We start from the raw sequence: 72,089 nt of genomic DNA, 5'->3' as shown, positions 1-72,089 counted from the left end.
GACATGAAAAAAAAAAGAACTACAAATACTCTATTACTTTCTAGATCAAAAACCATACTTCATGCTGTACTCTATCTTCCTTGTTTTCTCTGTGCTTAGCACCTCTCTTCACTCTCTCTTCCTCTTTCCTTTCTGTGGCATGCCTGGAATTACATCCGGGCAACCCTTAAATGGCCGTAACCGCCAAATGTGTACTATCGCCGTTCTAATTGGCAGCTGAAGCTTAACATTAACAGGAGATGTGGTTTCAACAACTTGGCATGGCCCTTGATACCTCGTGAGGAACTTTTTCGTTTTCCCTTTCTGCATGTAGGGGCTGGACAGCATTACCCATTGCCCCACCCTATACTGTGGTAAACTTCCTTTCCTCTTTATGCGTCTTCCTGCCTCTCCAAAGCCTTTGTATTCGCCTTTTGTACCTGTTTCCAAACATCCCAAATTGTTCTCGTGAACTGACGTTCCGATTCACCCGTCCTTCCTTTCTGTAGCTTCACTAAAGCAAACGGTGACAGCATTTTTCGCCCGTACTACCTCATATGGAGACAAACCGGTATTTGTATGGACTTATGCATTGTACGCACATACAATATGCCTCAAATACTCGTCACACAGATGATGAGGAGAATCCACATAAAAACTCAGCATCTTCCCAACTGGTCTGTGTACCTGTTCTGTCCTTCCATTGGTCTGAGGATGCAACATGCCTGTCGTCAACTTCTTTACATTTAACAATTTTTACAGTTCCTTCATCAAATATGACATGAAGTTGGTCCCTTGGTCAGTAACTATTGTCTCTGGCACACCAAAGTTCAAAATCCAGTTGTTTACTAACGCTTGCACGATCATTGCTGCCTGTTGATTTGGCGTAGCCACCATATCCACATACCTTGAAAAATGGTCTATTATTGTGAGAAAGAATTTGTTCCCCCAATGGTGTTCACCTAAAAGGTCCTAAGATATAAACCCCTAACAAAGAAAATGGACATGTTGCATCTGGTAATCGTTGTAGCTGTATCTGTTTCCGATTCAAATCTGCTCTCTGTACACATGGTATACAATTCTTGACATATTGATCCACATCTCCTTTTGCACCTCTCCACCAATACCTCTCCACCACTCTCCTATTCGTCGCTCTACACCCTCCATGACCAGATAACACATGATCATGTGCTTCCTTTAAAACCCCATCCGTCAACTTCGCTGGCAATACTACCCTTGGCCCTAACTTCGTTTCCCCGCACAGAAGACCGTCGTACATATTAAATTGTGGCTGTGTCTGATACAATTTACAATCGTTGTCCATGTCCTGCAATTCTTGCCATACGGCTAGGTCATAACCTATGACTTCTACTTTTGGCACCCTACTCAGTGCATGCGCATTACCGTGCTTCCTCCCAGGCTTGTGCACCACCGCATAGTCGAATTCACTAAGCCTCACAGCCCATCTAGCGAGTCAAGTGGACAGATCCTTCAACCCTAACAACCACTTCAGCGCAGCATGATCTGTCACTACCCAAAATCTTCCCATATAAATAACATTTAAAATATCTCCCTCTCTGTTGTTGAATAATTCTTCTCTGCTGCATTCAACTGCCTAAATGCATAGGTTACAGTAAGTTCTTTCCCATCAGTTTCCTGACGAAGAACACACCCCAATGCTTGATTAGATGAATCGCATGCTAGTATAGACTCCTTTTCAAAATCTGGAAACACAAGAACCGGACTTGATGTTAACACTTCTTTCAGTTTGTCAAACGCTTTCTGACACTCTTCTGTCCACTCAAATTTCACACCCTTCCGCAACAATAGCGTCAATGGTTGTGCTAAATCTGCAAAGCCCTTCACAAACTTTCATTAGAAATTGCAAATTTTGATGAATGATTGCACTTCCTTAACTGCTTTCGGTTCCCGAAAACTCCTTACAGCTTGTACCAACCTCGGCTCTGTTCGCACTCTGACCTTACTGATAATATGACCCAGACATTGTACTTCTTCTAATGCAAAATGACACTTCTCCAGGCTGCTGTTAACCTGATAAAGACTTCCCTTAACCGCTGTCTATATTTCTCCACACTATTTGAAAATACTATAATGTCATCCAAATAGACCAGACACTGCTGTGCTTTCAAACCCCTCGAGACACTGTCTACCAACCTCTGAAACGTTACCGGAGCGTTTTTCAAACCGAATGGCTTTCTAATGTACTGGTAATGGCCTCCAGGTGTAGAGGAAGCCGTTTTGGGACAATCCTCTGGAGCCACCTCTAACTGATGATAACCACTTGTCAAATCCATCATAGAAAAGTACTGGCACTGTCCTAAGTGATGCAAAGTCTCCGCTATGTTTGGAATGGGGTATGTGTCTCTTACTGTCTTATTATTGAGGTATGGGTAGTAACAACAGAACTTGTAGTTCCGTCCGTAGATTTTTTTGGCACAGCGACAATGCCCTCTCCCCAGCAACTATTACTATGCTCTATAATACCATCCGCAAACTGCTGATCAATGAGATCCTCCATAATCCGCTGCAAATACCTTGGTATTCTGTACAGTTTACGGTAAACAGGTGCTTCATTCTCTCTTGGTATCCTATGTTGAACTAATGGAGTTGCTGGTAACGGCCCTTGTGGAAAAAACAAATCCTTCACTTCCCACAATAATTCTACCATACGCTCTCTTTGTCCTCTTTTCAAATGCTTAATTTTGTCACGCAATGCAGTTCTATCGGCAGTTAGTGTTTCATCGCTTCGCCTACCTCTCGAACACCAGTCTTCGTCATCTGCCACATCAAAATTTGCTACTAAAACTCCTTTCCTCAAATTTGCGTCTACAGCACTTAAATTATCTACGTTCATGGGAACTACTCACCCATCGTTCCCCTCGTGTAGGTGTACGACATTACGTTTCACAAAACAACCCAATGGATCCCAAAATTCATTATCTCCCAATTGTTCAATAACACACACTGTACCCACAGGTATATTCGACTCCACACTTACTCAAAGCGACTTCCCAGTGCCACTAGACACAAACTCATGCGAATTAAGCCTTAATGCTAATGTATGCGGTTCAGTTGGTTTGTTTATTACGCTGAAGGCCCCTCGTGACAGCTCTGCATTGACAACAGTTTCCCCTAGCTGAAGTAACACTCCACCAAGTTCCATAGTTCGTTGTCCAAGGTAAACTTTGGCATGATGTTGATGCATGAAATCTACTCCTATGATCATGTAATAGCCCTCGCTTACGAATGGTAATACCTCCGTGCATGCATAAATTCGGACTTTCTCTATTCGAAAGTCAACTGTCACCGACACCAAAAGTGTGACCTCCTTATTCCCCACACCATGCAACCTATAACGTGGTGGGTCTAACTTCCTTCGTCCCATTAAACTCTTAGTAGCTACTGACACTTGCGCCCCTGTGTCCAACAAAATCTTAAACTTTTTAGTTCCTATGGATCCTACCACTGAACATTCCACCTCTGCATACATATTTGTAGCATTGAAATTAAACGGGAGCTCCCTTACGTGGGTCTTGGGCCCCCTCTGCCGTTTAACGATTGTCCACCTCTCCTATCTCCTTTTCTCCATCCTCCGCACTGCTGATTTCCAACCCTTCCTCTATTCCATGGTGACTGGTGACTGGGTCTATCGCCTCTGCACATGTCCCATACGACCACACTTATAACATTTTATACCTGTTCTAAACACTGTTTGCCTCTTGCATACCCCTGTTTCCACGTCTATTTCCTCACACTGAATTGCCAGCTGAATGGCTGAATACAAATCTTTCGGAGTCCCTTCACGCACTTTCCGTGACGTATGCGCCGGTAACCCTCTCAAAAATACATCAGGTGCCCTTTGCTCGGCCTCCTGCAACAGAACATCATTCGCTTCATCGCTCTGACCCAACTCGTAAGTGTACTTGTTAATTTCTCTTATTCTGTCCGCAAATTTCTCCACCGTCTCCCCCTGTCTCTTTGTCATTATACTTAACCTCTCTCTAAAGTACTGAGCGCTATTCTGGTTTTTGTACCTTTGTAAAAGCACTTCCTGTAACTGCTTAAAATGTCCTGTCTTCCTTAAGGCCTCAAAACATCTTACATATGTCTTCCCTTCACCTGTTAATCTAATCTTGGCTACATGTAACAACTGTTCATCAGATCAACAATTCATCATAGCTGAAATTTCCAGGTCCTCTACAAACGAACGCACATCCTCAGATGCCTTGCCACAAAACGGAATAATCAGACTCGTGGAAGCTGGGTCAATCTCCTGCACCCTAGGCAACAACGACTGATCAGATGCGGTTTCGCGCTCACTTCTAGACGTTAATTCATTTCTCAACTGCGTATTGTCTACTGCCAATTGTGCTACTTTTTCAATCAAAATCCACGCCGATTCTGGTTCCGACACACCTTGCATTCTTGACCCTGCGATTGTGTTGCTTTCGTTCCCAGTTAGTCCCGAAACAAAGCATTTAAGTACAAGAACAATCTGATTTCCTACAGCTCCATATCATCACACTCAGTATCTCATCATACGTTTTAGGAGGAATTAAATAAAACATCATACTCAAACCAATACAAAAGTAAATAAATGCCACAAAACAATGTTACTCCCTAAACATACTAACACTTACTCTCACAACAAAATAATATGCCCAGGCAAAACATCTAAAAATGTGGCTTGCCAGGAGACATACTCGAGAAAACAAAAAAAGGCAAGAAAATATCTAACACTCAAAAGAAAACAGGTCAAAACTCACCACATCTTGTGACCGTAATGCAGGCGGTGGGCTTGATCGACATACTGGACAGATGACGTCTGCTGTTCTGACACCAAATGTAGTGGTATCAGACGCCAAATGTAGTGGATGGCTGCCAGGAGGACCCATATTAAAACACGATGAGAACTTTCCAAATGATTCATATGTTTCCACTACAGCACCACATTCACTTCGGTTTGTGTTGCAGGGTCCCACAATGCTGAGGCCACCACCCCAGCTACCCAGCGGAGTGCATCGTCGTCAAGATACAAGGAGTGGGCTCAGCAGTCTGTGACCCTGCCGACTCAGCGCTGATTGGTGTGAGCCATGGGTGACCAGCTACGTCCTTCTTCTCGTTGGCGTGGCTGAGTTCATGGCAATGAACAAGCGGCCATGGTCCGGCATCCGAATCTGCAGCCTTTGCCTAGGGATGTCTTCGGCATGTGTCAGGAGCTGAGACGACAGCCTGTGGTATAGAGCTGTGAATTGGCCCCCTGCAGGCTGGCTGGCTACTGACCCAGCATCGGCCTCAGGGGCTCAAACCAATGACCCGCCATGGACTGGATGGCTGGCGCCCCATCTGCTGTTGTGTGTAGCTGGTAGTGTGACACGCCCCGCCATCCAGGAGAGATGCCACACGTGAATGACTCTCGTTAGAAAACGCCATCTATTTATACTCGGCTGTGCGCGACTGTTTTCCTAATGCGCTGCTCCGAGTCACATACTCACCACACTTAGGTTGTGCCAGTGGATCCGTTCTACCTGTAACTTGCGCCATGCATACCGTTGCGTTTCCTCTTTTCAGCGGTTCGACAGCCCTGTAGCCTCCATTCTGCTTCACAACTGATGGTCAGCGTAACTTACTGTCAACCAGCCCATGCCTGGCTGCAACTTGTGCGCCTAGAATATCACACAAAACTAACTATCATACCTTAAGCTGTGGTGCCGCTACATTAGGGACTGATGACCTCAGCAGTTTGGTCCCATAAGATCCTATCACTGCCAAAGAAACGAGCTGTAACCACTTACCAACGTAACAGAAAAGAATGCCAAAAATTTTAAAAAAGCAATGATATTGCGAAATTGACTACTAATTTTAACACTTTTCAATGCAGCATAATACATTAACAGATGCTATCACGTAATTAAAGAAGGCTTATCATGAGGTCCTGGAAGCCATACAAATCTCGTCAAAGGAACACAAAACCATTAAAAGAAATCAATAGTGAACTTAGAAAATAAAGCCGATACTTTTGTGAAATAACAGGGCACTAAAGTACAAAAACAATTTAACGATCCATGCAAGAACATGGTTGATGACTTTTCAGAATGGCTTCCGCAAAACGACATGGAAACTATTGATTAATTAAATTCAGAATTAGAAAGTGTTGTAAGTGAAACAGTCACAGGCACTGTGTCCGAGTGAGACACTTCTGAGGAATCAGTAAAGTGCAAGTTAGCAAAGACAAGTCACTTTAAGCAAAGATTTGCTGAAATGGCATGAACAAGTTACTGTGTAAATTGCAACCATAAACAAGAATTGCCTGTGGGTAGAGGCATTGTTTAAGGCACCCAATCCCCTCTTGATAAAGTATGTGATAGTTATAGCAGCTCTACTGCATATCGTGCAATGTATGGTACGGAAATAAATTCCTGTGATTTATCACCAAACCATATATCATACTGAGTAGGAGTTGTGCCGTTACTGCCTTCATTACTACTTGAAGAAACTTTAATTAAATAGAGACAGTTCTAAGTATTTTTAGCGGATAAACTTGTACCACATCCCAATACATTTATAAAAGCTTTCAGTCGTGTGCTACCCTAATCCTGGACTGAACGACAAAACATCAGCTTCACAAAGAGACACATACAGGGTAATGGTGCACTTTGGATCACAGACAGGGCCAAATTTTTCCAAACATATGAACAATTTGGAAGAGCATTTCCATCTAAGTACTGGTCAAGATGCCAGCAGGTGAGGCTTGGGAACAGGTATTCAATCCTGGGCCTTTCCATGTTAAATGGGGTAGTCTCTATAAATATTCTGAGAAATGCATAAACAAAACTCGCTATTTGGTAAGCTTGTTTCTCATAAAGATGTGTTAAGAATTCTGAAAGTGAAGTTGCCTTAGACATTCATGAGAAATTACTACATGTCCTGGATGACGACTGACAACATTTTATGTCACTACTATATTTCATAGACCTGATATGTGAAGAAATAAAGGTCAACAATAATAACAGGAGCGGCTACAAAAGCGGGCCGCCACCAAATTACCTTCTTCAAAAAACTGAAAATGCCATTAATATTTTACTCTAAATAAATATGTCTAATGTATGGGATAGATTTAAATTTCACTGTAAAACAAATAGTGAACTATAATTTACCAAAAACATTACAAAATTATCCTAAAGCTTATTCGAATTTTTAAAAGTTTCTCACATAATAAGTAGTAGTTTAGAAGATAGAAAATACAGAAAAATTGACTAATAAATTTATAACATTGGAGTAAGAAATGTATGGAATTTATGTGTACGTTACAAGAAATAGCAAAGTTATTTTAATATCCATAAGGCAATGATCATGATTTTCTAGAACTATTCTTTTACCATACTGACATGAGAATTCTTTCTTGACCTGTTTGTTGACTAGGTTCTTAGTACCAACATCACTAGAGATCTGACTGTATTCTAATTGTATCTTTTCCTTCACTTTACTCTCGATCAACCTTATCACAGATGTGCCATTCAGCTTTTGAATATTCTTATAATGTAATGCGAAACTCTTTATCTTCACCTTCGTTTTTTTCATTTCTTTCATTGTAATAACTTCTTGGGCCAGTTTAAACCTAATCTGTAATCCAGTTATTTCCTAATTCATCAGTCTATTTGCCTGACATATAACCTGTTTCCACAATATATACACCATTATCAATATGTATTATTCCATCTGTATCAAAATATATAGCAGATTCTCATAGTTGATCTAACATAAGATACAATCTTAATCTTGCATTTGATTTGCTGATAGCAGCTATAAAAATATTTGTAGCTGCAATTTTTTCCACTTAATAGTACTTGAAATTGAACTTCATCTGAATCATATTGTCATTAATAAAATTGATATCTATATTATCAAATCGATCATGCATTAGCAACTCACGAAATCACTGTCAATCTGTTACATACACTGTTTGACTTATATTTTGTCTTCGCCGAAATTTTCCCCATAGTGAATTAAGACATTCCTTAGCAATGGCTCGATTTCCTGGATTTTCCATATTCTATCAGGACCTAAGTCAATATAATATCTCTATAATTGTTTTGATATACTCTTTATCTGTTTCAAAACCATATCTACTAGTTTCTAATTTTATTTTCATAAATACTTTCACATAATTTTTAAACAACATGTTGCTTTTATTTCTAAAATCTCATACTTTATAGAGACTAAAACTTTATATCCTTTTTCTACAGCTTTCCTCACTTTTAATCAGCTGTCCAAGTCCCAATAAAATTTCTTTCCTCATTATGACTGCATTTACTTATTTTTCTTTAGCACATTTGACACACGAGGGAAACAATCGTTTTTCATTTATTCTTACTGGTAAAACGGGATGATGCAATCACTTAGGTGTCACTACTTTACATTTACTTAACCTATACAAATTTTTAGAATAATATCTTCATCATAAAATTACACAGCGGGATAAAGACTACATACATCAACACACTTTATTTTTGTGCTAACAGCATCTGCTCTAGATCGTACTTTTATTGCATGTGTTCAACCACCATAAAAAGCATTGACTTGTTTGACAACTTCTGGTACCTGTTTTAATTTTTTAACATTCTTATATACTGGAGAGTTAAGTCAATTACATCCTCACATTTCCATTAAAGTATGTCCTACATTTCGTATTTCTGCATTTCTTGTTAAAGCTTATTGATAAAGGTCATCCATCCTTTCATTGCTTTTATTGGTCATCATCTCACTTTTAAAAAAATTTTATAACAATGCCAGAAACAACCATGGTATTGATAAACACTATTACTTTCTTTATCAAATCCATCTATGTTTGCTCTGGTTATTTTTTATTCTCTACCATTAAGAGCATGTGAGATAGTGCGATTGTTTAAACTATTTAACCAACCTATGGATTCCTTACTCTAATTTTCCTATTGTACTTTATCAAAATACAGCAATTGTATTTTCAGGCAAATATTTAGACCTGTAAATAACCATATAGACGCCAACAACTGTTAAATAACAGAATGGATTAATATTAGCTATGTCTAGAAATTGTTATCGTAATTCCTAATAACCTCTTCTTAATCTATCAACATCATAACTACAGTACTTCTTTCTTTGTATTGAACTAATAATATTCTTTATCTCTTTCTTTCTATTTCATAGTTTCAACACAGTAATACACAGTATCTAGAACTGGTCCTATGTAATTTTTATTTTCTTGTGTATTGAATAAGTGTGGAAAATATCCTTTATTTAATTAATTCAAATCAAATGTGTTTGGAAAACTTCTAAGTGGACCTTGTACATAATAACTGCTATATTTTATTTTTAAATCTAATTGTTTTACCTCCAATAACATGAGGTTATTTCCTATGTAGATGGTATATGTTTTTATTCTATTTTCAACATTGTACTTCAAAATGAATTGTGTATCATATCCTTTAGCATAGTGAGCTACGAATTCATAATTCTTGTGTTTTCCAGATATCATCCACCTACAGAATTCATTATTTGTCTTACATTTATAAACACAATCTCCTTTAAAATTGTCAGCTATTATGAGATTTGGAATATGTGTACATGTTTCCATTAAACTTCTTAATCAAACCACGTATATCTTTCTGTATAGGCGAAATTCACTCTGATAGTGAATCCATCTTCAGAACACTCAAACTGGTTACTACTTTTTCAAATTCCTAGCATTGGCGTATATAATAACCTTGAAATTCTCTATTAATATAACAACCATCATAATTACAATTTTGACAACCTTTCACTATAAAATCCTCACCAAATTTCCTTTCACAAATACCACCTTTTTGCAAACAGTTGTATATGTAATATTTGCGATTTTTAGTTTTCACTTCATGATTATTGTTTCTGCATAGTTCATAACCACATTTATATTCTTCCAATCTCAAACAAGTCTTCTTACATTCTTCACATTTATAAGCCATATCATAAAGTACTTGACTATTTTTCAAGCATTCTTCAGTATAGCAGTATCAATTGAAGTTTTCACAGTTTATCTCGTTTTCAGCACTTTGGTGCCCTGGACCATTGTACATTATGCAGATCTTTCATTCTATTTTGTGTTTATGTTTATCTTTGTTTTTATATTGTTTGTTACATTTATTGCAGAAATACATGGATCCTAATAAACCCACCATATCGCTAATCACATCAAAATGGTTGTGATCTTTACATAGAGATATATTTATAGCTTTCTCAGGATCACAATACGCAACTGAATTAAAATTCTCAGCACAGACATTATTTATTTGAATATCCAACAGTTTTTCAACACTTTTAATATTTTTTAAAGTAAATCCTTCTTCATTGTATTCTTCTGATTATTTGTATAATATTTCATTTACTGTTTTTGTAATTTGTATTTACGCAATTCTCTGATTTTATTAATCTTGTTTGTAGTGTGTTCTCTACCCAAAATATTATTTGTGTGATACTTTAATGCTACTATTACTGCTATAGAACATTACAGATTATCATGTTTTTTAATTCTAGTGATACACCTCTCAGTCTTTTTGTCATTAGCTAATTTGTTATTTTTCTATGCTTGTTATCTCTATGAACTGCTAGCATTTCAATATTAAATGCGGTATCTGCTCTATCAATAGTATCATCAGGTGTTAATTCACAAAACTTGAACAGATTGTTGAGTATTATCTGGTGCTTTACATCCTGTAGAAATTGGATAAAACATTTTTGAATTTCTGGATGTTGTATTCACCTTATCTCCTTTTCTGAAACTAATACTTCTATTGCTACTTCAACAATAGAACTGAGTGCTTTCGTAATATAATCTGTTTTCTCATCAACAGTATCGATTTTAGCAATATCACCATCATTAAAGTAAATTTCATAGCCAACAGACAATGGTTTAAATTTTTCATTAAATTTAGATCTTATTTCTTTAATCTCTAGTAAATCGTGTTTCAATGAGTTGGGCTCTTTTTTTTTTTTTTTTTTTTTTTTTGCTCATCAGTTTGGTACCAAATGGGTAAATTTGATCTAGCCTCACTATTTTTTCTTCTCTAGTTGGCAGAATTACTTCAATCACAGTATCATCAAATTTGGAAAAATAATTTTTTAGGTACACGTTTTGGCCTTGGCTTAGACTTCTGAAATGAGTCTGGATGAGATTTAAACTCATGTAGCACTATCGAAATAATTAACTTTAATTTCTTTAATTTACTCTATCTTCTAATACCAAGATTTTTAGCTCTATTTTTGAGATCAACTACTTTCAAATCTTCGAGATTCGTACTAGGGATGGGCAAGTTACTTGAAACAATAAAATTAATTAAGTGATTTTTTAAAATCTGCTACTCACTATGAATTATTCGTTCTGCAGTAATCATGAAGCTGAGGGAGTGTGAACTCTCTCAAAGTCTCAGCCATATATGAAGGTTGAATAAAATTAGAATTTTGAAAAATCTAAAGTAACGAAATTTCGTTTTCAGTCAGTTTTATGTGCTAGGCTGTCAGGCAAAGTTTTTTGAGATCATTTTTAACTATTCTTTTCCACACTTACATACTCTTCTTCTTTTTTGCCTATCTTCTAGTTGATAAATCTTGCATCTACTTAAGAGCTTGTTTCAACATGCATGGTTAAAGTAAAAATAATGAGAGTCTTTAATTTCTTGACTGCCTATACATTTTTACAGCCTGTTTGTTGTACATCATTTGAAGTTCTATTAACTATAAGTAACTTCCATCGTTGTTTATAATAATCCTGAAGACAAGCCTTACAGCTGCTTGAGTACATATCCCTAGATGGTGTATTTAAGTAGAAACAACTATCTCCTGACAAAATATACATTTCCTTGCTGAATTATCACACTCACCATTTTTCCTGAATAACTATGTTTTAGAATGCTGATCATTTGAAATTTGTTTTAAATGATTCTTATAATATATAATTGCAATATATTTTCCACATACACAAAGAACTCAATTGTTATTATTATTTATATTTTTTAATGTTTTTATCACATTCTTTGCATACGTATGAATGCTTAGCCTTTGAGTACATTTTTGAATTAAAGTTATTGAGTAGCTTCTCTAGTTCACATTTTTACACTTCTTAAACACGTTCATTTATTGAGAAAAATTTTCATTTCTTTCATTAAAATTATTCTTTAAAAAATGAATCCACTTTCTTATTGTTGAGCACTAGACAACTGTATAGATAAAATATTTATTTATGAGTTTGCAGTACAATACACATTTCATGGAAAATAAATTGTGATGTGTAATGACATTCTATTAATGAAATTACAGAACAAATATTTTACATGGAATTCTGGAGGGGTAATATTCCCCCACTGCAAACTCTGATGACTCATTCAATAATGCTGCAAGCAGAAAAGATTGCCCACCTGAAAAATTGGAAGACTGTTATAGAATTAGTTTTATCTAATATATTTTTATTCTATATAAATGGAGGCAATCATAGACCTTGTGAATAATAAACTTGCATACAAGTAAGCATTTGTGTTTATTGATGAAAAGAATAATACTTGGTTTGAAGCTTAAGATGATGCTGAAATGTTAGAATATATAGACACTGTATATTCAATTAGTTAACATGTTGATAGAGAAGATAAAACTATATTTGAAAATTTAAACCTGTGAGCCTCTGAGGTTAAGAGGTAATGAAAAATAATCAACAGTTATCACTGAAACACTAACTCAGTATTTGAATGCAATAAAATTTGCGACACAAAAAATGGGTACAAGAAATGAACAGCAAAAAAAAACGCATTAAATTTGATATAAAAATGGGCACAGCTAATGGACAGCAAACATTTACAGCCAATATGGACAGCAATAATTGACACAAAAAATGAACAACAAAAATTGTCACAAAAATATAATGAAAAAGTTATTGAAAATTAAACCATGCTAGAATTTGGGGCACAAAAAGTGCACAGCAAAAATGGATTGCAGAAATAGATATGAAAAATGGACAGCAAAACTGACTGTAAATTTGACCACACTAGAATTTAGGAAACAAAAAATAAGAAACAAAAGTCGACACCAAAAACGAACACAAAAAAAATGGACAGAAGAACTGACAGCATATTTGAGTGCACTATAATTTGAGCCAAAAAAGTGGAGAGAAAAAAAATTGACATCAAATTTGGGCACAAAATGTCGATAGAAAAACTATCTGAGGACTTTAGGTGGGAGGCCCTAACCACATGAAATTTCATTTTCATTTCATTAACTTAATTGTTTCAAATAATTTACCTATTCCTATTAGGAGTCTCGACAATTTGGCAGTGGTTGAAGTCAAAGCCAGAGCTAAAAATCTTGCTCTTACAGGACACAGTAAATTAAACAATTCAGCATTAATTAATTCGATTGTGCTGCATGAGTTTCAATCTCATCCAGAATTATTCCAAAAGACTAAGTGAAGGCCACAACGTTTATCTAATATAAATTATTTTTACAGACTTGATGATGATGTAATTGAAGGAACTCTCCCAACTAAAGAAGGAAAAATAGAGAGACTACATCCAATTTACGCATTCAGTAACAAACTGTTTGAGAAAGAAAAAAGGGCCAAATCATTGAAAACGGATTTGCTACAAATTAAAGAAATAAGATATAAATTTAATGAAAAATTTAAATCATAGTCAGTTGAGTATAAAATTGCCTTTAATGATGGTGATATTGCCAAATGCGATACTGTTAGTGAAAAAGTAGATTATAAACCGAAAGCACGCAATTCTATGGTTGAAGTAGAAAAAAACAAAATAACAAAATTTAGAAAAGGAGGTAAGTTGAATATAACATCCAAAAAGGTTTTACCCAATTTCTACAGGATGTAAAGCATCAGATAATACTCAACAATCTGTTCAACTTTTGTGCAGTAAGATCAGAGATATATTAACATCTGATGAGACTACTGATATAGCATATACTACATTTAATATTCAAATGATAGCAATTCCTAGAGGTAGTAAGCATAGATAAATAGTTAATTTAACTCAAGAGAAAAAGACTAAAAGGTGTATCACAATAATTAAAAAAGATGATAATCTGTAATGCCCTAGAGCAGTAGTAGTAGCAGTAAAATATCACACAAATAATATTTTGGGTAGAGAACTAACTATGAAGAAGATTAAGAAAATCAGAGAATTGCATAAATAAAAATTACAAAAACAGCAAACGAAATATTATGCAACCAATCAGCAGAATTCAATGTAGAAGGATTTAGTTTGTATGATATTAAAAGTGTTGAAAAACTGTTAGATATTCAAATAAGTATTGTATGTGCTGAGTATTTTAATTCAGTTACATATTGTGGTCCTGAGAAAGCTATAAATAAATCTCTATATAAAGATCGCAACCATTTTGATGTGATTAGCGATATGGCACATTTAATAGGGTTCGTGTACTTTTGCAATAAATGAAACAAACAGTATAAAAACAAAGATAAACATAAACACAAAATAGAAAGAAAGATCTACATACTATGCAATGGTCCAGAACACTGAAGTGCAGAAAACAAGATATACTGTGAAAACTGCAATTGATACTGCTATACTGAAGAATGCTTGAAAAATAATCAAGAACCTTGTGATATGGCTTATAAATTTAAAAAAAGTAAAAAGATGTTTTTGAGATTGAAAGAATATAAATGTGGTTATGAACCATGTATAAACAGTAAACAAAAAGTAGTAAAAATTGAAAATCAGAAATGTTACATGTGTATGGGTCTATGAGTTGCATGCAGCCATCGGTACGTAACATGCACTCGCCAGCCAACCCTTCTGGAATGCTGAATGTTTGCTTGGTCAGTACACATTTGTCCAGACGCAGTGCGCCACAGGAGTAGGCCACTGGCTGCTGTCCGCAGTGCACTGTATTAAATAGTGTGGCCTTGGGCACAAATACGTCTCTTTTCTTAGTTCACCATGGAGCCTTTCGATACAACCGCAATTAGGATATCAGACACAGTGATGATGGGTGCATGTAGTTTACGTGTTTTATAATCTGCCTTTGTTAATAAAACTATTTAAACTTACTTCTCGTGTTCACATATTGCCATACCTCAAGGACACACCACTTACAAATCTTGACAAATATTTTGTCTGATTATCATCTGGGGCAACAATGCAAACAAACCCATTATACATGCAAATACAAGTTGCAGAAAGGTGCTATTTGTCAAAGAAAATTTGGTGAGGATTTTATAGTGACAGTTTGTCCAAATTGTACAAAGATGGTTGTTATATTAATAGAGAATTCTAAGATTATTATATATTCCAATGCCAGAAATGTGTCGAAGTAGTTGGTGGTGAACAGTTTGAGTGTTGTGAAAATGGATTACCTATAAGAGTGAATAGTTCCTATACAGAAAGATACATGTGGTTTGGTTATGAAGTTTAAAGAGAAACATGTATTAATATTCCAAATCTCATAATAACTGACAATTTTAAAGGAGATACTGTTTATTAGTTTTTTTAAAAATGATAAATTCCATAGGTGTATGATATCTAGAAAACATAAGAATTATGCATTCATAGCTCACTATGTTGAAGGATACGATTCACAATTCATTTTGAAGTACGGTGTTGAAAATAGTTAAAAACCATATACAATCTACATAGGAACTAAGCTGATTTTATTGGAGATAAAACAGTTAGGTTTAAAAATAACAGATAGCAGTAATTTGGCACAAGGTCCTCTTAGTAGTTTTCGAAAAGCATTTGGTTTGAAATAATTGAAAAAAAGATATATTCCACATTTATTCAATATGAGGGGGCAGCTCCTGAGGTAGTGACGATGATTTCTTGCAATCCAGTCTTCCAATCTCTTTGCAAGTCAATACTAATGCATTCCTAAATGCTAATTAATGCTTAATTAAATCGAATACAAAAATAATGCTCTTAAATATTGTTATAAATAGCTATATGCAATTTGAACATAATTATGCCCTTAGATTTTGAAACTGAGAGTCATTATTTTAATATTGGAATTTTTGACAACTGTGGGGTTATTGGTTCAGAGCAAAAAAAGAAAATTAACGTATTCACCACCGATTGAGCATCAATTTTCCAAAGAAAGATGTAGTATTTCTGTTTATACTTGTTACATTCTTGTATTACAGTTCTGTACAAACCTGTTGTAGTTATTGCAAGGTTGGGTAATTGACTGTATATAGCTGTCTGCACAGTATTATCTGTAAGGGAAAATTCAGTTCACTGTGAAAATAACAAACATGAATAAAGTAAATGAGTTATACAAAATCACATTTTGCGACAGGACCCTCAGATTACAACCTCTAGGTAGGCCACTCCTGAATCTGAAGCTGTAGCTGCAAACAAAAAGTCGATGCTTTAAGTTCAATCCAGAAATTTACCAAAAGAAGAAATGGATTTATGGTTGAGAAGAAAGCAGCACTGTTTATTTCCTTTGTGTGTCATTTGGGGGGGAGATGTTAATTGGTGTAAGACCGGAATAACTGATATTGAGCTTACATGGTCTAAAATTATAGTTCATGAAATGTCAAAGCGACACATGAATAATGTGCTTAGTCTTTCATCTCTAAACAAAACAAACATTCAACAGAAATTACATTCTCAATACAGACAATTGAGAGCTACCACAAACGTGTAGAAAAGAATAGATATATATAATGAATTTAATTATAAACCGTATTCGGTTCTGCAGTGCTTTGGAACCAGCTCTCAGGGGCCATGATGAATCTGATGCCTCTCAAAATAATGTGGTTTTTCGCGAGCTAATTCAGTTCAGCGCAGAACTGGATAAACATCTTCAAGTGCATCTCGTTCAAGCAACAGTGCCCAAAGGCGTTTCTAAGACAGTTCAGAACGAAATGCTCAATACACATTGGAAGTGGTGTGATGAAGTTCGTGAAAAAATAGAACGTGCCGAATATGTTGCAATAATCACGGATGAAAGCACAGATGTGTCTTGTGAATTTCAATTGGTTATTGTTATGCGTTATGTTGTTGAGGGAAAACCCATTGAAATATTTTGGAACTTTGTTAATCCATAAAGTCAGCATGCTCATTCTATAGCCGAGACTATTCTGAAAGAAACTGAACCATTAATTGGCGATAGTCGAGCGTCACTAATTGCTCAGAGTTATGATGGTCCAAACGTTATGAGTGGCAAGTGGAACGGGGTTCAGAAATTACAGACAAATATCCAAATTGAAACTACATCCATTGATATGCACATCAATTAAACCTTATGTCTACGACAACTTCTGTTAATCGCAAAGCCCGCATCTTTTTTGCACACAACTCTCAGGTAATTCTTCTTCCTCTTCTAACTCGCCACAAAGATCAAAATTGTTGCATAGCATCATTCAAAAAAGTTTGCCCCTTTTGTGTGACGAGACAGAATTACCATTCGCGAGTAGTAAAAGATGTTTCTGAAATTTTTTGATGTTTCAGAAAATGATAACTGAATCGACCACAGCAAAGCAAGACAACCACAACACTGAAGCGGTAATGCAACCACAGAGATGACATTGACTCCATCCTTAGCGAGATTACTTCCGAAAATGATGAAACGGTGTCTGCCAAGAAACCATTGATCCTTGATGGTATTAAAAAAAAGAGATGCTTTGGAAGTGCACGTTCCATCCTTTCTGAAATATCATTACATTTTCACTTCTCTGGATACCTCATTGCAGCCAACTTATTTGATGTAAATCAGTCTGACAAATACATCACAGGTTTTCCTGACAAATATCTTCAAATTAAAACCCCATACATTACTGAAAAAAAAGTTGAAGGGTGAGCTTCAAGCCTTATATGCTAGGCCTGAGTTGAGAACACTTGCATTTCTTTCGCTGATCCTAGAGGATGAACTTTGTGACACATTCGACCACGATACTGTTAAAGTTTTAAACTGCTAATCATGGCCCCTATCTCGACATCAGAAGCTGAGCGGTGCTCCTCAGTGCTCAAGTGAATTAAAACTTTCCTACGAAATACTATGAAAGAAGAATGATTGCCTTAGGGGTGCTATCCTGCGAAAAGTCATAAGGTGTGTAAAACTGAACATTTCATTCTGAGATGACAGATTTATTGCCAAGAAGAAGAAGCGACGAATCGATTTACAATATCCTTCCTATTAATTATTTTGAATCTGTCTTCCCAAAGTCCTGGAGTTGCTGCTTTTGGTGAGTACAATGCTTTTAGTTTTAAACGATGGTAATTTGATTAAATTTGCTTCGCAAAGACTAGATTATAAGTTCGAATAATTTGTACATGCTGTATTATTTCTTTTACTCGTGTAGTAGTGGACACTTTTCTGGTAGTCAGCCGCAAATGTAAAATCAAAGAGTTCTGGCTGTCGAGGGAAGAAGAGCGGAGTGTGGGGACAAACCATGCATCACTCTCACAGGGCTGGGGACTATGTCCATGTTCTGTGCCCCTGGGAAGGCAGAACCGATATAATAATGTGCATATGGATCGCTGATTCCTGCTGGTGTCATATTCGAACCCTGGTGTCATATTCGAACCCTGTGAATGAGCAAGCGTGCTCTCTGCACTCATTTAAAAATAAAAGAAGGAAACAACCAGCAAGCACAACTCATAGCATAGGGAAGCACATAAACCACTTGGTAATGGCTAGAGCGCAATTGTTGGCTGAGGTTGGTGGCGTCATTACATGGCAGTTCAGGTCCGATCTCCACCAATATCTTAAACAACTATACATCAAAACAACTTCTGCTTATGACTGCCAGTGACCAGACATATCCTGTGAGGAGGGAAGAATTGTGCTGTTGATATGTGTGTGCGTGTGAGCATTTGTGTGTGCCAAAGAGATTTTTGGAGTAAGTGTTAAGTTTTATATCTCATACAGACATGCGAAAAAGATGATAAAGCAACTTCTGTCTCTCTCTCTCTCCCTCTCTTTCTGTCTCTCTCTCTCTCTCTCCTATACAAACACTTGCTATCATGTAGTACAGGAACATATCAATCTTCTACTATGCAATACAAGGGCGCTGTTGTAATAAGTGTTTATTTCTGTTTCTCTATACGTTGTGTTTGATATAATATCTTGTGAAAAACACGAATTATCTACGTAATCCGGTAACACGTCTGATGCTAACAAACTAAGTTTTTTTGGCACCACCACCTGAATTCTTCAGCGGCCGCCACTGTTCAATTCCCACAGAAATGAAAATTGCATTGGAACAATTACAGATACTCGATATTATTTGGTTTAAACTAGGAAACTGAAAGTTAGAGGAGCTTTTCTCAAATGGCATAGCTCTAGACTTAAGGAATATTATTTGTTCAATATGAAGAAAGGAATTAGTGAGTACTGTAATTATGATGTAGATAAATTAAATATAGGTTATTTGGAATGAAGAGAAAACTTCTAGAGATAGCTAACTTTAATCCATTCTGTTATTTTACAGTTTCTGGTGTCTATATGGCTATTTGCAGATCAAAATATTTACCTAAAATTACAATCGCTGTATTGGATAAAGAAGAAAAAGAAAATTACAGTAAAGAATCTGTAGGTTGGTTAAGTAGTTTAAACAATCATAATGTCTCACATGCTCTTAATAGTGGAGAAGTAAAGATAGCTAGGGAAAAATTAGATGGAGTTGACAAAGAAAGTAGTACTGTTCAACAATATCATGGTAGTTTTTGGCATTGTTGCAGAAAAGTTTAGAAAGTGAGATAGTAATCAATAAAAATAAAGAAAGAATGGATGACCTTTATCAATAAACTTTAAGAAGAAGTGCAAAAATATCAAATGCAGGATATACTTTAATGGATATGTGGACATGTGATTGGCTTAACTCTCCAGAATATAAGAAGCTTAAAAAATTAAAAGAATTACCAGAAGTTGTCCAACCATTCAGTCTGAGAGATGCTTTTTATGGCGGTCAAACAAATTCAATAAAATTAAGATCTAAAGCAGATGGTGTTAGCACAAAAATAAAATACGAGGGCGGTTCAGAAAGTAACCTCCGATTGGTCACAGTGCGGGTTGTGGGGGGAGTTGCGACGCCATCTGTGCGTTCACGCACTCAACAGGTCAGTCGGCATCAAGCCGTGGTCGAGTGAACGTCCTACCTGCGCTAGTTTAGTTTTTGTGGCAGTTTGAAATGTGTGCTGCATATAGATAACCCCGCCAAATGTGAAGTGCGTGCTGTCTAAGGGTTTTTTACAGCCAAAGGATATTCTGCAGCAGCTATTCATCGTGAGCTTTGTGCCGTGTACGGACCAAGAGTTATGAGTGAAGGAGTTGTCCGTGAATGGGTATGTTTATTTAAAAGTGGACGAGAAAACGTTCATGATGAAGAGAGGAGTGGTAGACCATCATTGGTGACTGACGAACTCGTTCAGACAGTTGATGCAAAAGTTCGTGAAAATCGACGTTTCTCAATGTCGGAGTTGTCTACTGGTTTTCCACAGATTTCTAAGACTCTCTTGTACGAGATAGTGACAGCAAGATTGGGTTACCGTAAGTTCTGTGCACGATGGGTGCCCAAAATTCTTACCGACCACCACAAAACTCGAAGAATGGCCTCTGCATTAGACTTTCTGTCACGTTATGAGGACGAAGGAGAACCATTGTTAAACAGAATCGTGACCGGTGACGAAACCTGGATTAAGTACGTGAAGCCTGAGACAAAAGAACAATCAAAGATGTGGGCACATTCAAATTCGCCTACCAAACCAAGAAAAGCCTCGCAAGATTTTTCTGCCAGAAAACTGATGGCAACGGTGTTTTGGGATGCCAAAGGGGTGTTGTTGGTTGAATTCATGGAACGTGGTACGACCATTAATCAAGACGTGTACTGTGAAACAATAAAAAAGTATGCTGACTTCCGGTATCGTTTTTTTGCACGATAACGCCCGTTCTCACTCTGCTCGCAGAACAACGGCCCTTCTTGAGTCCTTCAAGTGGGACGTTATCAACCATCCACCTTACAGCCCAGACCTGGCGCCAAGTGATTATCACCTCTTCATGCATTTGAAGAAATGGCTCGGGTCACAGCGGTTTGATGACGACGAAGAGCTCAAAGATGCGGTCACAGGCTGGCTCCAGGCACAAGCGGGTGATTTTTATGCAGAAGGAATTTCAAAGCTTGTGAAGAGATACGATAAGTGCCTCAATCGCTATGGAGACTATGTAGAAAAATAGTACAAAGATGTAGTTGTAAGATGTATATATTAAAATATTTTTATTTAACTTCGTGTATTTTTTTAAATCAACCGGAGGTTACTTTCTGAACGGCCCTCGTATATTGATGTATGTAGGCTTTATCCTACTGGGCTATTTTATGATTTTTATCCTGACCAATATCAGAGTGAAATACGTAGACCTGTATGTTACTGGTTCAAATGGCTCTGAGCACTATGGGACTTAACTTCTGAGGCCATCAGTCCCCTATAACTTAGAACTACTTAAGTCTAACTAACCTAAGGACACCACGCGCATCCATGCCCGAGGCAGGATTCAAGCCTGCAACCATAGAAGTCACGCGGTTCGAGGCTGTAGCGCTTAGAACCGCTCAGCCACTTCGGCTGGCCCAGTATGTTGTTCTAAAAATTTGTGTGGTTTAATGAAAGGATTGTATCCTCCTGTTTTACCAGTAAGAACAAACGAAAAACTGTTGTTTCCCTTGTGTGTCAAATGGGCTCAAGGAAAAAAAAAGCAACAAACACAATCACAATGAGGAGGAAAGAAATTTTATTGGAACTTGGACAAATAATGAAAAGTGAGGAAAGCTGTAGAAAGAGGACATAAAATCTTAATATCTATAAAGTATGAGATTTTAGAAATGAAAGCAATATGTTGTTTAAAGTTATGTGAAAGATTTTATGAAAATAATATTAGAAACCAGTTGAAATGGTGTTGAAACTGTTAAAGAGTATATCAAAACAATTACAGAGATATTAGATATTGACTTATGTTCAGAGAGAATACGGAAAATGAAGGAAAACGAGCTGTTCCTAAGGAATGTTCACTATGAGGGAAATTTAGGTCAAGGCAACATGTAAGTCAAACAGAATACGTACCAGATTTAGAGTGGTTTCATGACTTGCTAATGGACGATGGATTAGATAATACATATATATTAATTTTCTTAATGGCACTATCGTTCAGATGAAGTTCAATTTCAAGGATTATTATGTGGAAAATAATGCAGCTGCAAGTAATTTTATAGCTGCATTCACTAAATCAAATGCAAGGTTTAGATTATATGATATGTTTCATTACCTATGAGAATCTGTTATATATTTTGATATGGTTATGATAAAATGTATTGATGATGTTGAAAATACTGTTGAAACAGGTGGTTTGTTAGGCGAATATACTTATGAATTAGGAAATAACTGGATTAAAGAGTATCTTTCTACTGGTCCAAAAGTTATTGTTATGAGAAAAATGATAAAAAAACAGATATGAAGGTAAAGAAATTCATGTTAAATTATAAATATATTCAAAAGCTGAATGGCACATGTATGATAATATTAATTGAAAGTGAAGTGAAGGAAAAGATAAAATTAGTATACAGTCATACCTCTAGAGATGCTGATACTAAAATTCTAGTAAACAAACAGGTCAAGAAAGAATTCTCATTTCAGTATGATAAAAGAGTAGTTCTAGAAAATTATGATCAGTGCCTTATGGATAGTTAAATACCTTTTCTATCTCTTGTACTGTATCCATACATTATTTCCTATACTAATGATATAAATTTATTAGTTAATTTTTATTTTATTCTCTATCTTCTAAATTACTAGTTATTACATGAGAAACTTTTAAAAATATTGAATATGCTTTAATGTAGTTGTGTAATATTTTTGGTAAATTATTTAGTAGGAAATTGTAATTCTCTAATTGGTTTACAGTGAAATTTAAATGTCTCCCACACATTAGTCATATTTATTTATATTACAAACTTAATAGGGTTTTCAGTTTTAATATTAAACTATGATATAAATGAATAAATAGAAGTAGAAATAATGATGACACATTTCATGATCTGGGTTTCATTATATGTGTGAATTTTTTTATTTTTTTTATTGATTTAATTTTTATATTTATTTTGTGGATGGTTTAGGTTTCTCACTAAATTATCTTCTAATGCGTTGAAGTGACCCAGCTGCTACTATTATCCACACAAAGTCCATCTGAGAAACACATACAACATTACAAAATGCAAAATAATGTATTGTTTTCCAGTCATGATAATGAAAATAATAGCTGGCGTGTGTATGTACTTGATATTTGCAGAAACACTTTACTTTGACATACACACTATGTCTGGTGACGCTACAGTGTACTGAAATGTCTAAGAAGGCTTAATCTTTATTGTTGTTTTCCTTATATGTGAAGATATGTAGAACATTAAGAAATGTGTTATGCAATTCACATCACTATATTTCAATACAGAATATCGATTTGGGTCTCGGATCAGATCATCATCAGGCCCAAAAAACATTTCAACTACAGCTTTAATTGGAATAACGATCATCAGATGTATATTGTTCCATGACTAATACTAGCAGCATGTACATAACATATACTATACTTGTTTAATATTATAGACATTTCAACTCTGGATTTGTGTAATAGAAATAAAGATCATCAGATTTACGTCATTCCATCACTAATAGCAGATGTATATAAGTAAAATATACTATGCCTACTTAACCTCATAGACGTTTGTGTGTGGTAGGCCCACTGCCACACTTGCCTAAAGAAGAATTAACGCTAGAAGAAACGATAAGAAATACAATGATTACACTCAGAGAACAGGCTACAACTCGATAGAATACCGAAAAAATGCCAAAGTTTTGGATATATACAACAATAAGGAGTTGGAGAAACCATGTTGTTAAAATCACGTGCAAAATGCCTTAAAGAAAAGAAATAACAAATGCCAGCTACTGTATACGATACTGTGTAAAATTATCTCGCATCCATGGAGTTACCTTTTGGCTTTCCTAAAAACAAACAAAATTAATGGACTTTGCAGTCATCAGATTTGAAAAGGTATCTGCATGGGTAGTAGTGATGGCCACATTCCTTTGAATTGAGAAAATGTAGAGGGTATAAATCCTTACCTAGTGATTCATGTGAAAATATACCCTAAGCAATTTTCTATCTGAGTATTTTTATTGTAGTAGTGTATCAATTTAAATAAAGGAATGCTCCATAAGACTGTGAACTGTTTTTGCCTTAAGTTTACAAATAGATGTGCTCCTATACAACGAAGTGGATCAGAAAGAAGAAATCTTTGTAGTGCATACTGTGAGAAGGTGTACTTCATGTACATAATGTCCATACGTGACACTGGTGCATATTAAAGATAAAGAAGCACTGTAATACGAAACTACAATATTGTCTGAAAAGGTACTCTTATTTTCTTTTATGTAAACTAAACAAGAAGATTTTCTACAAAATTATTCCTTTACTAAGAGCAAAAGTTGGTATTTGTATGTCTTAATATGTTTTGTGAGTGATCAATAATAATTTGACACAGAAATGATTAAGGCTAATATAAGCTCCGAAGCAGAGCACAAAATATAAATATTTATGATATAATTAATGGTTTGGGTACAACTAAACAGTTCTCTAACAGTTTATATTTGTGAAATGAAAATTTATGAGCCTGAATGAGCCTAATTTCTAGTGTATTAACTGTCAATAAATCACTAAATATAGTTAAGTGATGGACAAATATTTTGTTCTAGACGTTTTACGTGCAATAAGATGTAATGCTCCTCTGATTTAGTATAATTTTTAATTTCAATTGAGTTTACAGGTACTTTGCAAACACACATGGGAATTATTCTGCTTTGAACAGATTAGCTATTTCCGTACAACGGATAAAGATATGTTATCTACTCTTGAAGTCATGCTGAGTGTGAATAACAATAAATCTTTCAAGTGAAATCGGCTCAGTCTAATCAGCAGTTCACCAACAAAAAGGGAAACTTCTGTGAAATGTATATACTCTTACAAATAATAAGAAAAGAATGTAACAACAAATCTGGAACTAATATCCTCAATTTAGATGTAATGAAAAGATTTTTAATTTCCATTAAAACCAATTAGGTCCATGGGGTCTCATTTGAAACATGTTTAGAAGCTATTGTAAAATATGTTTGTGCATCTAAAAGCAATTCAACATCTGTGACTAGATTAAAGGTACACTACTGACCATTAAAATTGCTACACCAAGCAGAAATGCAGATGACAAACGAGTATTCATTGGACAAATATATTATACTAGAACTGACATGTGATTATATTTTCACGCCATTTTGGTGCATAGATCCTGAGAAATCAGTACCCAGAACAACCACCTCTGGCCGTAATAACGGCTTTGATACGCCTAGGCACTGAGTCAAACTTAGCTTGGATAGCGTGTACAGGTACAGCTGCCCATGCAGCTTAAACATGATACCACAGTTCATCAAGAGTACTGACTGGCGTATTGTGACGAGCCAGTTGTTCGGCCACCATTGACCAGACTTTTTCAATTGGTGAGAGATCTGGAGAATGTGCTGGCCAGGGCAGCAGTCGAACATTTTCTGTATCCAGAAAGGCCCGTACAGGACCTGCAACATGCGGTCGTGCATTATCCTCCTGAAATGTAGGGTTTCGCAGGGATCGACTGAAGGGTAGGTTGTTCAAAATGGCTCTGAGCACTATGGGACTTAACATCTGTGGTCATCAGTCCCCTAGAACTTAGAACTACTTAAACCTAACTAACCTGTACTCCGACTCATTTCTCTACTGCTACAGGGTCATTCTCAGCCATTGACCTATCTTTCTGCTCTCCAACCCTCACCGACTCTGGTCACTGGGAGGTCATTGACGACCTTCATTCCAGCGATCAGTTCCCTATCCGCATTCATCTCCTGGATGGTGTATTGCTGGAGCAGCGGCCACCATCGTGGATGATTGGCAGGGCTAACTGGCCACTGTTCACTTGGTTGACTGTCTTTGACCGCCACAATAACGTACAGGAATGGGTGGATCACATCACGCTTGTGGTCCATCATGCTGCTGACCTGTCCATACCACAGTTTCTGGCACTCTTAAGCGGCGCCTTGTGCCTTGGTGGACAGAAGAGTGCCGTTCAGCCATCCGGGACAGGCGTGCGGCTCTTGGCCGATTTAAATGCCGCCCAACAGCGTTCAATCTTACCGCCTTTCGAATCGCGAGAGCCAGGGCACGCCGTGTCATTAAAGAGAGCAAGAAAAGGTCATGGCAGGAGTTCCTGGACTCCATTAACCGTTCCGCTTGTTCTACAAGTGTATGGGAAGCCATCTGGAGGATTTTCGGTAAACATAGCCGTTTACCAATAGCTGCTGTCCTGAGCCAGGGATGCCTCCAAACGACACCCAGAGCCATTGCTCAGACGCTGGCAGAGCATTTTGCACAAAGTACTGCCACTGCAAATCAAGATCCAGCGTTTCGTCGCTACCGTGCGACTGTCGAAAGAGCGACCTTGGACTTTCGGTCGAACAGTTCTGAGGCCTACAATTCCCCTTTCTCAATGTGGGAACTTCAATCGGCACTTACTGAGACTTCTGACACTGCACCAGGTTACGACCGCATCCGGTACTCCATGCTTCGACATCTGCCAGCGGCGTCAAAGGAAATCCTCCTCGAATGTTTTAATCTCATATGGCATACAGGAGTGTTCCCCACCTCGTGGAGGGAGGCAATCCTCATCCCTCTCCTTAAACCCGGAAAGGACCGCATATGTCCCGGTAGTTATCGTAGTATCGCCTTGACAAGCTGTGTCGGAAAGACCCTGGAACGGATGGTTAACCGGCGTGACCAGACAGCTCCTTAGCCGCTTTCAGTGTGGATTCCGAAAATTTCGGTCCACGGTCGACAACCTGACCCTCCTAGAGGCGGCTGTTCAGCAGGCTTTTCTACGTCAGCATCACTGTATCGGTATCTTCTTTGATATCAGTAAGGCATATGATACTACTTGGAGACACTGTATTCTTGCACAAATGCAAATGGCTGCCTCCCGATTTTCATTCGGTCTTTCCTGTCTCAGCGGTTTTTTCGGACCCGCGTTGGTAACACACTGTCTGATCGCTTTGAGCAAGAGAACGGTGTCCCCCAGGGCAGTGTTTTAAGAGTTACCCTCTTTGCCATAGCCATCAACAGTATAACGTCTACAGTGAGGAGTCCAGTACAGTGCTCCTTATTTGTGGACGACTTTGCTGTTTTCTGTTCCTCCTCCAGTGTTGCAACCGTGGGCCGTCAGTTGCAGCTAACAGTGCGGCGATTAGAGGAGTGGGCTGCAAAGACGGGTTTTCCGTTTTCTGCCGATAAGTGTGTTTGTGTTCATTTTAATCGTTCTCGTCGTCTTTTTACTTTGCCTGCCTTGCATATGGGGGATACTGTCCTACATTTTAGAGACACAGTGCGGTTTCTGGGCCTAATTTTTGACTCCAGGTTGTCATGGCTGCCACACCTACGTGACTTGAAAGCCAGAACGCTGAAGGCACTGAACATCCTCAAGTGCCTCAGCCACAGGTCTTGGGGCGCGGATAGGGCGCGTCTCCTTCAGTTTTATGGAGCTTTTGTGCGTTCACGGCTGGACTATGGGTGCACAGTATATTGGTCAGCGAGGCCATCTTATTTGCGGATCCTTGATGCTGTTCACCGTGCTGGGATCCGACTGGCCACGGCTGCTTATCGGACCAGTCCCGTACCCAGCCATTGTGCTGAGTCTGGCGAACCGCCACTTACCATCCGGCGGCAGCTCCTGCTGGTGCGCCAGGCTTGTCAGTTTCTTGCAGCTCCCAGCTCGCCTGCTCACCGTCTCGTTGCCCATCCACCTCTGGACCGCCTTTTTTCCCGCCGTCCCCGGGCTACGTTGCCGTTTGGGATCCGTGTGCAACGTGTACTAGAGTCCCTCGGTGTGGAGTCTGTACAACCCCAAATCCAAGGTTTTAACCGCCTGCCACACTGGTTACTGAAGAGGCCCGGAGTGATTTTAGATTTATTGCAGTACAAGAGAGATTGCACTCCTGCCACCGTTTTTAATGCAGCATTTTCTGCCATTTTATCTGAGCACCACGACTATGTAGCTGTTTTTACGGATGGGTCGAAACAAGGGGATTCTGTTGGTTGCTCAGTTGTTTTTCCACATCGTGTCCTCACGGTCCGACTGCCTCAGACTTTTACTGCCTTGATGCAGAACTGTTTGTGATCTTGCGGGCACTGGAGCACATGAGACATTCTTCCTCTCCTAAATTTCTTGTCTGTTCCGATTCACTCAGTGCCCTTCACTCATTGCAACGTTTGTATCCGGTAGACAAAATTGTCCAGACCATCCAGGATGCCTTCCTCCGACTACAGCGACTGGGGAAGGTTGTAGCTTTCTACTGGGTTCCGGGGCATGTTGGCATTGCTGGGAATGAAAGGGCAGATCTCACAGCCAAGAAGGCGTGTCTCGCCCCACAAGTATCTCAGTGTGCTATCCCCTTGCACGCACTCACCTCGCTGTTGAGCTCACGGGTCATGCGTCGGTGGGAGGATGAGTGGCTGGAAGTGACTGACAATAAGCTCCGTATAGTCAAGCCCACAACGCGTGAGTGGTGTACTTCCTTTCAGCCCCATCGACGGGACGAGGTTCTCCTCACTCGGCTTCGAATAGGCCACAGCCTTATGACGCATGGCTTCCTGCTCCGGCGAGAGGACCCTCCAATGCGTGGTGCTTGCGGCGTCCAGGTCACTGTGCGCCACGTTTTATTGGATTGCGTTTTATTTTCTGACCAGCGGGTCGCGGCTGAGCGGACCTGCCATCTCTTTTAGGGAACACTCGGATGAATGTGGTTAAAGTTTTAAAGTTCTGTGCCCTCTCAAATGTTTTTACAAATATTTTAGGGAGAGGATTTTAATTTGCTCACTGTGTGTCAAGCTCGACCATATTTTATGTAAGTGGCCAGCCAATAACAATTTCCTGTGACATTCTTGTTGCTATGTTTCCCCTTTCCTTAGATTTTACTTTCATATGTAGCATTTTCCTTCTTTTTCTGCTTTCTTTGAGTGTGTGCTTTAATTTTCTTAGGTCTGTCCACATTCGTTCCTTTTAATGTGTGTCAGGGCCCTGATGACCTCGATGTTGAGCGCCCATAAGCCCCAACACACCACCACCACCGACATCATACACATCCATGCCCGAGGCAGGATTCGAACCTGCGACCGTAGCGGTCACGCGGTTCCAGACTGAAGCGCCTAGACCCGCACGGCCACACCGCCCAGCTGAAGGGTAGAGCCACGGGTCGTAACACATCTGAAATGTAACGTCCACGGTTCAAAGTGCCGTCAATGCGAACAAGAGGTGACCGAGACGTGTAACCAATGGCACCCCATACCATCACGCCGGGTGATACGCCAGTATGGCGATGACAAATAAGGCCTCCAATGTGTGTTCACCGCAATATCGCCAAACACGGATGCGACTAACATGATGCTGTAAACAGAACCTGGATTCATCCGAAAAGATGACGTTTTGCCATTTGTGCACCCAGGTTCGTCGTTGAGTAGACCATCGCAGGCGCTCCTGTCTGTGATGCAGCGTCAAGGGTAACCGCAGCCATGGTCTCCGATCTGATAGTCCAGGCTGCTGCGAAACATCGTCGAACTGTTCGTGCAGATGGTTGTTGTCTTGTAAACGTCCCCTACTGTTGACTCATGGATCGAGACGTGGCTGCGCGATCCGTTACAGCCATGCGGATAAGATGCCTGTCATCTCGATTGCTAGTGATTCAAGGCCGTTGGGATCCAGCACGGCGTTCCATATTACCCTCCTGAACCCACCGATTCCATATTCTGCTAACATTCATTGAATCTCGACCAACGCGAGCAGCAATGTCGCGATACGATAAACCGAAATCGCGATAGGCTACAATCCGACATTTATCAAAGTCGGAAACGTGATGGTACGCATTTCTCCTCCTTACACGAGGCACCACAACAATGTTTCACCAGGCAACGCCGGTCAATTGCTGTTTTTGTATGAGAAATCGGTTGGAAACTTCCCTCATGTCAGCACGTTGTATGTGTCGCCACCGGCGCCAACCTTGTGTGAATGCTCTGAAAAGCTAATCGTTTACATATCACAGCATCTTCTTCCTGTCGGTTAAATTTCGCGTCTGTAGCATGTCATCTTCGTGATGTAGCAATTTTAATGGCCAGTAGTGTATTAACGTACTGGGTAATGTGTGAGTGAAATCCTTTGTCTGGTCTGTTTTGCATAATGTAACCAGACAGATTTACTGATGCAGACGCTTCAAAGAGGTGAAAACTTCACTTACCTGGGTTCAGTCCCATGAGTCGCTAATTTCCTGTGGTTGAGTGTACAGGAGGACGCTGTCCTTGAGCAAATTAACGAGAAATCCCACACAAGAACGCACACGAACATTATTGCCACCACACTATATTGCCAACTGACTAAACCTTAGTGGCGCATGTACCCACCGACAAACCCATTATTGCAAGAATAATATAATTGTCGGCACTGTGTCACGCAGGTGGCACTGTTAAGATACGCGTATTCAAATGACACGATGAGGGTTAATACGAAAATCGGTCTGATGAAAACTCTCACTGTGGCTGCTATGAACCATAGTGAAATGTGAGACTGACTGAAAGCACATTGAGATTCACAGTAAACAAAGGAACTAATGATTTCTGGTACAAAATAAAATAAATACTTGTTGCAAAAATAGACTCTAAAACCAAATCCCCGTAGCAATAACAACTAGAGGATCCCCTAATTCTATATGTGTTTCTAATTTGATCTATTTTTGACTTCTAGTGAAAAACTTATATTTTTTAATTATAACGTTTATTGAGCACAGCCATTATTAGTTGTGCAAAGACATTTCTGATTCCACTGCACGAATGTCCCTTGAAACCTGCCTGTATGAGTGGCAACATGATTTGCTGAGAAACTGAACATTGCTGGGTATTTATTTATTCTAATCTTTTATTAGGCCATCTCCTCCTCCTTCCTCTCTCAGTCCAAATCCCCCTCCTCCCTTTCTATGTCCATTTTCTCTTCCATCTCCTCTTGTCCCCTCTCTCTGTCCATTTCCTCCTTTCCCCTCCCTCTGCCCATCTCCCCACATTCTCTTTCCATCCCCTCTCTTTACTCGTCCCTCCACTCACTTTTCGTCACCTCAACCCCCTCTTTCTATCTCCATATCCACTATACTCTCTCTCTTCCCCCCCCCCCCTTCCTCCATTCCCACTCTCTGCCAAAATGCTCCTCCCACCTCTCTGTCAATCTGTTCCTCTAACCTCTGTCCATCTGCTCCTTCCCCCCTCTGTGTATCTCCTCCTCCTCCCCCCTCTAATTCCATATGTTTCACCCTCTCTCTTTTTCAACCTCCTCCTCCTCTCTCTCTCTCTCTCTCTCTCTCTCTCTGATCATCTCCTCCTCTTCCCCACTTAATTTCCATATCCTCCTCCTCCTCCCAGTCCCTGTTCATCTCCTCCCTTTCCTTTCTCTCTCCACTTGCTCCTCCCCCTCTGTCTATTCATCTCGTCCTTCCACATAACTCTGCCTGTCTTTTCCTCTCCCCTGCCTCTGTCGATCTCCTCCACTTTCTTTTCCTTATCCATCTCCTCCCCTTTCTTTTCCTGTCCATCTCCTCCTCTTCCTCTCACTATCCATTTCTCCCTCCCTTATCTCTGTCCATCTCCTCCTCCTCCACATATCTGTGCCTACCTCCTCCTTCCTCCCTTGCTGTCTGTCCATCTCCTAGTCCTCTCTTCTCTCTCCACGTTAACACACTCACCCCAATACATGAGTGGTGGTTCCTAATAAAGTTTTTCCTTCCTGACTCTGTCTAATATGTGCATCAAATTTGGTTGAAATCTTTCTGGGGTCTAGAATAAGCATTTTGCTTGTGACTTTGCCCACATACCAACATGCCAAATACATTTTGCGGATATTTAACATATTTCACCCGTATTTGTAGACATATTTCACATGTATGTGTAGCCATTTTCACTTTGCAGTTTCATTTTCACGCAGCTTAATTTTTATGACGTCGTATCTCCTGAACTATGTGCTGTACAGTGACATAATTTGCAGATTCATCCAGTGGCATATATACAGTACAACACAGTACAGTACCATCTGCGAAATGTGTTGTGAACAGAGTTAGAAGCAAAGAAGTAATAAATTAAAACGTCATGCTTCATAACGCAGTTTCACTGCATGAACAGCAAAAACATAGTAGGTGACGAACTTATTTCCTTCCATCATTTACGGGGTCCTCGGATAGAAAAACTTCCGTAAAAGTCTGAATTCTGTGTAAAATTTGTTGCAACTCTCTTATTTTTCTAATTCTCAGATACTGGATAACTAAACTATTGGTATTCTTACGTCGTGATTTTTCTCATTGTTAGGTAGTTCTTACTTCTTTCCATAGAGCAAAAGATTTGTGTACCAGCCATTGCAAATGAGAAATGCTGGTACATTAATAACTGGCGTAACACCCAGAACGTGGAAAGCAAGCAGGCAAACGCGCATTATTTGTGTAGCAGAGATATTGAAAGTCAGTTTGTAGGAGGAAGTTCGATATCTGTTGCACCTAGTCAGTAAATACACTAACAGTTAATCCTGGTTAGGATGGCGCGTGAGTGGTCATCTGATGATGTATGTCCCAAACGTGTTGGATGGGAGACAGTTGAGGTGATAGAGCAGGCCAAGGCAACATGTCGACTCTCTGTAGAGCATAATGGGTTGCAACAGTGGTATGTCGGCTAGCGTTATCGTGGTGGAAAACACCCCCTGGAATGCTGTTCACGAATGGCAACACAACAGGTTGAATCACCAGACTGACATACAATTTTGCAATCAGTGTACTTAGGATAACCACGAGAGAGCTCCTGCTGTCATACGAAATCGCACCCCTCACCACAAGCCCAGATGTAGGTCCGTGTGTCTAGGCCGCTGACAGTTTGGTTTCAGGCGCTCACTTGGCATCCTCTTAACCAACAGTGGCACCGAAGCAGAACCGATTTTCATCACAAAACGAAACAAACCTGCATATCGCCCTCCAAAGAGTTTTTGCTCGACGCTACTAAAGTCGCAAATGGAGGCGGTTTTGGATCAGTGGAAAGCATGCTACAGCCCTTCACTTGGAGCTGTCGTTGAAGTAACTGATTTGTAACTGTTCGTTGTGTCATAGTTGTACCAATTGCCGCTCGAAATGATGTTGCAAAAGCCGAACACGACGGCCTTCCTCTCAGTATCGTCCAGTAACCATCCAGAGCCTGGTCTTCTTGTGACTGTACCTTCCCGTGACCACAGCTTCCTGGCCGGCCGAAGTGGCCGTGCGGTTAAAGGCGCTGCAGTCTGGAACCGCAAGACCGTTACGGTCGCAGGTTCGAATCCTGCCTCGGGCATGGATGTTTGTGATGTCCTTAGGTTAGTTAGGTTTAACTAGTTCTAAGTTCTAGGGGACTAATGACCTCAGCAGTTGAGTCCCATAGTGCTCAGAGACATTTGAACCATTTTGAACCACAGCTTCCAGCAGTGTTGTACAGTGCCTACTTTCCGAACAAGTCTTTCTGTAATGTCACGGAAGGAATGCCGAGCTTCTCGTAGCCCTATTACACTACCTAGTTCAAAGTCAGTGAACTATTGACAATGGCGTCTTCGTTGTCTTAAAGGCATTCTTGATTAACATCAACTCTGCACATCCAATCTCAAACGTAAGTAACGCTCATGACCGCTACAGCGCGTATTTGAAGCAAACTTAATTTGCATCCTCATAGTGGCATTACTAGTGCCACTCTTATACGACTGTCGTGAACTTCGAATAGACATCTCCTTTTAGGCGTAATAACACACCTACAAATTTTCATTTGTCTCGTACAGCTCCTTCTTGGTATTGCAATTTTTTCCGTCATTGTACATACGAGTGTTGACTAAAAAGTAATACCTTCACCTTCGCAACTCTTCAACAGTTGGAAGCATAGGTATGCGGCAGGTACTAGCTTGTTCCGTAGCCTCTTCTCTACAGCTCCAGTTGGCGAGAAGCCTTAACATTGAACGGTTGTGTTGTTACAGTGCTATTTATGAAACACTGCGCAGACGGTCCGTTAATGTGATTTAAGCAACGTGCAATGATTGAATTCTTGACAGCAGAAGGTGTGTCACCCTAAAGAAGATTCATCAGAGAATGAAAGCAGTTTATGGTGACTGTGTTGACGTGAGTACTGTGCGTCGTTGGATGAATAACTTTAAAGATGTTGAGGAGGGGAACATCTGACCTGCGTGACAAACAAAGAGTTGGACGTCCTGTGACAGCAGCCACCGAGTATCACAAGCAAAATGTTGACAGATTAATTCAGGACGATCGTCGTATCACTCAGAGAGAAACTGCAAGCACAACTGGCATTTCACAAGAACGTTTGAGTCACATTATTACTTTGCTTCGCTATCGGGAGATCTGTGCAGGATGGATACCCCGGATGCTAACTCCTGAAATGAAAGTACACAGACATGAAATTGGCCAGGAACTCCTCTCGCGTTAGGAGAATGAAGGTGACACCTTTCTCCATTCAACTGTGACAGGAGACGAAACGTGGATACACCATTACGACCTGGAGACGAAACGTCAGTCTATGGAATATCCACACAAAGACTCGACCCAGAAAAAGAAATTCAAGACGCAGCCCTAATCTGGAAAAATCATGGCCACAGTGTTCTGGGATGGAAATGGTGTTATTAATGTTGATTTCCTTGGTCGTGGAACAGCAATAAATTGAGACTGTTACATCACAACGCTGCGAACTCTGAAACAACGGCTGACAAGGGTCCAACAGGAGAAGGGAAATGTTTTTCTGCAGCCTGACAATGCCAAAACACACACTACACGTGCCACCACAGCAGAACTTCAGAGACTAAATCTCACCATCATACGGCATCCTCCATTCATCCCAGATTTAGCACTGTCCGACTTCCATCTGTTCCTAATAATGAAAGACAATCTGCAGGGACATCATTATGCTTCTGATGAAGAAGTTGAGAGAACTGTGAGTCAGTGGTTGCGGCAACAGAGCGTCGACTTCTTCTGTGACAGCTTCAGAAAAATTCTCCATCGTTGGCAGAAATGTATCCAATTGGCTGGTGATTAGGTGGAAAAGTAAATATTGGTAATTAAACATCACATTCGAAGGATTATTTCTGACTTTGATTTATTAAAATATTCTCATCCAATTGATGAAGTTTGAGGCATTACTTTTCATTGAACCCTCGTACATACATGCATACATACATACTCATATGGATATAAGTGAAGTGTGGCAGTAATAGAAAATGAAAAGCAATGAACTCCCCTATGTGAGTGTATATGCAGAGTGATGATTTGTTGAATGGCGTCATCAAGTCGACTCCAAAAAGACTGTGTCAAGGACATTCAAGTAGGTTAAATGACAGAACATTATTAAAGAGAATCCATAGCCTCTCAAGATCTGAGATGATATAGAAATTACAATCCCTGTGTAATATTTTTGTTACGTTTTTGTTTTAAAACAGCTGGTTTGTCTATCCCAGTTCTTTTTGTATCACATACTTCGTGTCGCCTCTCCTCTCTGCAGGAAAAGCATGAGGTAATACTATTATTCGATATACAACTTAGGTTAAGTATGTATCTATGATTCCAAGCTGAATTACCTTTGTTTAACATTACTAATATTTCATGTCATAACGTTGTTTTAAATATGTTTTTCAGAATTGTAATCAATGCCCGAAAATGATGTTTGTGTTACTAGCACCGTGATGCTATTGATGGGCCGCCGTTGCAGTAGCATTAAATACAAATTACATGATCAATAAAAGTCCCTGCATTTAGCTAAAATTTATTTTACAAGGTCTGTTTCATTTAAAAGATACATTGCTATGCAGTGTAATTACTAGTGTTGAAATACTTTCCACAGACACATATCACTCTATTAGTAGTGGACCGTCAATCACTGATTGTGCCGATTTTTAAGGCCACTCGTGTCTTTCTCCTTGCTGGTCACATAAAGCAAATAACATTGAGTTACTCACAAAAAGGAATGAGGAATTTTAGCACTATGGCGAGTATATCAAATTCTTGTCGGGTTTCCAGCCGGATCAAACTGTCATCTGAGCACAATATTTCAGCGGTCCACTTGGCCGCCATCATCAGGTGAGAAAAGCTACGCTGCTCTCGCCGATAAATGATTGCACTTGCAAATGACTGCACCTCTATATGCATCAGAAGTACAAGAGCGCATGCGCCAGATACAGTGCGCACGCACTTAATCATTCCTGCTGCCCTCTGGCGCAAAATGAGTTGCAACGCCTCCGGTGGTGAATACTGTTGAAAACGTTATATCGTTGCAACTGATTATTCATAGTCGGCCGATTCAGATGCTGTTGTTTCTTCATATCTGATAAAACAGGATCCATTATCACGATTAATGATATCTGCTAGTCTGAGTCGGCCGGAGTGGCCGAGCGGTTCTAGGCGCTTCAGTCTGGAACCGCGCTATCGCTACGGTAGCAGGTTCGAATCCTGCCTCGGGCATGGATGTGTGTGATGTCCTTAGGTTAGTTAGGTTTAAGTAGTTCTAAGTTCTAGGGGACTGATGACCTCAGATGTTAAGTCCCATAGTGCTCAGAGCCATTTGAACCATTTTTTGGCTAGTCTGATTTCGACAGATTCTTTTAAAACACAATCCCAGTACCGCGAAGCATTTACGACTACTTGCGTTTCATTGTGTAGCATCCTGTGTCCATCTGTAAGGCAATTCACAGCCACCTCAGATGTATCTGGTTGTAATAATAGCGTATGGCGATGATGTTCAGTACATCTGTTGTTGACGGTACGACTAATTTGGCCAATGTAAATTTTCCCGCACTCACACGGTATTTTGTAAACGCCAGACTTCCTCAAACCTAAATCATCTTTGACAGAGGCAAGAAGTGCTCGAATCATAGCTGGCGGACGAAAAACACATCTGATCTCATATTTCTTCAAAAGTCTACCTGCCATGGCGGACACATTCATAGCATAGGGAAGAAAAGCCAAAGACCTAAAGGTGTCTTCAGAGGGTTCAGGTAAAGGTCCAAATTCAAAAGCACATCGAATTTTTCGGTCCCTATAGCCGTTATTACTGAACACGTACTTAAGATGCTGCAGCTCCTGTGGTAAATTCTCAGCATCTGAGACAGCAAATTATGCTCGTTTAAACAAGGTCCGAAAGACTTCAGTACGTTGAAAAGGTGGATGGCAACTGGTAGCATGTAAATGCCTGTCGGTATGAGTCAGTTACCTGTAAACACTGTGTCCAAGAATTCCGTCTTCTTTTCTATAAACTAGTACATCCAAAAAAGGAAAATTTCCCTCCTTTTAATTTCCATCGTGAATTCGATGCTCGGATGAAGACAATTAAAGTGGTCCAATAACCGGTGCAAAGCGTCTATTCCATGTGGCCAAACAAGAAACATGCCGTCATTATATCTCAGAAAACACGAAGGCTTCAAAAAAGATGTTTTCAGGGCCATATCCTCAACGTCTTCCATACAAAGATTAGCGACTATGGGGGATAAAGGACTCCCCATAGCCACACCGTCGGTTTGTTCAAAATATATGTCATTAAATAAAAAATAGGTGGACGTCAGAACATGACGGCAGAGCTTCGTCATTTCCATATCAAGTTTTTCGTTAATTAAAATCAATGACTCTTCAAGAGGGACCAGAGTAAAAAGTGACACCACATCATAACTAACAAGTGGATCAGAGGGACCTAGTCGAAGCAGCTTTAAATCGGAAAAAAGTCCATGGAGTTGGAAATATAGTGTTCACATTTACCTACATGAGGGCTGAGAGCCGACACAAAATATTTTGCCAAGTTGTAAGTTGGTGCACTCAAATTAGAGACAATAGGGCGCAATAAGACCCCTTTCTTATGGATCTTTGGCAAACCATATAATCTAGGTGGAACGGCAGCACCAGGATGTAGTTTTTTGACAGCATCCTCAGGAAAGGAACTCTTCTTCAGAAGTGAAATAGTAGTCAGTTTTACACGATCCGTAGGATCTTTCTGTACTATACAATATGACGGATCCATAAGAAAATCATACATCCTATTAACATAATCTGCCGTTGAGATTAAAACGGTAGCATTACTTTTGTCTGCTGGTAAAATCAACAATTCAGGGTCCTCTCTAATAGACCACATGACTGCTCGTTCAGCTGAAGAAATGTTACTTTGTGGAGGCCGAGCCTGATGCAAAATGTGAGAAACCTCCTGTCTAATCTCTTCCACCTGTTCTTCTGGAAGACGAATCACAGCTTGTTCAACAGAAGAAATGAATTCCATGGTGGAAATGCTTCTAGGCGTGGGTGCGAAGTTTAAACCTTTTTCCAACACTGAAACCGTGACATCATCCAGTTCCTTACTTGTAAGATTAATCACAGTCCATCGACGAGTAATATTTCCCGATATCAAGTGTTGACGACAAAGATGTTGAAATTTAGAGCATTGCCTACTAGAAGCACTCCTGTGCACCAAATTTGGTAAAGCCTAGGAAGAGAGATTAACCCACTCCCAAGATATTGTAGATAGCAGTGAAGAAATCTCCAAGAGAAGATAAAATAAATCTTTGGATACAATATCGAATCATCTACGAGTGAAACGGATGCGATCTCTAACTAAGGCCAAACTAGCTCGTCTCTTAATACTATTATCCGTATTTGTATTCACGTAATGAACAAACCTGGCAAATTTTGATACAATATCTTCGTCATGTCATCTCAGTAGAAAGGCAAAGGCACTCAGCAGCTTCCCTTTCTTCTTGCGAAGTTTATCAAACTTACTGACGAGTTGAACCATCTCCTCCCCGTAGAGGCATGTGATGTTACTATGTAGACTTACCTGGCGTATTAGTATATCAAATTCTTGTCAGGTTTCCAGCCAGATCAAACTGTCATCTGAGCACAGTATGTAAGAGGTCCACCTGGCCACCATCATCAAGTGAGAAAAGCTATGCTGCATTTGCCAATAGCTCACTTTCATATTAATGATGTCTACATTCATAACATGATATACATTGTCCATTTCTATATCACAAAATTTTTAATGGTGTATTTTTATTGACACTATTAAGCTTAGCTGCTAAATGCATTTATATAGTAATAAGATGGTCAATTTTTTAAACATATTTTCCAGTGCAATTATTTGCTCTGATATTAATGCAGATGATTTAGTACAATATGTGCCAAACAGTAATAAATCACTTGTACCATCTCTTATTACCTTTTGTGAATTCATTATACTCATAAAATGTACTTTCTTTGAAAAAATAGAACATCCATTTGAAATGTCTCTAAATACAGAATTTATACCTGCTGGCAATCTTGAAATTTCTCTACTTATGATACCACGTACTTTATTTTTAAACTTACATTTATCCAACTCAGCATAAGAGAAATCATTAAAGAATAAAATGTTCTATGAGAGTTTGTATTGACTACATCATTTAATACAAAATATTTACTTAGTCTTGTGCTAGATAGTGGTTCTGGATACCCTGGGATTAATTAAAATGTGTGTAAATTCTTCATATATATCATGTTATTAAAAATATTACAATTTCACCTCCTTGTCTCTGATACATAGCATTTATAGTTTGTAAATTTTGTGCTAAAATGTTAACCAGTTAGTATTTAACAATGATTATGGAATCATACCACCATTAAATATCCACAGCCAAAATATATAAAATTTTATTCACAAACAATAAGTGATCAGTATTCTTATTTCGATGTAACGATTTAATTTGTTCAACTGCTATATTTTTCATAACTGGTGATGATTTTGGTGAAGTTGGCTGTGATGGTGATAGTAATATTTTACCACCAACCTTTGATTGTATCAATATCATCTTGAGATTATTGCAAATTTGAACCATTATAGTAAGGATATATTATTGTTAAGTAAGCATCCAAATGTTGTATACCTACTGTGCGACCAGTGTTGTGCATTGACACTTTAAATAGATGTATTTCATTGTGAGGGTGTATTACCATCAGTGTCCAAATACTATATTTTATTTTGATCCACATGTATTTCTGCTGGATTATTATTCATAGTTGAAAGAATGCATGAGCTAACACATCACATTTATACCTAGTATTTTTGAATACTCGATATTTTTATCAATTTCATATCTATATATTTGTTTTTATTTGTAATTAAAATATAAGGGTTTTGCTATCATTATGGAACTGAATAACAGTATTCTTTTGCCACAAATGAAATGCTTCATCTGATATTTGTAATGTGTTTTTGTTTCATACTTTATAATGCAATTTTATATTTTATATTCCATTTATAAATACTGGTTCTGTTGCCACCAAACACGTGTCTTACACCACATCCACACATTCAGAGATTTTCATAAAATTCAAAATATCATCATTTATCTCATCATTTATTTCGAGATTGTATGTTACCTAAAAGAGCATTAATGTTTCTCTAAATGCACCATTAGTTACATGTGTATCTGGATTATCTTGTATAATCATACAACCAAAGGTAATTTGTGTATTTCATTAACTTACATTAATCATCTGCAACTAATACATTCACAAATAAAAGTAATAAAATTAGCTTCATTTACACATTGGCAGAATACTTTTATATACATAACCCCAAATCACTCTTCATAAAAATACATCTGAATAATTTTATATACATAAATGGATGCTATCAACAAGAACTTTGCATAAATTATAAACGAGTATTAATACAGCTGATGAAAAGGACAATCCATGTTTTAAAGTTACAGATATAGGAAATAATTTAGAATTTACAAATAATGAAAACTATATTATATCATGTTAGACAAAAATTTAGATAAAGTTATAAAGAAATAAAGAGTAACTTTTTGTTTATGAAGTCAAAAATTAAATTAGCTGACAAAATGAAAGATATGGTCTAGGAAGATGTTTTACCATAAATGCATGAAGATGTTGAATATAACATTACAAAAATATGAAAGATATATATAGAGATAAAATAAACCACTTGCAAACATTAATAAAATTAAAGCTAAACATACAGAAAAATAGGTGGAACAATTGACAACACTTCAGAAACATTACATGAAAGAAATGAAGAAATAAATTTATTATTGCCTCACACTGTGCATCAAACAATTAATCACAATTTAGGACCAATTTTTGTTATTTTAAGATTATATGATTGTGAAGAAAAATTTTGGCCTGATTATCATCCTAATTCAATAAATTTATACCAAAGAATCAAATGAAATCCAAACAATGATTATTGCCATAATTATTTCAATATTTTTGATGGCTACACAGAAGAAAAAATAATTAATGAAAAACAAATCTGCAAGAAACTGGATTGGAACAAAAATATTAGAAAAATAAAAGGAAATGTGAAAAATGAATATTTATTAGTCTGCTGCTTATAATATTCATAAGAAATGCATATATAATCACTATTTAAATGAAAAATATAGTTAGCAGATTCATCAGTTAATTAATGTATGAATAAAGATACATCATCATATGGGTAACAAGTATATAGAAAAAATTATATTGCTAATTTTATCATTTATTTATAAAATTATATTTTACCAAACTACTATGTGAATTAGCAAATCTTGACTGTTTTACATATAATTTATCACCTTTTTCTTAATACCTTTTCAATAAAATATACGCATCAATATTTTGTTGTCTGTAGCTCATGTTCATAAAAATTTCCTTTAACATATTTTAATTTGTGTGGGATTGGATATGAATGTACAGAGTGATTATAATTAAAATTAAACTTTCAAAACGCTGTATGCATAACGTGGCTGCTCAGAGTGACATCAAATTATAACAGAATATTACCAATGAAGGGGGAAAACGTATGGCAGAAGAAAAAAAGTATGAAGATTGATCAACAGCTTTCGCTGTATGTGTCAGAATATGTAAATGAAAACCCCATCATGCACATGACCTATTGAAGTTGGTATAAATACTCCGAGTACACAGCTTTCCCTTCTTGCCTGTTTGTGACATATGCCATGACTGTCTCAATGCAGGAACGCTCTCTGCTTGTAAATCTGTATTACAAGAATGATGACTGTGCACATGTGGCTCTGCAGTTGGTCTGGACACTGAAGGGTGTGAAAAAAGGCATTGGTCTGATGACTGTCGTGGGTCTGGAGAAAATGATTTGGAAATTCTAAAAGACAGGTTCTTTTGGTGTGGAATGTGATAAAGGGAAGAAACAGATTGATTCGACATCAGTGGAAGCAGTGGCAACAGCAATGCAGGAGGAGATGATTCATGGAATGCAAACGTGTAGTCCACGGAGAGTTCCCTGAACAATGGTCATTCCCATGAGCTTGGTGCGTAAAATCCTATGAAACATCCATCTTTGCTATACATTCAAAATTACCCATGTGCACGAGTTGCTTCCTATTAACCTGCCAGCAAGAGAGACCTTTACTTTAGAGGTTCTTGCTCACATGGAAGTGGACAATGATTGGCCGAGGAAGATTTTGTGGGCAGATGAAGCCCACTGCCATTGGCAAAATACGTCAATACACAGAATTGTCAAACATTGTCAATGGAAAATCCACATGCAAATCAACTAGTACCAATTCATCCTGAATGGGTCACTGTGTGGTGCAGGTTAATGACATCTTTTTTGAGAAGACAGGTGCTTCCAGTCCTGTCAGCTGTATCATCGCTGGTAAGTGCTATGAGTGTTTTTGGGCAACCACATCATCTTGCTCTCCAATAGAGTGTGTGCATAGGATCGTTTTTATGCAAGATGCCGCACCTCTGCCCTTTACAAATCCAGTTCAGCAGCTGCTGAAGTTCCATTTCAGAAGTGCTAGACTTACGAGCATGTGTTCTTAATGTGTGTGACTTCTGGCTGTGGGGCTACATGAAAGATGTCACTCAGTGTTCCAATTGCAAACATAGCTGCATTGAGGTACGCATTGCGCAACACATTCTGAACGTGACCCTGGAACTCTTCGGTCAGTTCAGGAAGATGCTGTTTCTCGATTTCAACTTGTTGGAGGACAGCATACTGAACGTATCTTGCACCAGTCACACGGCAATTAATAATGTGTTTTGATTTTGACTGTGATGTGATTGATGCTTTTTGTGCGGTTTTTGGCCTCAGGACAATTAAAACCCTATTTTTCCCATCTGATGTAATATGACCTTGCCGTGGCGGATGAACTTATGTAACTCACTGCCCTTTACAAATCCAGTTCAGCAGCTGCTGAAGAGCCATTTCAGAACTGCTAGAATTACGATCACGTGTTCTTAATGTGTGTGACTTCTGGCTGTGGGGCTACATGAAAGATGTCACTCAGTGTTCCAATTGCAAACATAGCTGCATTGAGGTACACATTGCGCAACACATTCTGAACGTGACCCCGGAACTCTTCGGTCAGTTCTGGAAGATGCTGTTTCTCGATTTCAACTTGTTGGAGGACAGCATACTGAACGTATCTTTCACCAGTCACACGGCAATTAATAATGTGTTTTGATTTTGACTGTGATGTGATTGGTGCTTTTTGTGCGGTTTTTGGCCTCAGGACAATTAAAACCCTATTTTTCCCATCTGATGTAATATGACCTTGCCGTGGCGGATGAACTTATGTAACTCACAGTATCACACCTGTACACCCGTGAACAGTGAGTAGTGCAGTTTGTTTAATGTTGTTTAATGTCAAATGTACACCTTAGGCATAGTTGTATGATTCATTTCTCATTTGTAATCGACCACAATTAAATTATGATGCTTACAGCGCCATCTATTGCTACATTTGGAACTATTTATTTTTCTACTGCCATACATTTTCTCCTTCTCTGATAATATTCCATTGCAATTTGAGAATATTCTGACAAATGGTGATATTTCTACAGTCGTTTGAGAGCTTAAGTTTAAATACAATCACACTGTATAACATCTTTAGCTTTAGGTAATTCTATACATCCATTTCCCGTGTATTCGTTCTCAAATATACATTTCAATTTTCGTATTCTAACTTGACCACCAGTAGAATATTTGGCTTTAGTTGGATACATAACTACTGCATTAGTTTCATAATTTTGCTTATTAACATATATTGGTTTCATTTTTTAGTTCAATTATCGTGTTATATTCGTGAACTAATTTTGAAACATTATTTGTCCACCCATAATTGCCTCGAATGGAAATTTTTTTACAATTTTTTCTTTTAATGTTGTTTCAAGTCTTTCAGCAACAAATGCTCTAATTTCAGTATACACTGAATAGGATTAAATTTATATTTTTGGTCAGTTGTTTAAAATATTTATTATAAAATTCTTTTCCATTATCAGTGTCAAAATTTTTGGCGATCTACTTTTTGAAAATATTATCAAATGCATCTGCTATGTTACCACCTGATTTGTCTTTAACTCATAATGCCCATACATATTTTGAAAATTAATCACTAACAGTAAACAAATATTTTTATCCTTTATTTACTTTTGATAATGGTTTTAATTTTCCAGAATATATTTCAGCTAAATCACTTTGCCATAAATCATCTGTTTGAAAGGTTACAACCCTTTTTCTGTTATAATTTTTTCATAGGCTTATACCATTCATTTATAATATCTTTTCTTCCTTTTTTTAAAAAATTTACTTTTTTATATTTCTGTTTTGTACTTACACCAATAGTCCTATTTCGATTATTTTTAGTCATTGTTGTATGTATATTTTGGTTTCTGTAACTCTGTTACATTTAAATCAGCAAATACTATCGTCCATAAGGGCTGAGAATGAAGTTTGATCATTGATTTATATAGATCCAAAATGTTATGAATATGCGATGTTACCAACTATAATTGATTTTGCATCTACTGGTACAGTTTTAACCGCATCTTTTACCTTTACAGTTAGAAAATTTGTTCCATTGACCTTTATTGATACAAGTCTCTGTCAGCAGATAGTTGTTGAAGTGACAATTACAGCAAAAATAGACTAGTAACAGTACTGCTGGCCCCTGTTTTCATGGCAGCCAAGGTAGTTTCTTCCCACATGTCAGTCAGGTGCCTAAGAAGGCGTAGTAAAACGGTGAAACTGGTTGCAACCAAATACAATAACGTTGAAAACTATATGGCTGAAAGGTGTATAATTTTACGTCCTTTACTAATACATTCTCATTCTTTTTTAAATGAAGATCCTCTTATAAACTCAATGTTATGTCAAAATACTTAAATGGTTTCATATTTTTACCGATTAAATAACTTTTTCAATACAAAATTGTACTCAAAATTATACTTTTTTGTTCATTTTCTATCATAAATTATGATTTAATTGTTACTTTATCTAGCAAATAATTCTAAATAGGATTTTAATTCTGTCTATAAATTATTAACTTCTTCAATAAGATGTGTTGTAGTGCCATCGATATCATTGTGAAGCTGTTTAAACTTTTCATATAGGTGTATTATAATGTGTTTTATATCTGTCGAATTGTGTTAGAAGAATTGTATGTCCAGATTTTGTAAAAAGATTATTCTTTCATTTTTAAATATCACTTGTAAGGTACATCTTTTTTTATAAGCTGGTTCTTTGACATCTTCTGGTCTTCTGTTATTAAAATCGCTATAACCTTTAGCTGTTTTAAAAATATTACAAAATTATTTAACTAAGTTTTTCTATTTTTGGATCTAATTCCTCTTTTATTTTTGGTTCTAATTCATTTTTGATGTTTTCTGGTTTCCAAAATATGCTAATTTATTACATTCAAAATATCATTAAATTTAGTGACAGCTAAGGTAGTCCTTACACTGCGTCTATTGTCAGCTGATAGTAGCCTTAGCACAGATATACATAAATGACCATAAATATTCTCATTATAGTTTTATATTCTTTCTACATTGTAATATCACTCATTTTGACCTAAGTAACTTACTCATTTGGTATATTTCCACTGAATGAGTCAAATACTATTTTTGCATTATTTGTTTTATAGTAGTATATCCAATATGTACTATTATCACTTGAAATATACAAATTAACAATTTCACATAGATATTTGCTAGGATGAATAAGTAATTCATCATTGACGTAAATACCCTGGAAATGTTTAATTTTTAACAGGCTTTTCTATATCAAAATTACTCACCACAGTTAGTTTTAGAAACTTCTTTAAAACATGTACTCTTTGTCCTAATACGAACTTGTGTTCCTTTTCTTCTTCTAATTCTTCACCTTTTATTTATGGCATTTACAACAGCAGCTGCACCACTGGCTAATGAATCATCATATGTTAAATGTACTAATATTGTTAATAGTAGTGGCCAAAAACTACCTCCCTAGGTGTTACTCAACTACATCTTCTCTTTCTCATAAAATATTTAATAACATTGTTCACAACAGATACACCTATTGATATGAATAAACTTCCACCAATTTTTTTATCTCTTTTTCTTTTTTGAACATCAGTTAAGGAACTCTCATTACCATACAACTGACCTTTACTGAGTTCAATTTTAATGGATTTTGGTTTAATTTTGCGACCAGGTAACTAAATATAATCGGTACTGAAATTGGTCATGTATGTACAATAAAAAGTCTATCAATCTCATCCATTTTTGTCAACATCTAAATCAATTGCTAATTTCCTTTTTCCATACATTATGCCTCCAACAGCTGTAGTAGCTAATTTTTCGACAAATGATGCATCATTACTATACATTCGAGCTTTTGTTACATTTTAGGTATTTCAACAGCTATATGCCCTTTTTATAATGTCTATATGCAATATCATGTAGTCTACAAGATTCTTGAAATGGATTTGTGCCTATATCAGCACACACTGATCTTTCATCTAATATTTTACCTTGACCACAGTAATTATACCCAGGTAGATATATATAAATGTTAAATTGTTAATTAATGTGTTTCCTTGTTTTACCTTATATGATGCTCCTGAAATGTCTAATATATATGCCAAATTTGATTAATCAGTGAGTTTCATTTTTCTTTCTTCAAGTAATTCATAGTAATACATCTTTTACGCAAAAGATTCACCAATTCATTTGTTCCACAAATAATTAATGTTCTCAATAAAATTTAAGTGGTATATTAAAAGCATTCTTAAACATACCTGCAGCTCTTAACCAAAAAACTGCATCTTCACAGTTATTAATGTATTTTAACTGTCTTTGACTTACATTAATTTTTTAATATTTCTTGTTTCCTACTTTTTATCTATTCTTCATATTTATTCAATACATCTCATACTTCTGGTTTACTTTATGTACAATATATACTACTGCCGTATTATTTAATTAGTAGTGTATCATCAAATTCTACTTAATGTTGTAGTTGATAATGATATAGAAGCATTTGCTTTTCAACTCTGTTTTATTCAGTAGCTTTTTATACATCATCACCTAATACTTCAATTCCCTATTTTACTTGTTCAAAAGCAACAATAACAGTTTTATTTCATTTATCCTATTTTACAACCTCTGGATCAAAAGATGTAAACATGGTTCATAGTACTTTAAGACAACTGCAGTTTGTAAACATTTTTAAATAGAAATAAAGTCTGTGTTAATGCCTTTGTTTGACATTTGAGTTTGTTTATGTTTGAAATTTCAGCTTATGTTTATGTTCATATCAGATTAAATATTTATGTTAGATGTTCACATATACATTGTTAGAAAAGATTTGATTTTATCTCTGTATTTACCATAATTTCATTTAGATGTCTTATGTATAGTTATAAAACCAAAATCATCACTAAAGTAGTTATTACAATCATATTTTAGACCATCACCAACAAATTTCCAATAAATATAATGTAAATTTGTTTCATCTTGTCTAAAATACTTACAAAAATTGAAATTATCCTTTGCTAATTTGATATCTTTGAATACATTTGAGCAAAAAAAAAAGGACAGTCGTTTCCTTTATGTCCTCCTCTGGTAAAGTATTCTCTTCAGTCTCTTAATATCTTAATGTAAAATCATCAAACAGTATAAGTGAATTATCTTCACATTCATCTGTTGGTACAAGTTTCATCATTATCATCGATACAGGCAGCTATTTCAAAATGTAATTTATCTTACACTTTTTACATTATTTTAAATATTTTTATATTTTGATTAATCTAAACTTTTAAAATAGATATTTATATGAACAATTTATTCCAATTTAGCCATCCTAGTGCTAAAATAAAATATATATAGCATTAATTTTGTTTTATTGTATCTACTTGGTCCAGTAATTGCATATGTAATAGGATTAGGCAATAATTTACCATGTTTATTTTCTGATTTTTTCTAGAATTCTTATTTTGGTATCCCAATCTGCATTCATTTGTTTACTAATAAGTAAGTGGAATAAAGCAACTCAATGTTAATTCATAATGGCTCAAAAAATTTGCATGTACCTGTAAGAGACAGTTTTGAAACTGTAGCATTGGTTGGATCTTAGACAACATTTTTAGTTTTAAATGTCACATCTAAAAATGATAAGTTGTATTGTAATAACAAAAATTAATAATTCCTGTCAGTAAATACACATTGAAAGTTAATTACAGAAAAAACCTAATATATAAATTAAGGGAGATGAATGTTGAAACAGAATTGCAGTTGAGAAACTATTAAGTTGTATAGAGATATAAAATATGGTATTGGAAGTATGTCAGGATTCATTGACCAAATTATTGAAGCTAATGAAAAAGCTATTGGGTATGATATTCATGAAATTATTTCATTTCAATAAATTAATATTAATTTTAATTTAACTGATGGAATGTATATAAAGTATACTGATATTTCCGTTATGAAAATAATATTATTACATCATTTAAGCCTAATGTAGAATTTGTTGAACCAATAATTTATGAACGAAATCATCCTACATTTATTCCAACTGACGATAAAATTCAGAATTTAGTAACTATAACTGATGAAAATGATAAGCTAATTGATTTCAACAGTGCTAATGTAACAGTTATTTTGCAAATGAAATAATGACTATTCCTTAATAAATGAACAAAATTCAAAGCTATCGATTTTACTCTTTTTCTGTGAATGAAAATAGTAAAAATTATCTCTATATTCCTAGCAAGAATGCCTTCGTATTGGTGATGAATGGTTGCATCCCAATCATGCTTAATTGTACATGAATTTTAAAACTGATCAAGCTGATGGAACAGGTTACCCAGCACTGATGTAAAATCTAATAAAAATCTGAGTGATAATTATGTTGCACACCTGTTTGATATTATAACAATAAAAACTGAAACAATATGTATCTAGAATTGAACATCAATTTATTTCAGCATCAGTTTTATTACATTTGACTTCATTTATTGTGCATAAAATAAACATGGAAGAACTATACTTAACAGTGACAAGATAAAAATCAATAAACATTTTGTGTTTTAGTCAGCTGACATACTTGGTGGATTTTTTACAGAGTGTATAGGAGTTATATGGGAAGGGACATTACTGTATGTTCCACATGCAGTTAAAATGGAAATGAGTATGTTCTTTGATGGGCTAATTATAATAATGTGGGTGTTGAAATAATTATACTCTTCCAAATGACAGTAAAATAGTAGTAGAAAATACGGAAACTCAAACACCAATTGTTAATTAATTTAGTGACTTTTGCTTCAGTTATATTCAAACCATGCCTAGTTTTGCGATTTTAAAACCCCATCTTAAGGTGTAAGAAATTATTGTTTTGTAACAAGTACAACGTGTAACAAGTAGACATGATGATAGCATTTTAAAACCATGACACTGACTGTGGTTTTAATAACTATTTGTACAACTAAAGTGTGTATCTCAAAAATTAATTATCATGCCTCTCGATTGTGAATGTCCAATGTACCAAATCTTGACCATTTGTTAATTATAAACCTAATTACAAACTGCAACTATGAGAAAACTCTTAAAATAAGAATATCATTCAACAGATGTAGCTCGATTAAGTGATAAGAAAATATTTGATATAGATCTCATAAATTACTATAAGTTGATGGAATTTGATATGTCTCACTTTGTATTTGATTTCAATCCAGTCATAAAAATAACCAATGATTGAAAAATGGATGAAATGAATTATTTCCATAATATGTGGAATTTAGTTCAGCCAGATAATTGTTTTAAAGCTTATAATGCATTTCGTAATTTTAAATATTTTACACAATTGATAATAGGAGATGGTGATATAAATCCTTACAGTTCTGTAACAAATTAACCTGTCTGTGTGATCAATATAACATGTATAAAATACAGTAGCTAGACATAAAATTACTATGACATTCTCTAATACTTTTACTGATAACATACCAAATGACACATTTGCCTACATAATTATTCATGGCAAGAGAAATCTCTTAGATATGTCGCAGTATACGAAACTAAGTGAAAATTCTTAACTCTAATACAGCCACATTAGCTTATGTATGTTACTGGTGCTAAACTGAGCCTCAATATATTCTTCAAGTTTCTTTTGTTTTCGAAAGACATTAAATCGGTTTGCCTTTGAAAACAGATGCCAAAAATGTAAAATTATTCTTTGTGTTATGTACTTTTACCTGGTGATGAACAGTTAACAGTTCAGCTATCTTTTACCTTTTTACAGCTTGTTAAATACACTAAACAATTCTTCAATAGGATACAACACAGGAAGTCAGCCTCTTTGCCACTGTGCTACACATATTGTCAAAAACCACTTTTCAATAAATTTCACAACACATTTCTTAGTTCCACAATGGCCACATCATAAACCTATCACCAAGTCAATACACTGCAATGGGAAACATAGGTTCCATTCAAATAAAAAGCCTCTCACTCCATCTGGATGACTGACACAAAAAGTGTATAAAGTTATTCTTGAACAAAACAGTCTTGGTAGTGAATAAATTGCTTTAGTGACGTGTTCTGCCTGTGTAAAAATGGTTCAAATGGCTCTGAGCACTATGGGACTCAACTTATAAGGTCATCAGTTCCCTAGAACTTAGAACTACTTAAACCTAACCAACCTAAGGACATCACACACATCAATGCCCAAGACAGGATTCGAACCTGCAATCATAGTGGTCGCCCAGTTCCAAATTGTAGCACCTAGAACCACTCGGCAATCTGCCTTTGTAGGGTCACCAGATCGTCTACAGAAAGAATAAAGGGAAAATAATAGTTGAGGCATGGTCCTGTCATGTATGGCTGTAATAAACTATCTAACAAATTTTTATGACTCATGGACTGAGAGGCATTTGCAGAACTATTACGCTGTGGAATATGCATATATCCATCTCAAGCTAATCACAGTATGTACCTGGACAAATAACACGAATTTATAAGAAGTCCTTAAAAAGAAAGAATAAATTATGCAGTGCTAAATCACATAAAATGTTAAAATGGAAAGCAATACCTCCAAAACAGTTGTGACAACAGGTACAATAGTGCAGTGATAGGACCACACTTGCAGACTGGCACACAGCTTGCTTCACTAAACATAGTCTACTGAAAACCAACTACCACAGTAGAAGATGTCGAGTGTGTATACAACTGAGTACAAGAAAGAACATTGCATACTGTCAAGTAGTGGGATTATATGTAGATGGCACTCATAAACAGTTTTCTCACCATAGCTAACATTTATAACAAAAAAATCCAATATGAAGCTGCAGAAGCACTAGAGGTAAAGATCAATGCCGAAATAATTAGTGGAACATGATAAACATTAACAATTAAAAAGATTTAATAGAAAAAAATTGTATAATGTAGCAAAAGGAGGCGCTCATAGCAGCATGTGGTAGTAAGTGATGCAGACCACAAAAGGGGAAATTGGAGTAAACTACGTCAGTATCACCTCATAAACATAAATTACAACGATGAATACCTTATTTGGCACCTTAAATATTGTAAGGATATGGTAAATAATGGCAATAGAAGGATTGTCATAATTTAGAAAAAGGTAGGTATTAAAGGTGAGCACCAGTCAAATGCACAAAAGCATGTGCCTGTGATTAAACGGTTAACATAAGTAAAGGTGGCCTCAGCATAAAAAGTGGTAGGAAATGTATCATGCAAAAATATATAGAATAATGTACAGGAAGAAACATTTAAATTTATAATAACAAAAGACAAAATATTTTAAAAACTGAGATGATAGCCTCAAAATAGTTCTGATTTTTACTAATCAGCTGATCATCAAGCTGTTTATCATAAATGATGCATGTGCATTTCAGAAGTCCCAGTTCTACCAGAAGTTCAAGGTTCTTGTTTTTTTTTTTTTTGCACAAGACAAAATCTGGATATCGTCCAGCATTGGTGACTGGGGCTTCATTACTTTCAAATCCTCAGCAAAGGCCTAATGCCACTTTAACTGTTTGGTTTACAGATGTTCATTTAATTCAATCTTAAAAATCCTATGGCCTATGTAAGATTTCTGGCAAACATTACATTTCAGTTTACAGATTACAGAGGTAGCATGTCATTCTTCATGAGGCAGTTCATAATGAATATAACTTTTCTGAATTTTATTTTGGGCTGAGAAAGATATTTGGATGTCAAAAAGTTTTCAATAATTTAACCAAACTCGTATGACAATATTCTGAACAACGGAAATTTAGCTAATCTTTCATTTGAGGGCATCACCCTTGTTCAGAAGTTGCTATTGACTCTTGACACATTCAACTTGTACAGCTTATACAGTCTGTGGACTATGTCTACTTGTGTTTGCGATATATCTTCAATTTTCCTGTTCTCTGTTAATAGAAAGTGTACTAAGAGGAATATCACAAAGACAGTCGATCATGGATTCAAAAAGCTTAACTTAATTGACGCAGATAACTTGACAATGTGTGAATGACTCCGTCAATAGTTGTTTGTTTTAAGAAAATTTCGAACTGATTATGATGCTATGAAGCTGTAACTGTAAATCAATTTAAGTGAGAAATCAGCCTTGGCTCATGATTTCTTGTGTGAAACACATTTCAAGATGCAGAGTGTTAAATTCAGTGGTTAACTTTGGAATTTCTTTAGTTGATCCGCTGAAAACTATAAAGATATTATGGAGATACCGCCGACAAAAAAGTATTTTTCCACGTAATTCAAAATACCCCTTGAAATACTTAAGATATCTGAAAAGCACCCAGCTAAACAATTTCTCATCGTTAAATACTCATTTTGCTTATAAAAATGATTGTTGACAGTAAAACAGTAGTATGTTATTGAAAGTAAAATAATAGTCTGAATTGAGCAACCTAAGTGAGGCGATAAATTCTACAAATTCGTCTGTCATCAGATAGCCCTACCTAAGGAGATTTTCTTCAATGATGACGATAGTCTCATCCAGTGGAACATCAGTATAAAGATTTATCACTTAGAGTGACAACAGACAACAATCAGTTGGGAAATTTTTATCTTTAAGTAGTCGAACAAGGTCATTTCTATTTAAAATCGAAATGTTTTCCTCTTCTACAAATAATCTGCTTAAAGCTGTAGAGAAATTTAGAAGATGGTTCACCAGGATTCCCAATAGCATCGTCAATTGGACGAACTGAAAGTTCTTTTTGTGGATCTTTATTTGTGCATGTAAAGCTGATGTTTTAATTTATGTAAAGCGTGAAGACTTATAATACTACCACAGCTCTTAAGTCGGTCTTTAATTTCCCACTAATAATTGTTGAATATCATTTTCTCCGAAAAATTGCATAGATCCAGCTGTGCAGTCTTTCCTGCAAATGATGACAGCAGTATTACCCTTACCTGCTGGAGTAATGAGAGCATCCTAAGACAGTAATTTTTTATGGAACGTGAAACGGAACTATCGTTACTGTTAATTTGAGTACTAACAGCTTTCTCAATAAGATCACTAGTCTTAAAGGCTATCCTTAACTCATATCCACTAAAAATTGTGGAATAATATTTTCTCCGAAAAATTGCATAGTTACAGCTGTGTGGTCTTTCCTGTAAATGACGGCAATAAAACTACCCTTGCCTGTTGGAGCAATGAGAGCATCCTAACACAGTAATTTTTGTTGAGGGAATGTAAAACGGAACTATCTTTACTGTTAATTTGAGTACGAACAGTTTTCTCAATAAAATCACTAGTATTAAAAGCTATCTTTAATTTATCAGATTTATCACAGGCCATCTTATCCAAGGCAATTTTGGTGGAAGCTACTAGAAAAGTTACTACTTTCCCATCTAGGCGTGTTGAATATTATGTCTGAGACCCTTTTTAGCAGCTGAACTTGTGGCTCATCAAAGTGAATTCTAGTGAGGTTCACAATATGCTCAGCACAAGGAAATAGTCAAGCTTTTGTTTTAGCCATATTACATACTGGTTGGGAACAGATTTTCCTTAGCTTTTCAAGTTTACAGCTATGTGTGTGAGTGATCAGTTGAGAACTATCCCAGACAGTAGCATCCAAAACCTTCATCATTTGATATAAATTTGATATAAAGAGTCATTATTTAAAAGCTTAGCTGCATAGCTAACAGCTTCCACTCTAATGAACCTAGTTTTCACCTTCGAAACAAAATTGAGTTATGCAAGCTATAGTACAGGGCTACCTTACGACAACTGGGGTCCAATAACTGACTTTTCACTAGCTTCAATGGATCATCACCATTCCGTTATCTTTTTAAATTCTTAAAGATTTTCTTTAAAGTACTTTCGTCTATAGCTTCATGTGTACAGCATGTACTTGCTCCATCTTTCTCTGTTAAAGGAATTTCTGACTCTTTACACATGTCAGCACTTCCCGATAGCCTATCTGCTATCATATTGTCCTTTTCTTGTAAATATCTAATCTCAAGGTCGAACTGCTGAAGGTATAACACTCACAAAGTTAGTCGCGAATGCCTTAATTTGCAAGTTTGCAAGAATTTAGGACCCTTATGGTTGCACTATATTATCAGTTTATGACTTAACAGCCCATGTTCAAACTTCAGCGTACTACTGCTGATGCTAGAGCCTCTAATTCCGGGAAACCATAATTACGCTCTGCAGTTTGCAGTGAACGACTCGCAATTGCAATTGTTTCACACACCTGTTTATCTGCTTCCGTTTTCATCTGAAGCACTTGTACTGCTATTTTGTATCAAGTGACATACAAGAGGGCTTTACAAAGTCTGTATGATGCAAAATTAGCGTTCAGTGATTGATTGCTTACAGAATATCTGTATGCGGCAAGGCGGGTTATAAAATGTTTTCGCTCGCCGTACTGTTCACTGCAAAAGTTCCACCTACCTCAGTACGGCGGAAGATCACCAGCCCGTTTCTCTGCGTACGTATGTATTGCGCTGACGACGTAAAAGCAGTGTTGAAGAAATCGCCGTCAATATTTACCATGCAAAGTCCGCGCAAACACTGGTAGCAAGCTATCCTGTAAAATATTATAATAATCTTCGGGTGGAAAGTGGTTGCTTCGTTCTCTCAGTTAAATGTCAAAACTCTGAATCGAATCTTTTATTCCATTTCAGTTCAAAGAGAAAAAAAATACCTGTCATCAGCCCAAATGTAATCAGTGAACAACATCACTGCCCTCAGATTACAGTTCATGCTACCCAGCACACACAAGGCAGCCAGAAATGTACTTACGTCCAGCCCAGAGAATTCACAGGCAGTACTCCGTTACTATATCTGAGTTCCACATTCAGACCTTTTCAGTGGATTTCTATTAAAGAAATTGCTCGCCAAATATTCCATATATGGATACGAAACATGCCAGGCGGAATTTTACAAAGACTTAAAGTACACATGCGTTTATCTGTCCAACAGAACCATTCTAGAACTTCCAAACTTCACAAAACTATCTGTAAATGCAACTGTTTCTACGACGACACAATCTGGACGCGAAATTCCAACAACATCTTCATTTTACACATTATGCAGACGGACACGTTCAACGTGACCTGCCCGTTCAATAGCTACTCAGCGACTCCTATTTGTAGCTCCTTCCACAGCCTATAACTACCTGGCAGTGCGCGGGAACTGCTAAATTCTGATTGGTTGGCCAAAATAACCAGCCAATCAGAACAATCGTTCGAGATCATTCTCGCGCCAAAACTATCTTACGCCAGTTGCATTCAAATCATTTCAATATGGAAATATTAATATAATGTTTAACAAAACCAAACGAAAGGAAAACTAATCTGGAAATTTATTTAGAAAACTATTACTCTGCAAACGGCTATTCTGGCTGCCTTCTCACAAAAGCAAGTACTCTTTAACATACGTTATCAGCAATGAGGTGAAAACACAACTTTCCCACTACACAGTTACGTAATGTGCTACATTACACAATATTGAATATCTACGTATGTCCCACTTACACACTCTCACTCATTCTCTTTCATTCCATAACAACAAAACAAATAGATATTAATTAAATAATAATATTAAATAATATACTCTTTGGTGTAACGTCATAAGCGCGTGACTGCGTGTGAGATCGCTCTTTAAGTTTTCATCTATTTTTAGGTTTCAGATATATATTTTAACTGTTTTTGTGATAATATTTACTATATAAGTGACTTATTAGTGGTTTCTTCATTCACCTCTGCATTTCTTGTGTTGTGGCCTGATATTTGTGAGTGTTTCGTATCGAGCAACTTAACCTCTTACCCGTGTTTACATTCCGCGCTGAACAGTTGCAGCTGTAGCGGTGCATCGAAAGCTAAGTACTAATTAATTGTTTGTGTATAGTAGTTTATTTAGGAACTTTAGTAGCCTTCAACCGGTGTTCTTGGTGTTTTCCGGTGAAATAACTTCAGAAGAAGTTTTTGCGAACTGCTTTCAGTTTCGTTACTGTCATTAGACGTTTGATTTTCTTTCTGTGTTAGTATTTTGTTATATTCTCATTTGTTGTTGATTAATACTGTCAGTAATAGTAGTTACTTCTCTCGTAGAGCAAGTTTGTGATAATTGTAGTCAGTTTTTAACATCTTCTTATTGTAGTAGCGGAACTTAGATAAAGTTGTTTTCTTGTTTCAATAATTGTAAAATTTTACCATGAGTGAGAAGTGTGGGCTTTGCCGTAGGTTCGTGAGTAGTGGATTGCGGTGTGAGACTTGTTCGAAGTATTTTCACTGGGGGAAATGCAGTGGGGAAGCCAGTGGGCATTCCGGTGAGATCCTCTCCTGGAACTGCAGGTTATGTAGCAAGAGTAAGTTGATAGAGGAGCAGGAGCGTAAGATCTGTGCCCTTCAGGTACAGTTGAAAAACGCACAGGAGGAGCTAGATAGGATTAGGAGGGAGAATGGGGTTGGGGAATGGGAGCTGGCTATTGGCAAGAGATCTGCTAGGAGAAGGAGATTTTCAGATAGTTTTACTATTGGTGTTTGTAATAGATATGACCAACTGTCAGAGTCTAGTGGAGAGGAATCTCTAGTAGCTGTAGATGTAGGAAGTATGCAGCAGACCTCAGCAGTTACGGTGGCTAGGACAGTTGCAAAGTCTAAGAGAAAGAAGAAGGTTCTGCTGTTAGGTAGTTCTCATGGTAGAGGTGTAGGCCAGCAGTTGCAGGAAGTTTTGGGGAGTGAGTACCAGGTCACCAGCATTGTGAAGCCTAATGCAGGATTGGCTCAGGTGACTTTTAACATAGGGGGGTTATGTAGGGATTTTACTAAAGAGGATCAGGTAGTGATTGTGGGTGGGGCTGGTAATAGTACTGATAGGGATGGGGAGTATGACATAGATGGTGACCTGGAAAAGATAGCCACTCAGACTGGCAACACGAATGTGCATTTCGTGGAACTGTTTCAGCGTCACGATCGGCCTCATCTTAATACAGCCGTCAGGAGTAATAACATGAGACTTGGGGGTGCGCTGATGACAGAAGGCATGAGTCACATTTCAGTGGTGTCGGTGGAGTCTATCAGTAGGACAGGTTTCACTAGACATGGCCTGCACCTCAACAGGTATGGGAAGGGGAGGTTGGCAAAACTTATAGGTGACAGCATAGGTGGGGGTGGTGGGATCACTCATGGGAAAATTCCGGTAGTTGTGGGTGTTAGAGCTGTACCTTTTTTAGATTGAAGTCAGCTGATAGGTATTCCTGCCTAAGGGAAGTCTCTCTAACAAAGAAACCACTTTCTACAAAGCTTGGGTATTCAATTAATGAGGGAATTATTATATTTCATCAAAATATACAAGGTATTAGAGATAAAGTTAGTGAACTGCTTATAGATGTTGACTCTGAAATTATTGGTATATCTGAACACTTCTTAAATAAGGAGATAATTCAGAGGCTTCCTTTACCAGGATACAGGTTGGCTGGCAGCTTTTCTAGGAGCTCTTTGCGGTGTGGGGGAGTAGCCATGTATGTGAAAAACGGTATCCCATTTGAGTCAATTGATGTTTCAAAGTACTGCACTGAAAAGGTGTTTGAATGTTGTGCAGGTGTGGTTAAATTTAGTGGAGCTAAACTTCTTACTGTTGTTATTTATAGATCCCCAGACTCCGATTTCACAACATTTTTGCTAAAGCTAGAGGAGGTTCTTGGTTCACTTTATAGGAAATACAAAAAGTTAGTTATATGTGGTGAGTTCAATATTAATTATATAAGTGATTGTGCAAGGAAAAGGATGCTGGTAGACCTCCTTAACTCATATGATCTTATGCAAACCGTATTCTTTCCAACGAGAGTGCAAGGGAACAGTAGAACAACCATAGACAATATTTTTGTTCATTTGTCATTATTAGAAGGGCATTCTGTTAGCAAAAAGGTGAATGGCCTCTCAGATCATGATGGACAAATTTTAAGTCTAAAAGATTTTTGTGCTGCAACACATGTTAAATATAGTTACCAACTTTTTAGGAAAGCTGATCCAGTTGCTGTACAGACTTTTGTAAACCTTATCAAGGAACAAGAGTGGCAAGATGTTTATAGTGCTGATACAGTAGACGATAAATATAATGCTTTCCTCAAGACTTTTCTCGTGCTCTTTGAAAGTTGCTTTCCGTTAGAACGTTCAAAACAGGGTACTAGCACAAACAGGCAGCCTGGGTGGCTGACTAAAGGGATAAGAATATCTTGTAGAACAAAGTGGCAACTATATCAAAACGTTAGAAACAGTCAAAATCTAAATGCAGCAGCCCATTACAAACAGTATTGTAAGGTGCTTAAAAAAGTTATTAGGAAGGCAAAAAGTATGTGGTATGCAGATAGAATAGCTAAGTCTCAGGATAAAATTAAAACCATATGGTCAGTCGTAAAGGAAGTGGCTGGTCTGAAGAGACAGGTCGAGAATATAGAATCAGTGCGTAGTGGGGATGTCCGTGTTACTGATAAGTCGCATATATGTACAGTACTTAATAATCACTTTCTGAATATAGCAGGTGAACTAAATAGAAACCTAGTCCCAACAGGGAATCATATAGCGCTCTTAGAAAAAAGTGTTCCGAGACTGTTACCTGAAATGCTCCTCCATGATACTGACAAGAGGGAGATTGAGTTAATAATTAAATCACTAAAGACCAAGAACTCTCATGGATATGACGGGGTATCTAGCAGAATACTGAAGTATTGTTCCACGTATGTTAGCTCAGTACTTAGCCATATCTGTAACTTTTCCTTTAGGAGTGGTCTGTTTCCTGACCGATTAAAGTACTCGGTAGTGAAGCCACTTTATAAAAAGGGAGACAGGGATAATGTTGACAATTATAGACCTATTTCTACGCCATCGGTGTTTGCTAAAGTTATCGAGAGGGTTGTATATACAAGGTTACTGCAGCATTTAAATTCACATAATTTGCTGTCAAATGTACAGTTTGGTTTTAGAAATGGCTTAACAACTGAAAATGCTATAGTCTCTTTTCTCTGTGAGGTTTTGGACGGATTAAATAAAAGGTTGCGAACTTTAGGTGTTTTCTTTGATTTAACGAAGGCTTTTGACTGTGTTGACCACAAAATATTACTGCAGAAGTTGGAACATTATGGAGTAAGGGGAGTAGCTTACAATTGGTTCGCCTCCTACTTTAAGAACAGAAAGCAGAAGGTAATCCTCCGCAATATTGAGAGTAGTAATGATGTTCAGTCCCAATGGGGCACTGTTAAATGGGGCGTTCCCCAAGGGTCGGTGCTGGGGCCACTGCTGTTTCTTATTTATGTAAATGATATGCCTTCTAGTACTACAGGTGATTCAAAAATATTTCTGTTTGCTGATGACACCACCTTGGTAGTGAAGGATCTTGTGTGTAATATTGAAACATTATCAAATAATGTAGTTCATGATATAAGTTCGTGGCTTGTGGAAAATAATTTGATGCTAAATCACAGTAAGACTCAGTTTTTACAGTTTCTAACCCACAATTCAACAAGAACTGAGATTTTAATCAGACAGAATGGGCATGTTATAAGCGAGACGGAACAGTTCAAGTTCCTAGGCGTACGGATAGATAGTAAGCTGTTGTGGAAAGCCCATGTTCAGGATCTTGATCAGAAACTAAATGCCGCTTTATTTACCATTAGAACAGTATCTGAAATAAGTGACATTTCAACACGAAAAGTAGTATACTTCGCATATTTTCATACGCTTATGTCATATGGTATTATTTTTTGGGGTAATTCTTCTGATTCAAAAAGGGTATTTTTGGCTCAAAAACGGGCTGTTCGAGCTATGTATGGTGTAAGTTCGAAAACGTCTTGTCGACCCCTATTCAATAGTCTGGGAATTTTGACATTGCCCTCACAGTATGTATTTTCTTTAATGTCGTTTGTTGTTAGCAATATTAGCTTATTCCCAAGAGTTAGCAGCTTTCACTCAGTTAATACTAGGCAAAAATCAAATCTGCATGTGGAATGCACTTCCTTGACTCTTGTGCAGAAAGGAGTGCAGTATTCTGCTGCATCCATTTTCAATAAGCTACCACAAGAACTCAAAAATCTTAGCAGTAGCCCAAACACTTTTAAGTCTAAACTTAAGAGTTTCCTTATGGCTCACTCCTTCTATTCTGTCGAGGAGCTCCTGGAAGAGCTAAAAAATTAAGCAAATTCCAGTGTTACATTCTTGATTTTCTTTATTTAAACTAACGACTTGTCACCTGAATATGTTTCTTATATTTCATTCTATCTGTTTCTACAATTGTGTTATAATTTCTTGTATTGACTCGTTCCATGACCATGGAGACTTCTCCTAAATGTGGTTCCACGGAACAATAAATAAATAAATAAAAAATAAATAAATAAATCTTGTCTAGATTTTATATTACGAGAAAGGAAAGTAGTTAACATTTTTAATATGAAAATGTAAATAAATTGACCTCCAGTAATGATTTCAAATGATACTAAAAGACGAACTGTTATTATTCCTAACTGAATTTTTTAGTCTAAGAGTCGGTTTGGGGTGTTTTAGGTAATTTCCTCCAACTCCGAATCTATGACAGATACAAGGCTGAAATTTTTATACCATATTCTCTTGAATAACAAAAGGCAGTGTATCGACTTTAAACAATATTAAATAATGTTTAATACAGTTTATTTAGATTCTTAAGGGTTTGAATATTCAGTCACTCGGGGTGACACAGATACCACTTGTTACGGCTAGCATAGCGACATTGCTAAGACACGACTGGCTGTCTTCTTCACAGCTGATGGCTCCAATGCTATGGACTGTTCTGCAAAGTAGCTTACTGCAATAAAGTTATCGTGTATTGACTCGTGACATTAGATGTAGAAACCGAATATTCCAAATATAGATCTGAGTTGCATTTTGTTCTTAGGAGCCTCAAAATTCTTAATAACTGCAAGTTTGAAAGGTTCTGGCAAAATACCTTCTCTGCTAATGACAGGGCCCAAGAAATTTAATTTGTGTTTTACACACTCAATCTTCTCTAACTTTAACCTTACCCTTCTATTTTCTATTGCTTCCAACCCTCCATCTAGTAGATTAATATGCTCCTCCGATATGGGACTAGCCAGCAGTATATCATCCACATAAACTGTCACCTGCTCTAGCAATTCTCATCCCAATTCAAGAGCTATTACTATTACAGAAACACACAGTGGACTGTTTAACCCAAAATGAACTACTCGATATTGGTAGCACATTTCCTCATGTAAAAAGGACGTATATTTAGGAGATTCATTTGCTATAGGCAAATTCCAGTACCCACATGCTGTATCTACTAAAGTATGTTACTTAGCGCTTCTGAGTTTTTGCAGTAACTCATCCATATTTTGGGGACAGACACTCTGTCTCATTACGATTTCATTTAATCAGCAAGCATCTAGCAACATTCTGACACTTCCATCGCGTTTAGGCACCACAACAAGAGCATTATTAAATTCGCTAACTGCTTATTCAAACACACCCACCCCTCCTCCCAGTCCAACATACGTTCAATTTCTTTGTTCCTTCCTTCCAAGCAACATGTATCTGGTAAGGTTTTTTGAAAAAAGTTTGCCCTGGTTTCACATTTAAATGACAACTATAACATTTTAACACATCGAGCTTATTGGAAAAATACTTTACAATAACTGAATAATACTTTTCGTAATTCTGCCCCTTGCTCATGATAAACCTATTCAACTGGCTGTACTTTAATCTTTGTCTCTCACAGTATATAATGTTCTTCCTCATCAGCATTTTACATATTTACACTGAATTCAGTATCTTCCTGTAAGAACCTTTTATTTTTCAATACTCTGTTGGGCCATTTCCATGTTCCATTATTATTAGCAACATGTTTTTCAATTAAAGGAATAGTGATTATTTCAAAGTTTGGAAATGTTAATATTACTTGATTCTGATCAAAGTAAATCTTTCCTTCGTACTGCGATAAGAAATGAGTGCTACCTAATATATCCACACTTACACGAAATACAATTAAATGAGGGTAATTATATCTCTTATACCTATTGGTATTAGTGCTCCTTGTCTCACTAGTCTGGATATTTTTCCGGTAGCTCCTGGTGCTCCCAAATCAATTCTCACATTACAAATAACTTTTTCCTGTTAGGAATAGAATCAAAGGAAGCCAGGGACAGCGAACTTACTTCACCAGCACTTTCCAGAAGATAGTGCACTATTATGCCAGAAACATTTGGTCCTATAATAGGTTGGCTTATTCTGGTATGTACAGGTGCCTCATCAAATTCGCGAAGCAAACGTTTTTCAGTCTGCAATCAGTTTAAATAATCTCTTTCAATCGCAATTACATCTACACTTATATTAACTGGGTCATCTATAACCAAAATGTCAGCTGCCTTTCCTAACCTGTCCTCTAATTTCAAATCAAAGCACTTACCTCGTCTCCGTTATTACCTGTTAAAATGGGTTAGACTCTTTTCCCTGTTATTTGTACTGTTTTCATGTTCAAGCTTATCCCACTTTTCTAATGTGTCCAACACACCTTCTGTTAGATAATCAGAATGTTTCGGCAAGTTATCAGTATTGGTAGTTGCAGCTGTATCATCACCACCATCCCTGTCATCAGCTTGTACGTTGGTTTACTTTGGTATGTTTGTTGATTACCCGCTCTGCTATTGCCTCCACCAGGTGAGTGCCAGTTTCCTCATAGACAGGAATTAGCATTTCTCATGCGGCCTATAATTTTCATTAATAGCACTTTCTGATCAGAATGCATTTCGCTCTCTGTTCAGTCTCACCTGCACATGTTCTACATACCTGTTTTCGTCATAATTTTGAAAATGAAAAGGCTGTCCTCCTCCTCTTCCTCTATCCAGTTCACGATGGCTAGAGATCACATTTCGAACTGGTAAACTCCGCAAATCTGCCTTTCCACTCTGATAATTTTGGTTGTTTACGTTCCTATCACCAACCCTATTGTTATTTTGTACCTATTCCTCATTAGCTGCCATTCTCTCTGTTCGTTCTAAGTCTCCAATAAACCTGTTCACATTATCTCTACGTGCGGAAATGATTCTGTTCTGCCAATGCCAAGGCAGCTTACCTTCAAACACCATCATTATCTTTTCTGTCAGCTGCGACAGAGGCGAAACTCACTTTCTAGAAATATCTTTCATAGATTCGCAACCTAGGCTGTATCTTTTACCCCTCCATAATTCCATTAAGACATAATTTTGTGTACTGTGTGACCAGTATCCATCTAAGAAGGTAGATTTTAGCTCTGACAGTCTTTTATACCGTATCATGAAATCAGCTGGCCATGTAAAGCATCTTCCGACAAATGACTGCTAACAGAAAAGGGTTTCTCGCGTTTGGACAATCTATTTCGCAAATACATCTTCAGAATCGTTCCAGAGCTCTAATTGGTGTATTTACTTCTCTATATCAAAATGCAGAAATTGTCGACATCCTATAAAAGCAGCGTCAACAGAAGCGACATGCTGTAAAGTAGTGTCATGCAAACTAGCTTTCTATGTTATCAGTGCAAGAATTTAAACCTTTTGCTTGGAGCTACTGCTTGAACTTTTTCATAAATCTTTTTGCAGTCAGTTTCTACCTCTTTGACTTTTGTTTGTCAGATATTCTCTATAGTATCTATTTCTTCAAATTTACTACAGCAAACCACAAAATTCCTGCCTGTTATTTCTGTTAACCTCTTTTCTAAACGTTTATTCTCTTTTTTAAATTCATTTTGAACTTCACCGATATCGATTTTGAAAATGTTATGTACTTCTGTTAATGTTTGCCCTACCTTCATTCAAAACTTTATGATTTGAATAAATTTTAAAATTGAAGATGTCTGTATCAGATTTCAACACAGGCCTCAGTGAATTGTTACTTGAATAAATTTTAGGGTTTAAACGACTCTTGAATTCATTAGTACTGGATTCCAACTCATCCTTTAAATTGCTCCTTAATTCATTATTAATATATTCCATTTTACTGTCTACTCCTTTAATTTTTGGAAAACAGTAACTGTATCCAGTATGGCTGTCCTTCATTTCTAGCTTAAATTCTAACCAGCTGCATTCGTGGGTCTTCAAACTCAGTTCTGATCCTTCCACCAACTCTCTTTTTTCTTTTGAAAAAAAGTCGTTTTTGATTTCTGTCACTTCCCAATCCTCTTCAGAAATTGGTTCCAATTTAATTACCACACCCCCCTACTGTGCAGTTCATCTTTAAGTTACTTTCTAATTCTACCGCACCTTCATCAGAAAAACATTCTGTTTTAACCTTCACATCTCCCTTTTCAGTAGGCTCCATCTTCGAAAAATGGTTAGAATATTTTGAGTACTCTTGACTTAATTGCTTGAACTCGATGAGAGATGTTCGCGCAGTGTACCAGCTACTGTGTTGTGAAGTGTCGCAACGTATTAGAGATAGCACTTACAGCTGATAACAGCGGGTGTAGCCTACTGCAGTAGCGCCTGGGGGAGAGTGGGGTAAGGGGTCTGCTACCAGTGAGCAAGCAAAGGAACTAAGTAACTCGTAGACCCACGCAGCTCCGTAATGACATACCACCTTCCTCCATTCTCAGTGCCTATGGCGCCCAAGCGCAGCACACATTCTTCCTTCCTTCTGTCATATTCAAGGCCGCCATAGTTAGCATTCACTACATAGGCTCCACAATTGCAAATAACCCTGTTCCAAGTCCTTATTTCACTGGAACCTGCCTCCGTATGTATCCTATATGCTACCGAGTTCACTTTATATACCGATCACTTATAGTGTTCAGTTTTCCAGACCGATCCGCGCCATATTCGGGGCGGTAGGTAAAAGTAATATAATTAGTTATTTAGTTTTATAAGTTGAAATATTTCGCAGTCTTGTGCGACTTTTGAACACCACAGCCTTTTACAAGCGCCTAAAAACAATTCGTGCCAACAGACAGAAAGCGAGGGAGAACATGTTGTTCAACGATCTTCAGAGTAAAGGTTCGCAGATCAGTTCGCCGTCTGAAAGCCCCGATGTTTTTAGGAGGAGAAAAATAAACTGCATATGGAAACCCGGCTCCGAAAACATCGTCCACCGAGACAACAGAGCGTCACATTCACAGGTGACAAGGCCTTTCTATGCAGCAGCTAATTCCATCTTCTCCACAGGCGACCGTGACAATCAGTCGAGGTCACTGAATAACAAACAACATTGTGAGACGTTCGGCATATGGTCTGTCAGCGTAGAATGTCACGTTTGCTGCCGAAGGGGTGATCTAATGGCAGCCACCAAAGCCTGTAACTTCGACGCTCAGCAGCGTCGTTGGATGACGTTCCTGAACAGGGGTTCATACCCTCGATTTGTTCCTCAAGACACCCTCTACAACCCCTCGAACTTCGCCGAAACTTTTCTGGGACGCCGTGTATAATAAATAACATTTTTATGGGTTGCCATAAGTTTTATTCCATCATACATACCAGGTGATCAAAAGGTCAGTATAAATTTGAAAACTGAATAAATCACGGAATAATGTAGATAGAGAGGTATAAATTGACACACATGCTTGGAATGACATGGGGTTTTATTAGAACAAAAAAAAAATACAGAAGTTCAAAAAATGTCCGACAGATGGCGCTTCATCTGATCAGAATAGCAATAATTAGCATAACAAAGTAAGACAAAGCAAAGATTATGTTCTTTGCGGGAAATGCTCAATATGTCCACCATCATTCCTCAACAATAGCTGTAGTCGAGGAGTAATGTTGTGAACAGCACTGTAAAGCATGTCCGGAGTTATGGTGAGGCACTGGCGTCGGATGTTGTCTTTCAGCATCCCTAGAGATGTCTGTCGATCACGATACACTTGCTACTTCAGGTAACCCCAAAGCCAATAATCGCACGGACTGATGTCTGGGGACCTGGGAGGCCAAGCATGACGGAAGTGGCGGCTGAGCACACGATCATCACCAAACGACGCGCATCTGACGGACATTTTGTGAACTTTGTTTTTGTTTTGGTTCTAATAAATCCCCATGTCATTCCAAGCATGTGTGTCAATTTTTACCTCTTTATCTACATTATTCCGTGGTTTATTAAATTTTCAAATTTATACTGACTTTTTGATCACCCGGTACATCTCATGAGACTTAACAGTTAACCTGTTTCAGATAGTCTTAATGGCTCACATATTTACAGGGTTAGAGAGACTTTATAGCACCGCTGTTGCTTTGTCAAAGTGTCTTAGCAACTTAGCACATGCTCAAATGAGATTACTCTTAACAGTCTGATTACTGCAATGTCAGAGATAGACCTTTAACGGTTCATAGGTTTTTGAAAAACGTTCAATTGTGTGTGAAATCTTATGGGACTTAACTGCTAAAGTCATCAATCCCTAAGCTTACACACTACTAACCTAAATTATCCTAAGGACAAACACACACACCCATGCCCGAGGGAGGACTCGAACCTCCACCGGGACCAGCCGCGCAGTCCATGACTGCAGCGCCCGAGACCGCTCGGCTAATCCCGCACGGCACAGGTTTTTGAGTTGTTGTCACTACGAGAGAGAGAGCTAGTAGGTCATGCATTTTCAGCTGTTGTTAGACTTTAAAAAGGCAGAGTGCAGAACGTTATTGCACAAAATTTTAAGTATGTGCAGGTGAACCATCAACATTGTCTGTGGAAGGGAGGGAAGAGGGCTGTCGCCTTCGCGAGTGACACCCTTACGAAGTCAAGTGGAAATCAGTTTTAGTTAAAGAGTTATACTACCTCCTGTCAAGAGTGTGTGATTATTGGGATAAAGCTAGATTAGAATGAACTCAATCTTAATTGAACTGAACTGGAATATGAATCTTAGTCACCTATAAGAAGGACGCGTAGTCGTATAGCTAATCGAGAATGTGTGATTGTGAATCTATTACCACAGCTATTTGGGAATCTATTGAAATCTATTGTATGAATCTGCTGCTAGCGCTCTAATATCGGGCTACGTGGAAGCTGAATGCCCGCCGGAGCAAATGGAACTCGATGACAATAGAGGGCAGTATCGCTGCAGCGCTGACTCACATAGTGAGTGCGCCACAGCCTCGTCACGTGAATACATCGGCCAATAGTGCTACTCGCGACCGGCATAAATACCGCCGCACCTCGACCGCCCCCTCCATCTCCGGCGGTACACCGCAAGGTTACCGCCCTTCGACTGTGCCATTCCAGCACTAATCGAAGTGCTAGGTGTTCCAGGTGCGAGCCAGCCAGCCAGCCAGAAAGCCAGCCCAGCCGAGCAGAACCGTAGCGGTCCAGCAGCAGCAGCAGCGGTCCCGGTCCCGGCCTGCAGCAGCGGTCCCGCCGGCAGTAGCCAGCCAGTCCTCCAGCAGCAGCAGCAGCAGCAGCGGTCCAGCCAACAGCAGCGGAAGCAGCAGCAGCAGCGGTAGCAGCAGCGGTAGCAGCAGCCCCGGCCCCGTCCGCGGCAGCAGCAACAGCAGTAGCAGCAGCAGCTGCGGCGTTCCTGCCCCCCGCCGTCGCCGTCGCCGTCGCCGTCCGACCATGGTCTTCGGCCGTCTTCGTCTTCGGCCTTCTTCGTCTTCCTCCGTCTTCATCTTCGTCTTCGTCTGTCCCCAGTTTGTGTCCTTTCCTTTTCGTTCTGTGCGTTATTGTTTCTCCCTGTCGTCATATCCGCCCCCACCACCACCGCCACCGCCACCGCCACCACTACCACCACCGCCTTAGTCTATACTTCCCCTTCCGCCGCCTCCACCACTATAACATGGTGTGCCCAGTCCCACCCCCATCCCACCTCTTCTCACTCTCCCTTCGCCCTCGCTCTTTGTCGCCCCCTCTCCAGCTTCTTCCTCCCGCTCCTCTCGATCTGATCCTTCCCCCCACTCCCCCAGCCTGTCACTGCAGCTCCGGCTCGGGTGGTGGCCCGTCGGGCCACTGTCCATGCCCAGATCTCCCCGTCGCCTTCGCCATCACCGCCGCCACCGCCACCGTCATCGTCGCCGTCGCCTTCACCGTCACCGTCACCATCTCCGTCACCGTCACAATCTCCGGCGCCGACTGCTGCGTCCACGCTGGGACCTGTCCCTTCCCACCACCTCCCTATAGCTCCCGTCCCTCATATCACCACCCGCCCTTCTGCCGCCATTAAACGCCCTAGTGGCACCACCACCTCCTCTGCTCCGAAAAAGGCCCCGCCCCATCCTCCTTCCCCCCCCCCCAAGATGCCATGGATGTCTCCCCACCTGGCCCTGCTCCCTCCGCCTCCTCCTCCTCCTCCTCCTCCCCCCCCCTCTCTATACAAATACCTCCTCTCCCGTCCCGATCCTGCCCTTCTCGAGGCCCGGAATCTCTCCCTCCTCCTCCGCCAACACTTCCCTGGTGCCCCCATCTCTCTCCTCACTCCCAGACGGGATTCTGTTCTCATCTCCTCCCCCAGCCCCACCCTCCATACTGACATCCTCTCCCGCCTCCCCATCACCCGTTTTGGCCCCAACGCCTCCCTCGCCCCTGCTCCTTCTACGTCTCCTACCCGCCAACCTCAACACCCGCGTCGCCCGCCAACCCTCACCACCGTGATCACTCGGCTCAGTCCGTCGATCACGGAGGAGGAGGTGTTGGCGGAGCTCAAGGCGCATCCCACGCTGGAGGTGCGGGCGGTCCGCCGCATTTTCAACTCGGCCGGCCCCACTCGCCTTATGCGGGTTTTCTCTGAGGACGCCCCCTCCATTGACCATCTCCTAAAGGAGGGTGCCCTCCTCTTCCACCAGCGCTAAAAGGTCGACCCCTCCCGTTCCCCTCCTCAATCCCTGCGCTGCCAGAGGTGTCTGCACTATAATGCACACCCAACAGCTGAGTGCCGCGAGGCCCCCACCTGCCCGCATTGTAGGCAAGCGCACTTCCTCCGGCAGTGCCCTAACCTTCAATCCCCTCCCTCCTGCAATACCTGCAATCTCCCCCATCCCACCTACTCCCAAAAGTGTAAAGCCCGACCCCCTCCGACCACTCCTGAACTCACCGTCCCTGTCTGTCCCCTGGACGCCATTACCCCTCCTGGCAATTCCCTTCGTCCCCCTCCCACCACTGAGGACATCATCAGGTTCCTCACCATCATCCTTCAAAATGTTCATCCCCTTCAGCGCCCCCACGCCCTCCAGCAGATCTCCCTCGCTGCCCGTTCCATATTCCACCTCAAGATGTATGCCACCTACTCCAACAACCAGGCCCATTTCACCTTCTCACATCTTGACACCCTCGTGTAAATCGCTGTCATGGCGCGACAGCAACGTATCCTTTTCAACAATATCCACTCCCTTCCCGCCAACAAGAACCTTCTCCTGTACACCCTTGCCACCCACTGCGTGGATGCCTTCCTCCTCAATGAAACCTTCCTCCAACCTCACCACTCCATCCACACCTCGCCCTATCTCCTCCACAGCTCCGATAATCCCCTCCCAACTGCGCGTGGCGGAGTTGCCATTGGTCACCACTGCCAGATCCCCGTTCAGCTTAAACCTCTCCTTCCCGACCCCACCGAAGACCTGATCCTTAGTCTCTTCTTCCCCGGCCTTACCGTTACCTGCGCCACCATCTATGTCAGCCCTAACGCCCCTATTCCCTTCGACTCCCTCTCCCACATCGACCATACCTTCTCCTCCTACGTGATCGCTGCTGACCTCAACATCCATAGTCGTTCCGCCGCCCAGTTACGGCGGTGGCATCTGTTCCTCTCCTCCCTTCAAGGTGACTTCATCCCCATCCCCCAGCATACCCGTCCCGAATCCAACTCCACTCCTGATGTTATCCTCTCCTCCCCCAACCTCCTTGGCCGCATAACAGTGGATGTCCTGGAGCCTATTGGTAGCGACCATCTCCCTGTCCTCCTCACCATTTCAGACGGTCGTCGCCCCCACCCCGACCCTGGTAATGACCCTCCCCCTAAGTACGTCCATGACTATTCCCGTGCTGACTGGAATGCCTACCGGGCTACCCTTTCCACCCAGGTCGATAGCCACCCCTTCACCTACCACCAGCCTGACGATGTCACCCATGCCGCCTCCTTTCTCCAGCAGACCTTGTCTGAGGCCGTGGAGGCCCAGGTTCCTACTGTCGCCGTCCACCCCCACCGTCCTACCTTACCCCCACAGGCCGTCCTCCTCCTCCGTGAATCCCTTTGTCTCTACCGTGCCTTCCTCCGCATGCATGACCCGGACACACTACGACACCACCGGCAACTCCAACGACACATTCGTAATTTGCTCGCGGCTAGGAAACGCCGGGACTGGCGACAGACATGCGCCCGTTTAACTGCTACCCCACCTATCAACTCGTCCAAGTTCTGGTCAGCCTTCTGTCGCCTTACCGGAACTAAACCCTCCCCCTACTATCCTCTTCTCCATTATGATCACCCTTTCCCTGACACCCTTAGTAAGGCCAATCACTTTGCCTCCTATCTCTCCGATGTATTTTCCATTCCCGATGATCCCCAGTTCGATTACTCCCTCTTCCCTTATATCTGCGATCGAACTGACCCCTCTGTCCCTCCCCTCGCTCCTGGTTTTCAGTACTTGGACAACATTGTACACACGGAACTCAATGCCCCTATCACTACTCAGGATCTCATTGCTACACTCCAAACAAAACGCAACACCGCTCCTGGTCACGATCGTGTCACCTACCGTCACCTTCGTGAAGCTCCTGTCTCTTTCCTCTCCACCCTGGCCAGGCTCTACAATGTAGTCCTGTCCACCGGTTACTACCCCGACCTGTGGAAAACCTCCCGTATCCTCATGTTCCTTAAGCCTGGCAAGCCGCCGTCCACCGTCTCCTCCTACCGTCCCATCAGCCTTACCTCGGTCTTCAGCAAGGTCCTGGAATCTATCCTCACCCGACGCATCCACCAGCATCTCCGCCAGCACCGCCTCCTTCCCGTTACCCAGTGTGGCTTTCGGCCGTCCTTCTCTTCCGATGACCTTCTCCTTCACCTCACTCATCTCCTTTCCGAACAGCTTAATTCCCGTCGCTTCGCAATCTTCCTCTCCCTGGACCTCGAACGTGCATATGACCGCGTATGGCATTCCGGTCTCCTCTTTAAGCTCCAAACCTTCGCCCTTCCCATTACCTACGTCCGTCTGATCGGCTCCTTTCTCTCCCGCCGTCCTTCCTATGTCA

Source organism: Schistocerca americana, chromosome X (assembly GCF_021461395.2).
Source record: "Schistocerca americana isolate TAMUIC-IGC-003095 chromosome X, iqSchAmer2.1, whole genome shotgun sequence".
Taxonomy (NCBI): domain Eukaryota; kingdom Metazoa; phylum Arthropoda; class Insecta; order Orthoptera; family Acrididae; genus Schistocerca; species Schistocerca americana.
The sequence above is the reverse complement of the archived record's forward strand: the minus strand, read 5'-3'. Positions refer to the sequence as shown.